Source organism: Oryza brachyantha, chromosome 2, assembly GCF_000231095.2.
Source record: "Oryza brachyantha chromosome 2, ObraRS2, whole genome shotgun sequence".
Taxonomy (NCBI): Eukaryota; Viridiplantae; Streptophyta; class Magnoliopsida; order Poales; family Poaceae; genus Oryza; species Oryza brachyantha.
Genome location: NC_023164.2, coordinates 9307930 through 9377138, shown reverse-complemented (window position 1 = coordinate 9377138; position 69209 = coordinate 9307930). Strand labels below are relative to the sequence as shown.

Below are 69209 nucleotides of genomic sequence, written 5' to 3'. Positions count from 1 at the left end.
GAATTAATTTCAGATATCGAACACGCGCAACAGATACACTGATGGGTTTAATTAAACCTCACATCATATCGTCAACCTGTGCCCGGGGCACGGCAGAAGCTTCCGTACGTATCCCGGCGACGGATCCGAAAACCTACTCGCGCCGCACCATCACGGCACGGGGTGTGCAGCGCGGACGCGCATGCATGGCGAAACAAGGTTCGTTTCCGGCGAGCGAGCTTGCTAGCTAGTCTCCATTCTCCCAGGCAGCGGGAGTTGGAGGCCACCGCCGTGGAAATGGCTGGCTGCAGCAGCCGGCCGGCCGGGCCGATACCCTAAAACTCTACCTTCGCCGGCCGGAGGAAGAAACCAAATGCCGATACACCCACCACCGCCTGCCGCGATCATGCCGCGATCATGCCTGAAGGATAGGAGAAGAGCTCGAACTTACTCGAAATAGTACATTCATGCCGCCGCGCCGCCGCCGTGTGCGCCGCCGCGCTGCTGCAGCTGGTCTTCGCGCCGCCGTCCGCCGGTCGCCGGTCGCCGGTCGCCGGTCGCCGGTCGTCGACGCCGGCCGCCGGTCGCCGGCCGTCGCCGCAGGTCGTCGCCGCCGTCCGGTGCTCGGCCAAGCCGAGCCGCTCGCCCTCTCTCTGTTCGTCTTAACCCAGCCACCGGACAGTGGGGGCCGCCTGTCGGTAAGTGCCCTTCACTGACCGGTGGGGCCCTTGTGTCAGCGCCAAACCTCCCGGGCTGACATCAGCCACCTTCATTTATTGCTTAATTAATTGATTTAGGACTTTTTTTTAGCTTAAAACACACAAAACTTCAAAAATTCATACAAAATGCATCTAGTCTCCGTTTTATTTCATTCAAGTCTCATTAAATCCAAAAAAATGTCATGAATCCATTAAAAATAGTTTATTGCTCTGTTTTAATAGATTTATAACATTTTTTCCTTGATTGCTTTGTTTGTCATATAGAATCGTAGTCCGTCGACGTGCCGTTTAAGTTGTCGCATAGATTCCTCAGGATTCTAATCTAAGGCAAGTGGCACCCCAACCTTGAACATATGGCTCCTATATTTATAAATTCATCGCTTTATCATTCAAATATACATTGTATTTATGAAATGTATTTTATTTATTTATTTATCGGGCTTTTACCTATTATTCATCCATTGTTTACCTATTTTTTTATTCATGTTATATTAGGGGTAATTTGTTTAGAATTAGGTTTATGCTCTGCTTAGCTTTGGTTAGCTCAACTAGCACACGGGTTGTCATTTAATTAATGTTAGACTTTGATAGCAGATGATTATGGATAACCGTGGAATTTGGAATTTGCAGTATGGCTTCGAACTTTCGACGTGATATCTCTTCTTCCTCTCTTTTCTGCTTCCCGGCCGCGAGCGATAGTGGCCTGCAGGCTGAGGCGCGGACGGCGGTTGGAGGCGGGCGAGGGCGTGGTCGGCGGCCGATGGCGGGCGACGGCCGAGGGCGCGGTCGACTCTGTTCCGGATGGGCGACATGGCCGTGCTCGTCGCCGCTCGCAAGGATGAGCAGCGGCCACTGCACATCCTCTGCCTCCCGTTCCTCATGACCTTTCTTCACATTTATTTCATTTTTTTGTAACCAGCACATAATGCTTTGCAGGCCTAACTCTGAAATTGACAATACTTATATAGGAAATCGCTGAACAAGATGGTGGCCGATATGAGATGGCTTTGGGATGCTTCAGGCTGTCTTACTGGTGTTTTCATCAAAATTTGTAGATAGTGCTGTTCCGGCTCGTCCGACAAGTTGATGTTATGCTATCCCACCTAGCCTTGAATCCCTGGAATTTACGTGGTTTCTTGGATGTGATAAGATACCATTGGGATATTGAAACTGGATGGTATTAGCGGAACCTTGAGAAAATGGTACTGAAGCCCCTCTTTTGTTTTTCAGGATTCCTAGAGTTGTAGCAGTAACTTTCTGTGTCACACTAGCATCGTTGTTTGCTTCTTGGCATGGACCTACGATCATGGCAGCCTTCCAGATCTGCTGCCAGCTCTGGCTTTATATATATATATAATCTTTCTATATAAAAGTTATTTTTAAAACTATATTGATTCATTTTTAAGTTTGAAATATGCTAATGGCTCATCTCCTTTTGTAATTCCTTTTCGTTTCCCCTTCTCACATTCAGCCTAAAGAAGAATTTCCTGGTATCATCCCTACAGGTTTAACTATAATCGTATGTTAGGTTTGCACAAACGAAGGTTATAGAGTTGATATCAATTTACTACAAATGTAACCAATGTTTTTTTTGTGCTACCTGCCCGTAGTAGGACCCCACCTTTTTGGGCCTCGAACGCCTAGTTTAGTGCCTGTTACTTGCGGATCATCCAGAACAGCTAGATCATAATTTTAAAAAAAATATAACAGATGACATTGTTTTCTAAAAGAAATAAAAATGTTTCTGTCAAAGCTGACAAATATTAACAAAAACAAAGCAAATACACAAGATTATAACAATGAACTTTGGAATGGCATATAATATTGCATATTATAATATAATCATAGGTAAAGCAACACATATTTCATGCACATTACGTGAGTCTCCGAGCCCCATCTTTCCACTTATGTTTATACTTATTAGCTAAAATTTTAACTTTCAACCTTGACAAGCATCCTAACACTTCCACATAAGCATAAGAGACCAAGTAACCTTGACAACCATCCTAACACTACCACATGTAACTTCAGTCTCTTCTGAACCATTGATATTTGGAGTAAAACCAACGGTTTGCGTAACACAGCCAGATGGAACTGCATCATCCTGATTAACAATGGTCAATAGAAGCTTCTCTTTACGGTGGACGGCTATGACGCGTCGCGATAATTGGGCGTCGCGATTGGCGGCCCTCGCACCGCAAGTCCTGCCATCAAGAAGCATAAATATATCTTGGATGTTGGTGGTGCAGGCTGAGACCTCTCCATGGAAACATCCCTCGAGAACCTTGATTTCAACAGTAGCCTCCACTGCCTCCTTTTTGACAACTGCATATTTCATCTCCACAGTGCCGAGCTTTCCCTCAAGAGTGTCGTTTTCAACCTCCATTTTGATCCCACGTGTACTTAAGATGCCATCAATCCTAAGCGTTCCTCTGTTAAGTTCCTTTTTCTTCCCTCTTAATCGGTCATCTTTAATTCTGAGATCAACCTCAAAATTTATATCATCTATTAACACAAGTCCACGATTTGGGCCAGTCAAGATCAATGGATCATCCTGTGAATCAAGTAACATGCACGATGAGGTATTGTCATGTTACTTTGACTGCAACTTTAATAATAAATATAGGAACAAATTTCAGTAAAAACGTCATATAAAAACTATTGCCAAAGATGATACAAGCATAGGTCTACACCTACATCTTATGAATATCGTGATTGATCACTAACATGTGGACTTCTAGCTTCTATATCATATAACTTTTCAACAAGATATATGAAATACAACTTACGGACTAAAGATATTAGTCACATTGTACATGCAAACCAATTAAAGTCCTCATCAGCAAGGTTATAATACATTTTCCACATGTTAGATTTGACAGGTAATAGTGCACAAATACAGAATGAAAATCGATTGCAGATCAGAACAGTAAGACATCTAGATTCATACGAACATATGCAAGATGAAAGTAAATTTGATCGAAGTGAGCCCAAACAGATTACGTTATTCTTCGAAGAAAATTAAAATATTATTTTTTTAGTACCTTCGAGCTGATGAGTTGGCAATCATTTCTATTGCGGCGGAAGAGATAAATACACTTCCTATCAAGGCTGTCTCTAGCAATTACAGAGCCATAAACATTAACTGGGAAGCCTACATCTGAGCTTACTATCTTCACTGAAAGAATGTTTGCTGAGCTGCACTTCCGGAATGTTTCCTCGTGTTCAGAGTAGATTTTGTCAGTGTATCGCATTGGACCAAGAGGAGCTGCATTGCATAAGTTCAATGAACCAGGTTACAGCTTAACAAAAGTAAGGGAAGTGAAACAGTGCCAGTAGTTTGAATTGATAGTTATATGCAGGAATATGTGGGTTCAGCCTCAAATACGGCAGTTGCTGCATCAAGTGCCAAAGGCAATTGAGCCAGCAGTTTATGACACAAAAGTAAGTAATTGAGTCAGCATTTCATGAGACAACAATATTTAATGCAGGGATCATCCAAAGCAAAAAAAAAAGTGAAGAAATTTGACAACACGTGGCTTTCCTTAAATAGTTCCTTGTCCTTGGATAGGCTTGATTTTGGTATGGTATATCCATTTATCAAAAGCATAGATGCTCCTTCTATCCAAACATAGATACCAACTAATTTTTTCAAGATGGGCTATTTTTGCCTGTTCTTTCACTAAAACAGCTTCTTCGGAATATACTATGGAAGGCATAACAGTTTTTCATGAAGTGGTGCATGATGGTACTACTATTATTTCATTTCAAAGAATCACAACAGGGGAGACCCCTGTGGTTATATTTATGTGCATTTAACCTTGTAGCAGCAACTTCATACTTTTACATATAAGCTATCGTCCCACAGATGGTGGTAAAGGGCTTACCATTAAATCTTTTTTATATAACTCTAACAATCAATGTGGAATGTTCTGCTGATGAAAGCAAAAACTCCTGAACTGAGATTTTTTTTTCTTCAGCTGTGCTCATAGTTAGTATCCTAACTACAGATGCTTCAATTAGGAGATTTTTTTTTTCTCTCAGACAAATGGTTAGGCACATACGACCAACATATATAATTTGCGGCGAAGGTAATGTACATTTGTCTGGCGAAAAAACAAGCTAGCTTAGACTATTTATCTTGTTGGTCTATGTTTTTGCTAATGTCCTCGAGACAGGTAAAGCTGAACCTAGGCTATATTTGAGAGAGACTGGTAGGTATATATATTTAGGGAACATTTAATCTCTCAAGAGGACGTCACCTTGTTTCTCAGATACCATGAAAAGGGTTATGGACAGTTGTAACAAAAGACGGCAATGTTCATATAGCATACATATAGCACCCCACGAAATTCCAGACCTAAACTGGTGGAGCATTGACACCATATTTTTAATTGATATGCATATCGATTTTAAACTTGAAATTTGGTGGAGTGAGTAATAGATGCTACTGTACTATACATCGTGAAAGATGGTTAGTAATAGAAAATAAATTCATAATCATTCGAATTGTACTCCATCAAAGAGAAGAGAAAGAGATTGAAACACATGTTCATATAGGCTTAATTGTCCCCAATCCCAATCGATCGGGAATCTATAGGAAGGCAGTGGGAGCTTACATTCTTCGTTGAGGTCGAAGGTGAGCGGGTTGCCGAAGGAGTATCGGGTGAAGTAGAAAGTTCCCCTCTTGGGATCGTACTTCCTGATCCTCTTGAACAGGGCCTTCCTCGCCTTCTTCTCCTTGGCGCGCTGCTCCTGCTCCCGCGCGCGCTCCTCTTCCTGCAGCCGCCGCTTCTCTGCCGCCACAGCGGCCTCGGCCACGGCCTCAGCCTCGTCGTAGAAGAAGGGCTCCAGGCACCCACTTTCGTCCTCCTCGTCGTACTCCTCCCGCTCGGCCTGATCGGAAACGCCGCCGTCCAACCCCAGCACGCCGTCGGTGAAGAATAAAGACATCACGCGGCCAATTTCGTCGTCGTCGGCGGCCGCCGCCATGATTACACGCCCTAGCCTAGAACACAAGCCGATCAAGCCACAAAATAAATACTCTTCTCTTCTAGGGTTCGCGATCAGATAGTTTTTTAGTTTTGGAAGATGTGGCGGGCGGCGGAGCCGCGAAGGCCAGACCGAGACCGACGGGCTAGAGGAGAGGAGGCTGCAGGTGGCGGCGACCGGCGGGGGAGGTGGATGAGTGGATGAGGAAAGGAGAGGCCGAGGGTGAGGACGAGACGAGGAGGAGGCGGCGGCGGCGGCGGCGCAACAGACTGGAGGTGGCGTGGGGGACAGGGAGTTAGGGTTTGCTATTTTGGCCTGGCCTAGAGATGGCAACAGGAACCGATTTGTTTAGATGACTTTTTAGCCAGGTCACATGGAATATTTAGACACTACTAAATATAAACTAATAAAAATTAATTTCATAAATAAGAGCTAATCCGTAGGACGAATTTTTTAAACATAACTAATCCATAATTAGCCAATGTTTAATGTAGCATCATATAGGTTAATCATGGATTAATTAGGCTCATTAGATTCGTCTCGTGAATTAGTCCAACATTATGGATGAGTTTTATTAATAGTCTATATTTACTATTTATAATAAGTGTCCAAATATTCGATGTGACTAGGGACTAAAAATAAGTCCCTAGAAACAAACACCCCCTTATTAGTGGATGGGGATGATTGACATATATCAACATAGGGAATATAACGGTCTTGTCGATGATTGATGTCGGCAATAAACTTACAGGGTGGCTATCGGACTCGGAATTCGATGGTTAAGATGAAGAGGGAGACGGTTTACCCAGGTTCACGCTCTCGACGTGGCGAGATAATACCTTACTCCTGCTTGGTGACTCTATTGCGCAGATGAATCTCTGTTGCCCTCAAGAGGGCGCCCCGTCCCCCTTATATAGTGGGGGAGAGGCTACGGATATGATAGAGTCCTAATCTAACAAGACTAAGATTCATCCTAATTCGGTTACGGCTCGGGTCCGAAGTACACGTCGTGCAATCCGGTACGTACCAGACTCCTAACGGACACCATACAGATATATTATCCTTCCTATTCGGTACCCCATTGACCGTATGTATTCGTGTAGTCTCCGGATACCCCCGGTATAGGTATCCCATAGCAGCCCCCGGAGTCATCCAAAGTAGCGCAAGTCATCCATGCAGACTATTGATCATTAGGTGTATCCCTGTGCTATATGTTTGACACTATCCGAGTGCTTTTGAGGCGCTCGCCGAGTGCTTCCCGAGTGATCCCGAGTGCTCTATAATGATTGTAGAGGCTGTGGAAGGCTCCGATTGGAATAAGAGTTTAGGTGCATCGAAGATGCACCTAATAGGTGTAGCCCCGACTCTATACTTAAATGCGTAACAATTAAACATATAGTCATCTATGGACTGTTACCCATAAAGGCTTTCCGACTCGAGCCGCACTGTTCGTGGTGCTTCAGGACCCGAGCGGTTTGGAAATGATTTTGTGTCGTGTTTCCCCGGACATACCGCCTTTGGCTACATTCTGCCCGTGGGGTAGGTCACGCCGATTGGCCTAACCGTTACAACCGAGTAGTTAGTACCGAGTATATTCGGGTTTACTCAAAGTTTTGGCACAAGCTAAGAAGCGCAATTAAGTGCCATGGGCGATATCGACCTTCGCCTGCCCAAGTGCGGCCATGGACCCATAACATAGGCATACCATCGATTCCCGATTTGAAGGAAATTACGAATTTTATATCACTGTCTGGCGCGTCATAAAACTCGCAACGTTCCTTAAAAACAGCATGGTATCCGTTATACCGGCACCGAAAACTTCGGCCTACCAAGCTCACAGAGAGACATAACAATACTTAGTCCAGCAACAGAATTTTCTAGCCGTTAGGCCCATTGGCAGCCCATTTAAGCCTCATGTTACCTTGTCCGTTCATCTTCTTCTCCACTGCGCTAACCACTTTAGCCCCAATTCGCTCCGGTGATCCCCACGCCCACCAACCCTAGCCACCGTATCCACCGCCTCCACCGCTCGTCGTGCACACGCTCTCCTTCCCGTTCGCCCAAGGTCCCCGCAAATGGCCTCCTCAACCGATTCCAGGAAGGCACTGCCACTGCACGCCTGGCAAGCCTCCATCATCTCTGACGACAACCTTTCGGTGTTGTCGGGAGCGGGGCTGATCTAGAGCAAAGAGCTAGCGGAAGGCTGCGGCGCTAAAGGTGAGGCCTTTCCTAACCCCGACTCACGGGAGATAGTAGTCTTTGAGCCCTTTTTCGAACGTGGGTTTGGTCTGCCAGTTTCCTCCTTTTTCCGCGGCTTGTTGGATTACTATGAAATTGAGCTATATCATCTGAACCCTAATTCCATTCTTCAAATCGCAGTGTTTGTATACATTTGCGAAACTTTCCTTGGAATTCCCCCTCACTTCAACCTCTTCCGCCACCTCTTCGCTGTCAAGCCCCAGCCCAACCGGAATCATCCATCTGTGGTGGCCGGGCAGGCGTTCAGCTTCGTGAGGGAAGCAAGAAGGCTTGGTTCACCTTGCCGATGAGGACCTCTCTCAAAGGTTGGCACGCAGCCTGGTTTTATTGTTCCAACCTGGCCGACTCCCTTCCTCCCTTTGTCGGCCATGCCCCAGTAGCTCGGGAATCGTGGTCACTATTGCCGATGACTGAAGAAATGTCTCAAGTTAACTAGCTACTCAACTTGATCGAGAATCTGAAGACCGCCGGCCTGACCGGCGTTTGGGTGACAAGGCACTTCATTCGACGCCGGATCCTACCTCTAAAGGATCGGGTCCGATTCACCTTGGACTACACCGGGAGCGACGACCCGACTCGGGAGACTGCGGAGACACTACGGTCAGAGGACATCCGGTCACGAGCCCGCAGGCTATTCGCTCCGAACACCCTGATCCCGGCTAGTGCCACCGGTTTTCCATCGCCGTTTCACGCTGGAAACGCTCCACCCGCGGTGAGTCGAATCATGCCCTTGAAAACTTGTCTCCTGTTTTGGGAGATGTCTACCCTTGTTTCTGTATTCTTGTCCTAACCCCTAGTCGGGTTTCGCCCGTGCTAAAGAGGGGGTCGGAAGCCTCAGCCGATGAGCCTACTGCCAAGAGGGTGGCATTTAACGTTGACGTCGAGCCATCCGAAGCACCAGAGGACAACGACACTCCAACCCCGACTCGCTCTCCAAGCCCGCCTGCCCCGGGGCGCTTGAGGAAGCCGTTTTTCAAGACCGGATCAAGGTAATGCGACGTCGCCCGTAATCTGCTTGGGGTTTATCCTTGCTAAATCGCAACGCTTTCCAGGAAGTAGAGCAACATCGACCCCACTGCTCCGACGCCGATGGGTCTTGGGGAGATTCTGCCCTCGGGCCCGCCGACAGCCATTGCGCCGGTTGCCCCGAGCACGGCCCCCATGCCAGCGACTAACCCCGTTGTGGGGCCAATCACCGAAGCGACTCTTGCGATCGTCCTGGCCATCGCCTCGGCGCCAACCATGGGGCTGGGAACCGGTGTAGTGCTCCCGGTCGCAGGCAACGCGGGGCTAGATGCTGTCACGCCCGGAGTTTTATCCCAAGCCTAAAATCGTAAAAAGAAATTCGTAAACAACAATTGGCTTAATTAACTCAGGAAAAATCCCTCTAATAGGAATTAATTCAATTAAATCGAGGTTCCAAATCAATTAACTGGATTTAAATTCAAATTGCAGAAGTATAAAATTTGGCCACACAAATTAATTTAAAACTCGGCAAAAGTGGGGTTTTTCTTTTTCCCTCCTTTTTCCTTTCTTTTTCCCTTCCTTCTGAAATTGGGCCGAAGTCCAATTTTCCTCCCTCTTTCTTTTTCCTTTTTCTTTTTCTTTTCCTCCTTCCCGGGCCGGCCCCGCTGAGCCGGCCCAACTCCCCGCCGGCCGGCTGCTCCTCCCGCGCGCGCTTCGTCCCTCCCGCCGCCCGGCCCGCTCGCTCGCCCGCGCTCGCTGCGAAGCCGGCCTTCCGCCGCCTCCCTCCTCCGCCCGCGTGCGCCCCGCCTGGGCCGCTGCTCCGGCCCAACTCGCCGCGCCCGCACCCGCGAGTCCGCGCCGCCTCCCTCCTCCCCTCGCGCTACTGACAGGTGGGGCCCACCTGTCAGCGACCAGGTTTCGCTAGCGCCCGCGCCCGCGCAGCGCCGCGCCGGCCGAGTCCGCCTCCGCCCCGACACCTCCGGACGCCGCGCCACCGCTGCAACCACCGCCGCAACCGCCACCGCCGAGTTCGCCGCGTCGTCGACTCGGTCTCCACCGGCCGCTCCGCCCTAGCCGGCGCCACCACCTATAAAATCCTCGCGCCGCCGCCCCGCCGCCACTTTCCCCTCTCCGCCCGAAGCTCCCCTTCGTCGCCGTCAGCCGCCGATTTCCTCGTCGGTCATCGGACGTCGCCGCCCACCCGCGTCATCACCTCTGCCTCGCCGTCGCCGACTTGCTACCGCCCCGGTCGTCGCCGGCGGGCATCTCCAGCGCCCGCGCATCCTCTCACCACTCGGTCGCCGCCGCTCCCGACCTCGCCACCGCCACCCCAATCCCATCGCCCGGTCGTCGCCGTCACGCCGTCGGACGTCACCACCTGTCCCGCCTCCTCGCCGACCTGTCGCCGTCGTTCCCGTCGCCGGTGAGCACCCGCATCTTCCTCCCCTCTCTCTCCCCCCCGGCCGACCGCCGCCGAGTCGCGCGCTGTCGCCGGACGAGTGCGAAGCTCGCCCCTCCCGTCGGCCGCCGTGGTCGTCGTCGCCGCCGCGTCGCCGACGTCTGGCCGCCGTCGCTTGCACCAGCGCGTGCCCGCGCTCGCCGCTCGCCAGTCGCCGTCGCCGCTGTTCTGCCGGGTGCGCCCGTGCATCGCCGCCTCCGCCGCCGTCGCCGCGATGCGCCATCACCGCCTCCCCACCATACGCGCGGTAGCCGCCACCTCTAAATCCCCCTCTCCCCCGCGACGTCGTCGCTGAGCTCCTCCGCCCGTCGCGCTGCCAAGCTGACGCAGCCGCCACGCGCGTGCGTGCTCTTGTTGTTGTCGTAGTCCCTTCGCCGTCACTACCTTCTCCGTCGCCACCGTCCGTCCCGGTGTCGTCTCCCTCGCCTCACCATCGCCGACGCGACCCCGCCGTTGCCAGGGTGCACCCGCGTTCGCCGTGTCGTCGCTGTTTCCGCCCCGCGCCGTCGGCCGATGTCCTCCCCTCCGCATCGCCCATCGGTCGTCGCCCTCCGTGCGCCGCCGCCCGCTGGTCGCCGCCCACCGTGCGCCACCGTCGCCATCTAGTCGCTGCCACCGGGGCCCGTTGCCGCCGACGCCGGCTGCCGCCCACCGCCGCCCACTCCCCGCGCCGTCGGCCGAGCTCTCCACCCCTCTCCTCTGCTCTGCCTCCCCTCTGGCTGGCAGGGCACACTAACCAGCCACCACCTCTCTCCGCCAGGTGGGGCCTGCTCCATCAGCTCCCTCCATCTCTCCCTTTCTCTCTCCCCCTGGGCCCCCTTGTCAGCCCCTCCCTCTCGATCGGGCCCGCGTGTCAGCCGCCCACTTCCCCTCTCTCCCACTGACAGGTGGTCCCCACCTGTCAGCCGTCAGCTCCTCTCTCCTCGCTGACGTCAGCAGCCCCATTAATTGCGCAATAAATCAATAAGGTTTTTCTGTTTAGTTTAAAAACCCAGAAAACTTCTAAAATTCATAAGTAATTCATCTAGTCTCCGTTTAGGTCCATTCAAGTTTCATTAAATTCATAAAATTGCCAAGAATCCATTAAAAATAGTTTCTTTCTCTGTTTCAGTAGTTCTATAGCCTGTTTTGTTGGTTTTGCCTTGTTTGTCGTAGGTTTTGACCCCGTCGAAGCGCCGTTCGTTCTCGAAGTCGTCGCCGAAGTTCCTCGTGGGTCTAAGCAAGGCAAGTGGCACCCTTCTTTGATCATATTGAACCTATGTTTATAAAATCCCCCGCTTTTACATTCAAACATGCATTGTTTTATGCTAATCTATTTATTGTATTTATCTATTGGGCAATTACCAATATATCCGTTGATCCCCATTTATTATTGTCATCTAGGGTTAATTTGACTAGACTTAGGGTTAGGCAATGCTTAGCCATGCTTAGTTCAACTAGCTCACCAATTCTTATTTGATTATTGATTAAACTTTGATAGACCTTTAATGGTTGTAATCATTATTAATATCCCGTTGAGGATTAATACAACTAAAATATTGCTTATGGTGGGCTGTGGGTGCATGGTTTTGAGAGTCGCACCCATGGCAATTAAGGACCGGTTCTCAGGAAACCCTGAAGGTCTTACACGTACTAACCACAAGCCAGAATGGGCAACGGTGAGACTCGTAATCTAGCTTGTCCCTATTCGACGTACCTAGGCAAGGGTAGGCGTGATGGAGTATGGACGAGCAATCGTGGTGTAACGAAAGCTTCTCCTGCTTCCAGATCTACCAAGGCACAAGAGGGGACTGCCCGACTTGGTGTAAAGGAGGGGGTGAAACCTGAAGTGTGGTGCGATTGTCTAGGGAGGGTTAGGTGAAAGGTCTTATCATGGTTTCCGTACTGAGGTATCGTGGTGATACGTTGGGGCATGGTAACATGCTTGGCAGCCATGTCTTGTGGGTAAAGTTGTACACCTCTGCAGAGTAAAACTATTCGAATAGCCGTGCCCGCGGTTATTGGGCGAACTGACAGATTCACTGGGATTAGTTGAACCTCTGTAATAATTTTATTAATCTTGGAACTGGTTTGACCCTGCGCAATGTGGTGTAACGTTGGCAGTGGTTTGGGTCTGTCGCAGCGTGGTTTAACGTTGGGCAGAGGGTTGACCCTGTCGCTACGTGGTGTAACGTTCGACAGTGGTTTGGGCCTGTTGCAACGTGGTGTAACGTTGGACAGTGGATGATTATTTTAATTGTTACTTTACTTTTATTTCAGTCTAATTTGTCCACTGTTTTGCTAAATTACTGCAGCTTTGTGCAATTTAACCTTAGCCTATCCTTGATACCCTGTTGCATTCATTATTCTTCATCTCTTGGGTGTTACTTGTTGAGTACGGTGGTTTGTACTCAGCCTTGCTTACTTTTTCCCCCACTAGAGCAAGTGCCAGAGCCTGTGTCAGAAGAAGGTTGTTCCGAAGGTTGAAGTAAGGTTCAGTCCGCCGTCGAGAGTGCCTGTGGTGTGGAGCCGTCTTCGCCAGCGGAAGCTGAAGATTAGATGGTTTAGTTTGTTTTCTTTTTCCGCTGCATTTCGATAGATAATTGTTTCTTATTTGTTTTTAAGTCGTGGAACTGTGTATTAATTTGTCATAGTGTGTACTCGGGCTGATGCCTGGACCGAGATTTAATACATGCTATTGTTCAGAAATTTGGTGTAAATTTCTGGGCGTGACAGATGCTAAGGCAGCCGCTTCATCGATCGTAGCGACGACCCTGAGGGCGGCCCCACCAAGGGCCCTAGAAAGCCGCACTGAGCAAGTCAAGGTCGGCCTGTCGGACGACTCTAATGACATCGCCAAGATCAAGCGATACATCTAGAAGTCAGTCAGGCTTATGAAGGTACGTTTTCTGGTTGTTACCCCATGCGCATGACTTCCTTAACTCACGTCATAGTGCTCAGGGAATCGAGGCGCGATCCAAGGCGAAGTCGGAAGCCCTTTGCTCGCTGGACCCGCAGCTCGAGAACATGGATGCCCTACGCCGAGATCGCGATGAGATCTTGGAGCGTGCCAAAGCTATGGAGAGCCGCCTGCATGGTGAGATAGCTGGCCTTCGCGTGGAGCAAGTGTCAAGTACCGCCCGAATCAAAGGTGCGACGATTTGATTTTGGTTGTCACTTTCACTTCGTAATTAATCATTGTCTTCTTTTGCTAGATCAAGACGTAGCCTTGGGAGAGCTGAAGAAAGCAAACACTGGGCTACAAGCCGAGTGTGCCAAGCTGGTGGTGGTGAAGGCCGAGCTTGAAGCCGAGCGCTCCCAGCTGTCGGCCTCGAAGGCTGTGCTGGAAGCCGAATGCGCTCGACTTAAGAAAGCTAAGGACACCGCTGTTGCCGAGCTCAGGGGTAAGTTCTTTTTTACCCCATCCTTCATTCTTCCCCTCCGTATGTTCACTGACTCGTACCCTACTAGCAGAGACACAGTCCCGGGTGAAATCCATGGTGGAGGCTGCCGAGGCCAGGACTCAGGAAGCTGAGCTAGCTTGGGACCGGCTCATCACGGTTGCCCTCAACATACTCAGGGCGACGCCGCTGTTAGCGTAGGGATCTTCGTCGATCAGCATAGACGGCGTGGTCCAACAGCTTGAGAAGATGCCTGCGGCTCATGGCGCCGAGTTGCGGGAGATGGCGAAGTTGGCGTCTGGCCATGCCCTCGCCATTGTGAAGTCGCTGTACCCCCGAGTGGAGCTTGATGCCATCTGCGACGGGTTTGCCGCTGACTGCGACGAGGAGACGACGATGAAGTACGTGAACGAAGCGCAGAAGGCCACCGAGTCGGTCGCAGATGACCTTGACCTGTAAAGGAGTAGGAGAACTTGTAGTAGTTAACTGTGTTCAGGCCAAACGATTGTAATGTGGTTTTATTTAATCTATTTGCTTTAGAGTCTTTGTTGTGGTGTGTCTCGTCGTCATGTGAAGAGTTATTCTCTCGGTGTGTGCCTGTCCCAGCAGCCCCCGGGCGGACTTAGCCAGTGCAGAGCTTAGCGTAGTGCTACCCGGTTTAGTGGTGAGCGAGGTGTGGCCGAGCGAATGTGCCACTGCATCCAGACTTCGATTTAACCGACAGTTAGAGAACTCGTAGGCAGCAGATTTTATTAAAAAGAACCCGAAGGTGGAGTACATTGTAGCCCCCGACTGGTCTACCGAGTGGGGACCACTCGGCGATGGCAGTCGAAGGTGAAAGAGAAAAATTACATTGTACCTCCTGTCGGTAGGCATGCATGTTTTCGTCAACACAGGTCCATTCGTTCATGACCTGGTTGACTACTAGCTGAGAATCCCCACGAACGAGCAGTTGCCTAATCCCGAGGGATATTGCCAACCGCAGCCCGTGGAGGAGCGCTTTGTACCCGGCTACGTTGTGCGAGGCCGGGAAGTGGATTTGGAGTACGTACTTGAACTTCTCGCTGTTAGGCGATATAAGCACCACTCCTGCCCCAGCCCTCGACATGCGTAAGGAGCCATCGAAGTGCATTGTCCAGTGGGGCAACTCTTTTGGCGCGGTTTCCCGTTGTACGTCGATCCACTCGGCCACGAAGTCGGTGAGTGCTTGTGACTTGATCGCGGTGCGGGGCTTGAAGGTGATGTCGTTTGGCATCATAACTAGTGCCCGCTTTGCGATGCGGCCTTGCACCTCCTTGTTGTGTATGATGTCGCCGAGTGGATAGGACGTGACAACTGAAACCTGGTGGGCTTGGAAGTAATGAACGAGCTTCCTTACCGTGATCAGGACGCCGTAGAGCAGTTTCTGGACTTGGGGATACTTTAACTTGGACTCCCCGAGTACTTCGCTGACGAAGTACACTGGCCGCTGGACCGATTGGGCATGCCCATCTTCCTCCCGCTCGACCACGAGGACCGTGGCTGAGACGTAGAGTAGGAGTGGCTCGCTTGGGTAGGGTGAAGCCAGGACGGGGAAGAGGTCAAGTATTTCTTGAAGTCCTCGAAGGCTTCTTGTGCTTCCAGGGTCCATGTGAAATGGTCGGTCTTCTTCAATAGCTTGAAGAAGGGCGTCCCTCGTAGGCCGAGCCGTGAAATGAATCGGCTAAGGGCCGCCATATATCCGGCCAGCTTCTGGACGTGCCGGAGCTCGCTGGGAGGCTTCATGTTGAGTATGGCCTGGACTTTCTCCAGGTTTGGCTCGATGCCCCACCGAGGAGACGACGAAACCAAGGAGCATGCCGAAGGGGACGCCAAACACACACTTCTCGGGATTATGTTTCATCTTGTATCGTCGGAGGTTATTGAAGGTTTCCCCTAGGTCATCTAGTAGGTCATCCTTCTTCCTCGACTTGACGACCACGTTGTCGACGTATGCTTCTACATTTCGCCCGATCTAGTCGTGGAGGCAACCCTGGATCGTTTGCTGTTAGGTTGCCCCTACGTTTTTCAGACCGAACAACATCGTGATATAGCAGTTCGTGCCGAATGGTGTGATGAAGGTGGTTTTCATCTGATTAGCCTGTCTTAGGCTGATCTGATGTTAGCCGGAGTAGCAATCGAGGAAGCTGAGTAATGCACAGCCAGCCGTCGAGTCTACGACTTGGTCGATGCACGGCAGACCAAACGGATCCTTAGGGCATGCCTTGTTAAGGTCCATATAATCCACACACATCCGCCATTTGTTGTTTTTCTTTTTGACCAAGACGGGGTTGACCAACTAGTCGGGGTATTTGACTTCTTTGACGAAGCCAGCCACGAGCAGGTTGGTCAACTCCTTCTTAATCGCGTCTTCCTATCTTGTGTGAAGCGGCGAAGGCGCTGCTTAACTGGCCTAGCATCGTCTTTTACATTCAAGGAGTGCTCAATCATTTCCCTAGGGACTTCCGACATATCAGACGGTTTCCAAGCAAAGATATCTTTATTATTTCGGAGGAAAGTGATGAGCGCGAGTTCCTATTTAGAATCTAACTGAGTTCCTATGAATGTAACTTTAGACGAGTCGGTGGGGTCGAGGGCGATTTGTTTCTTCTTGTTGGAGGTGATCTTTGTCGTCTTTTTGGACGGTAGGTCGTCGTCCCCCGTCTTGTGAGTCGAGGCTTCGCGTATTTGCTCCCGGGCGGCCTGCTCTTCAGCCTGTTGTGCGATTTCGTAGCTTTCCGCCTCGCAACTGAAGGCCTGCTTGATGTCGCTGTGCAGGGTGATGACGACATGTGATCCGGGCATCTTGACCATGAGGTAGGTGTAGTGCGGGACCGCCATGAACTTTGCCAGCGCGGGCCTGCCAATAATGGCATGGTACGCCGTTTCGAAGTCAGCGACTTTAAAGTAGATATTCTCCGTCCGGTAGTTATCCTTTGTTCCGAAGGTTACCGGAAGAGTGATCAGCCCAAGTGGTGTTGCCGACAGCCCAGGAATGACCCCGTGGAAGGGCGCATTGCTCGGGCGTAGCTCCGACCTCGGGATTTTCATGTCATCGAGCGTCTTGGTGAAGAGGATGTTGAGAGCGCTTCCTCCGTCAATGAGCACGCGTTTCAACTTGACGCTTTTGACGACTGGGGCTAGCACCAGTGGGTACCGCCCCGGGTGGGCCACTTGGTCATGGTGATTTGAGCGGTCGAACGTGAACGGAACTTCCGACCAACGTAGGTACTGGGGGACGTCCACCGTTGTGGTGTTTATCTCCCTTGATGCAAGCTTTTGCTTCCGCTTGGACTCGTATGCGAGCGGGCCACTGAAGATATGGTTTAGCTCAGTTTGCGGGTCTTGGAAGTCGTCGTCTTTCTTGTCGGCGGGCTTTGCCTTGCTTGGCCCGGCGGCCCACGACTGGCCTTTGGCTAGTTTCTCTGCATAATGACGCATGACAAAGCAGTCTTTGACCAAGTGGGAGGACTTCAGGTGGTAGGGGCACTTGCTGTTCATGACTTTGTCATAATCAGACATCTTGGGGTGCTGGATCGGCTGTCGATCTGCGACAGCGACCAGCTCCTCGAGCTTGCGTTTCCGTGAGTCCGAGTCCTTCTTGTGCTCCTTTTCCTTTCCTTTGCCAGACAGTTGTCCTTTCTCATCGTGCTTATCTCCCCGTGAGGCGGACACCGCATTGGCGGCCACTGCGTAGGAGTTAGCCATGTCGAAGAGATCTTTGATAGTCGGCTCTTTCTTGGTGAATTTAGCGATGAATGGCTCATCGCGTACTCTTTTCCGGAATACGGTGATGACCACGTCATCTTTTATGTCCGGGATGGAATTGCATACCTCTGAGAACCGTTTGATGTAGGTCCGCAGGGATTCACTTTTCCTTTGTTGGACTTGGTACAAATCGTACTTCGTCCTTGGCCTTTCATATGTGTCCTGGAAATTGGCGATGAACCAGTCGCGAAGCTCTGCCCATGAGTCAATAGAACGTTTGGGGAGCCCTGACAACCAATGCCCGACCGAATCGTCCAAGGCAACCGACACATAGTTGGTCATGGCTTTGGTGTCGCCTCCTGCGGCCTGGATGGCCATGGAGTATACCGTGAGCCATGCTTTCGGGTTGGTGGAGTCGTCGTACTTCTTAATGCCAGTGGGCTTGAAACCAGTCGGCCAAGTCAATTGACTTAAGTTCTTGGTGAAGGCCGGGACGCCGTCTGTCATGTCAGTGTCAGAGCTCTCGGGTGACCGATGCCTAGATGCCTGGCTATGACTTTGGTGGTCCCGGTCGTGGCGACGGTCCTCCCGGCGGGTGTGGCGTTGGTGTTCGAGCTTGCGGCGGAGGTCGGCGGAGTCCTCTTGATTGAGGCGCCGCTTCTCATCCCTGAGCTCTTAGCGTTGCCGATCCAGTCGGCGAATCTCATCGTCGATGCAGCGTTGCCTTTCGACGGAGTTTCTCTTCCGCGCCGAGTCAGGAGAGTGCCGGCGTGATCTGCTTTCGCTATGCGACCGGGACACAGTCGGTTGCCAGGAGACGTTCGCCCGAGACCTATGAGATCTGGACGACTAAGCCTTCGAACGAGCGGCTGGGGTACTTGTCGTGCATTGTAGGGAGTGCTGGATCGCAGTAATAGTTACCATGGCCTTCACCTTGTTTATGGTTTCTACCACAGGTAGATTTGGTTGTGGGAGCTCCTGGATGATGTCGCCGAGTAGGTCAGTGGCCGCACGGACGTTGTGTTGGGGCGTCTTGAAGATGTCATGCCCGTCGACTTGGGTTTGGAGCAGATCGCGCTGCATCTTCCGAGATTAGAGTCGCAGCGCGGCGTGAGATTGCGTCGCATGTCGTTCCCTTTCAATAATGTATTGTTCTGTTTCAATAGATTTATAACCTTTTTTCCTTGATTGCTTTGTTTGTCACCTAGAATCGGAGTCCGTCGACGCGCCGGTCTACTTTGAAGTTGTCGCAGAGATTCCCCAGGATTCTAAGCTAAGGCAAGTGGCATCCCAACCTTTAACATATGGCTCCTATATTTATAAATTCATCACTTTATTATTCAAACATGCATTGTATTTATGAAATGTATTTAATTTATTTATTTATCCGGCTTTTACCTATTATTCATCCATTCTTTACCTATTTTTTTATTCATGTTATACTAGGGGTAATTTGTTTAGAATTAGGTTTATGCTATGCTTAGCCTTGGTTAGCTCAACTAGCACACGGGTTGTCATTTAATTAATGTTAGACTTTGATAGCAGATGATTATGGCTAATTACCCGGTAAAAGTTAATGATAACTAAAATATTGCTTAATGATGGGCTGTGAGTGTATGGTTTTGAGAGTCGCACCCATGAAAATTAAGGAGCAGTTTGCAGGAAATCTAAAAGTAACTTAATGTTAATCACAGGCCACAATGGACAACCGTGGAATTTAGAATTTGTAGTATGGCTTCGAACTTTCGACGTAGCCAGGCAAGGTGACCTCTCTTCTTCCTCTCTTTTCAGCTTCCCGGCCGCGAGCGATAGTGGCCTGCAAGCTGAGGCGCGGACGGCGGTTGGCGGCGGGCAAGGGCATGGTCGGCGGCCGATGGCGGGCGACGGCCGAGGGCGCGGTCGACTCTGTTCCGGATGGGCGACATGGCCGTGCTCGTCGCCGCTCGCAAGGATGAGCAGCGGCCACTGCACATCCTCTGCCTCCCGTTCCTCATGACCTTTCTTCACATTTATTTCATTTTTTTGTAACCAGCACATAATGCTTTGCAGGCCTAACTCTGAAATTGACAATACTTATATAGGAAATCGCTGAACAAGATGGTGGCCGATATGAGATGGCTTTGGGATGCTTCAGGCTGTCTTACTGGTGTTTTCATCAAAATTTGTAGATAGTGCTGTTCCGGCTCGTCCGACAAGTTGATGTTATGCTATCCCACCTAGCCTTGAATCCCTGGAATTTGCGTGGTTTCTTGGATGTGATAAGATACCATTGGGATATTGAAACTGGATGGTATTAGCGGAACCTTGAGAAAATGGTACTGAAGCCCCTCTTTTGTTTTTCAGGATTCCTAGAGTTGTAGCAGTAACTTTCTGTGTCACACTAGCATCGTTGTTTGCTTCTTGGCATGGACCTACGATCATGGCAGCCTTCCAGATCTGCTGCCAGCTCTGGCTTTATATATATATATAATCTTTCTATATAAAAGTTATTTTTAAAACTATATTGATTCATTTTTAAGTTTGAAATATGCTAATGGCTCATCTCCTTTTGTAATTCCTTTTCGTTTCCCCTTCTCACATTCAGCCTAAAGAAGAATTTCCTGGTATCATCCCTACAGGTTTAACTATAATCGTATGTTAGGTTTGCACAAACGAAGGTTATAGAGTTGATATCAATTTACTACAAATGTAACCAATGTTTTTTTTGTGCTACCTGCCCGTAGTAGGACCCCACCTTTTTGGGCCTCGAACGCCTAGTTTAGTGCCTGTTACTTGCGGATCATCCAGAACAGCTAGATCATAATTTTAAAAAAAATATAACAGATGACATTGTTTTCTAAAAGAAATAAAAATGTTTCTGTCAAAGCTGACAAATATTAACAAAAACAAAGCAAATACACAAGATTATAACAATGAACTTTGGAATGGCATATAATATTGCATATTATAATATAATCATAGGTAAAGCAACACATATTTCATGCACATTACGTGAGTCTCCGAGCCCCATCTTTCCACTTATGTTTATACTTATTAGCTAAAATTTTAACTTTCAACCTTGACAAGCATCCTAACACTTCCACATAAGCATAAGAGACCAAGTAACCTTGACAACCATCCTAACACTACCACATGTAACTTCAGTCTCTTCTGAACCATTGATATTTGGAGTAAAACCAACGGTTTGCGTAACACAGCCAGATGGAACTGCATCATCCTGATTAACAATGGTCAATAGAAGCTTCTCTTTACGGTGGACGGCTATGACGCGTCGCGATAATTGGGCGTCGCGATTGGCGGCCCTCGCACCGCAAGTCCTGCCATCAAGAAGCATAAATATATCTTGGATGTTGGTGGTGCAGGCTGAGACCTCTCCATGGAAACATCCCTCGAGAACCTTGATTTCAACAGTAGCCTCCACTGCCTCCTTTTTGACAACTGCATATTTCATCTCCACAGTGCCGAGCTTTCCCTCAAGAGTGTCGTTTTCAACCTCCATTTTGATCCCACGTGTACTTAAGATGCCATCAATCCTAAGCGTTCCTCTGTTAAGTTCCTTTTTCTTCCCTCTTAATCGGTCATCTTTAATTCTGAGATCAACCTCAAAATTTATATCATCTATTAACACAAGTCCACGATTTGGGCCAGTCAAGATCAATGGATCATCCTGTGAATCAAGTAACATGCACGATGAGGTATTGTCATGTTACTTTGACTGCAACTTTAATAATAAATATAGGAACAAATTTCAGTAAAAACGTCATATAAAAACTATTGCCAAAGATGATACAAGCATAGGTCTACACCTACATCTTATGAATATCGTGATTGATCACTAACATGTGGACTTCTAGCTTCTATATCATATAACTTTTCAACAAGATATATGAAATACAACTTACGGACTAAAGATATTAGTCACATTGTACATGCAAACCAATTAAAGTCCTCATCAGCAAGGTTATAATACATTTTCCACATGTTAGATTTGACAGGTAATAGTGCACAAATACAGAATGAAAATCGATTGCAGATCAGAACAGTAAGACATCTAGATTCATACGAACATATGCAAGATGAAAGTAAATTTGATCGAAGTGAGCCCAAACAGATTACGTTATTCTTCGAAGAAAATTAAAATATTATTTTTTTAGTACCTTCGAGCTGATGAGTTGGCAATCATTTCTATTGCGGCGGAAGAGATAAATACACTTCCTATCAAGGCTGTCTCTAGCAATTACAGAGCCATAAACATTAACTGGGAAGCCTACATCTGAGCTTACTATCTTCACTGAAAGAATGTTTGCTGAGCTGCACTTCCGGAATGTTTCCTCGTGTTCAGAGTAGATTTTGTCAGTGTATCGCATTGGACCAAGAGGAGCTGCATTGCATAAGTTCAATGAACCAGGTTACAGCTTAACAAAAGTAAGGGAAGTGAAACAGTGCCAGTAGTTTGAATTGATAGTTATATGCAGGAATATGTGGGTTCAGCCTCAAATACGGCAGTTGCTGCATCAAGTGCCAAAGGCAATTGAGCCAGCAGTTTATGACACAAAAGTAAGTAATTGAGTCAGCATTTCATGAGACAACAATATTTAATGCAGGGATCATCCAAAGCAAAAAAAAAAGTGAAGAAATTTGACAACACGTGGCTTTCCTTAAATAGTTCCTTGTCCTTGGATAGGCTTGATTTTGGTATGGTATATCCATTTATCAAAAGCATAGATGCTCCTTCTATCCAAACATAGATACCAACTAATTTTTTCAAGATGGGCTATTTTTGCCTGTTCTTTCACTAAAACAGCTTCTTCGGAATATACTATGGAAGGCATAACAGTTTTTCATGAAGTGGTGCATGATGGTACTACTATTATTTCATTTCAAAGAATCACAACAGGGGAGACCCCTGTGGTTATATTTATGTGCATTTAACCTTGTAGCAGCAACTTCATACTTTTACATATAAGCTATCGTCCCACAGATGGTGGTAAAGGGCTTACCATTAAATCTTTTTTATATAACTCTAACAATCAATGTGGAATGTTCTGCTGATGAAAGCAAAAACTCCTGAACTGAGATTTTTTTTTCTTCAGCTGTGCTCATAGTTAGTATCCTAACTACAGATGCTTCAATTAGGAGATTTTTTTTTTCTCTCAGACAAATGGTTAGGCACATACGACCAACATATATAATTTGCGGCGAAGGTAATGTACATTTGTCTGGCGAAAAAACAAGCTAGCTTAGACTATTTATCTTGTTGGTCTATGTTTTTGCTAATGTCCTCGAGACAGGTAAAGCTGAACCTAGGCTATATTTGAGAGAGACTGGTAGGTATATATATTTAGGGAACATTTAATCTCTCAAGAGGACGTCACCTTGTTTCTCAGATACCATGAAAAGGGTTATGGACAGTTGTAACAAAAGACGGCAATGTTCATATAGCATACATATAGCACCCCACGAAATTCCAGACCTAAACTGGTGGAGCATTGACACCATATTTTTAATTGATATGCATATCGATTTTAAACTTGAAATTTGGTGGAGTGAGTAATAGATGCTACTGTACTATACATCGTGAAAGATGGTTAGTAATAGAAAATAAATTCATAATCATTCGAATTGTACTCCATCAAAGAGAAGAGAAAGAGATTGAAACACATGTTCATATAGGCTTAATTGTCCCCAATCCCAATCGATCGGGAATCTATAGGAAGGCAGTGGGAGCTTACATTCTTCGTTGAGGTCGAAGGTGAGCGGGTTGCCGAAGGAGTATCGGGTGAAGTAGAAAGTTCCCCTCTTGGGATCGTACTTCCTGATCCTCTTGAACAGGGCCTTCCTCGCCTTCTTCTCCTTGGCGCGCTGCTCCTGCTCCCGCGCGCGCTCCTCTTCCTGCAGCCGCCGCTTCTCTGCCGCCACAGCGGCCTCGGCCACGGCCTCAGCCTCGTCGTAGAAGAAGGGCTCCAGGCACCCACTTTCGTCCTCCTCGTCGTACTCCTCCCGCTCGGCCTGATCGGAAACGCCGCCGTCCAACCCCAGCACGCCGTCGGTGAAGAATAAAGACATCACGCGGCCAATTTCGTCGTCGTCGGCGGCCGCCGCCATGATTACACGCCCTAGCCTAGAACACAAGCCGATCAAGCCACAAAATAAATACTCTTCTCTTCTAGGGTTCGCGATCAGATAGTTTTTTAGTTTTGGAAGATGTGGCGGGCGGCGGAGCCGCGAAGGCCAGACCGAGACCGACGGGCTAGAGGAGAGGAGGCTGCAGGTGGCGGCGACCGGCGGGGGAGGTGGATGAGTGGATGAGGAAAGGAGAGGCCGAGGGTGAGGACGAGACGAGGAGGAGGCGGCGGCGGCGGCGGCGCAACAGACTGGAGGTGGCGTGGGGGACAGGGAGTTAGGGTTTGCTATTTTGGCCTGGCCTAGAGATGGCAACAGGAACCGATTTGTTTAGATGACTTTTTAGCCAGGTCACATGGAATATTTAGACACTACTAAATATAAACTAATAAAAATTAATTTCATAAATAAGAGCTAATCCGTAGGACGAATTTTTTAAACATAACTAATCCATAATTAGCCAATGTTTAATGTAGCATCATATAGGTTAATCATGGATTAATTAGGCTCATTAGATTCGTCTCGTGAATTAGTCCAACATTATGGATGAGTTTTATTAATAGTCTATATTTACTATTTATAATAAGTGTCCAAATATTCGATGTGACTAGGGACTAAAAATAAGTCCCTAGAAACAAACACCCCCTTATTAGTGGATGGGGATGATTGACATATATCAACATAGGGAATATAACGGTCTTGTCGATGATTGATGTCGGCAATAAACTTACAGGGTGGCTATCGGACTCGGAATTCGATGGTTAAGATGAAGAGGGAGACGGTTTACCCAGGTTCACGCTCTCGACGTGGCGAGATAATACCTTACTCCTGCTTGGTGACTCTATTGCGCAGATGAATCTCTGTTGCCCTCAAGAGGGCGCCCCGTCCCCCTTATATAGTGGGGGAGAGGCTACGGATATGATAGAGTCCTAATCTAACAAGACTAAGATTCATCCTAATTCGGTTACGGCTCGGGTCCGAAGTACACGTCGTGCAATCCGGTACGTACCAGACTCCTAACGGACACCATACAGATATATTATCCTTCCTATTCGGTACCCCATTGACCGTATGTATTCGTGTAGTCTCCGGATACCCCCGGTATAGGTATCCCATAGCAGCCCCCGGAGTCATCCAAAGTAGCGCAAGTCATCCATGCAGACTATTGATCATTAGGTGTATCCCTGTGCTATATGTTTGACACTATCCGAGTGCTTTTGAGGCGCTCGCCGAGTGCTTCCCGAGTGATCCCGAGTGCTCTATAATGATTGTAGAGGCTGTGGAAGGCTCCGATTGGAATAAGAGTTTAGGTGCATCGAAGATGCACCTAATAGGTGTAGCCCCGACTCTATACTTAAATGCGTAACAATTAAACATATAGTCATCTATGGACTGTTACCCATAAAGGCTTTCCGACTCGAGCCGCACTGTTCGTGGTGCTTCAGGACCCGAGCGGTTTGGAAATGATTTTGTGTCGTGTTTCCCCGGACATACCGCCTTTGGCTACATTCTGCCCGTGGGGTAGGTCACGCCGATTGGCCTAACCGTTACAACCGAGTAGTTAGTACCGAGTATATTCGGGTTTACTCAAAGTTTTGGCACAAGCTAAGAAGCGCAATTAAGTGCCATGGGCGATATCGACCTTCGCCTGCCCAAGTGCGGCCATGGACCCATAACATAGGCATACCATCGATTCCCGATTTGAAGGAAATTACGAATTTTATATCACTGTCTGGCGCGTCATAAAACTCGCAACGTTCCTTAAAAACAGCATGGTATCCGTTATACCGGCACCGAAAACTTCGGCCTACCAAGCTCACAGAGAGACATAACAATACTTAGTCCAGCAACAGAATTTTCTAGCCGTTAGGCCCATTGGCAGCCCATTTAAGCCTCATGTTACCTTGTCCGTTCATCTTCTTCTCCACTGCGCTAACCACTTTAGCCCCAATTCGCTCCGGTGATCCCCACGCCCACCAACCCTAGCCACCGTATCCACCGCCTCCACCGCTCGTCGTGCACACGCTCTCCTTCCCGTTCGCCCAAGGTCCCCGCAAATGGCCTCCTCAACCGATTCCAGGAAGGCACTGCCACTGCACGCCTGGCAAGCCTCCATCATCTCTGACGACAACCTTTCGGTGTTGTCGGGAGCGGGGCTGATCTAGAGCAAAGAGCTAGCGGAAGGCTGCGGCGCTAAAGGTGAGGCCTTTCCTAACCCCGACTCACGGGAGATAGTAGTCTTTGAGCCCTTTTTCGAACGTGGGTTTGGTCTGCCAGTTTCCTCCTTTTTCCGCGGCTTGTTGGATTACTATGAAATTGAGCTATATCATCTGAACCCTAATTCCATTCTTCAAATCGCAGTGTTTGTATACATTTGCGAAACTTTCCTTGGAATTCCCCCTCACTTCAACCTCTTCCGCCACCTCTTCGCTGTCAAGCCCCAGCCCAACCGGAATCATCCATCTGTGGTGGCCGGGCAGGCGTTCAGCTTCGTGAGGGAAGCAAGAAGGCTTGGTTCACCTTGCCGATGAGGACCTCTCTCAAAGGTTGGCACGCAGCCTGGTTTTATTGTTCCAACCTGGCCGACTCCCTTCCTCCCTTTGTCGGCCATGCCCCAGTAGCTCGGGAATCGTGGTCACTATTGCCGATGACTGAAGAAATGTCTCAAGTTAACTAGCTACTCAACTTGATCGAGAATCTGAAGACCGCCGGCCTGACCGGCGTTTGGGTGACAAGGCACTTCATTCGACGCCGGATCCTACCTCTAAAGGATCGGGTCCGATTCACCTTGGACTACACCGGGAGCGACGACCCGACTCGGGAGACTGCGGAGACACTACGGTCAGAGGACATCCGGTCACGAGCCCGCAGGCTATTCGCTCCGAACACCCTGATCCCGGCTAGTGCCACCGGTTTTCCATCGCCGTTTCACGCTGGAAACGCTCCACCCGCGGTGAGTCGAATCATGCCCTTGAAAACTTGTCTCCTGTTTTGGGAGATGTCTACCCTTGTTTCTGTATTCTTGTCCTAACCCCTAGTCGGGTTTCGCCCGTGCTAAAGAGGGGGTCGGAAGCCTCAGCCGATGAGCCTACTGCCAAGAGGGTGGCATTTAACGTTGACGTCGAGCCATCCGAAGCACCAGAGGACAACGACACTCCAACCCCGACTCGCTCTCCAAGCCCGCCTGCCCCGGGGCGCTTGAGGAAGCCGTTTTTCAAGACCGGATCAAGGTAATGCGACGTCGCCCGTAATCTGCTTGGGGTTTATCCTTGCTAAATCGCAACGCTTTCCAGGAAGTAGAGCAACATCGACCCCACTGCTCCGACGCCGATGGGTCTTGGGGAGATTCTGCCCTCGGGCCCGCCGACAGCCATTGCGCCGGTTGCCCCGAGCACGGCCCCCATGCCAGCGACTAACCCCGTTGTGGGGCCAATCACCGAAGCGACTCTTGCGATCGTCCTGGCCATCGCCTCGGCGCCAACCATGGGGCTGGGAACCGGTGTAGTGCTCCCGGTCGCAGGCAACGCGGGGCTAGATGCTGTCACGCCCGGAGTTTTATCCCAAGCCTAAAATCGTAAAAAGAAATTCGTAAACAACAATTGGCTTAATTAACTCAGGAAAAATCCCTCTAATAGGAATTAATTCAATTAAATCGAGGTTCCAAATCAATTAACTGGATTTAAATTCAAATTGCAGAAGTATAAAATTTGGCCACACAAATTAATTTAAAACTCGGCAAAAGTGGGGTTTTTCTTTTTCCCTCCTTTTTCCTTTCTTTTTCCCTTCCTTCTGAAATTGGGCCGAAGTCCAATTTTCCTCCCTCTTTCTTTTTCCTTTTTCTTTTTCTTTTCCTCCTTCCCGGGCCGGCCCCGCTGAGCCGGCCCAACTCCCCGCCGGCCGGCTGCTCCTCCCGCGCGCGCTTCGTCCCTCCCGCCGCCCGGCCCGCTCGCTCGCCCGCGCTCGCTGCGAAGCCGGCCTTCCGCCGCCTCCCTCCTCCGCCCGCGTGCGCCCCGCCTGGGCCGCTGCTCCGGCCCAACTCGCCGCGCCCGCACCCGCGAGTCCGCGCCGCCTCCCTCCTCCCCTCGCGCTACTGACAGGTGGGGCCCACCTGTCAGCGACCAGGTTTCGCTAGCGCCCGCGCCCGCGCAGCGCCGCGCCGGCCGAGTCCGCCTCCGCCCCGACACCTCCGGACGCCGCGCCACCGCTGCAACCACCGCCGCAACCGCCACCGCCGAGTTCGCCGCGTCGTCGACTCGGTCTCCACCGGCCGCTCCGCCCTAGCCGGCGCCACCACCTATAAAATCCTCGCGCCGCCGCCCCGCCGCCACTTTCCCCTCTCTGCCCGAAGCTCCCCTTCGTCGCCGTCAGCCGCCGATTTCCTCGTCGGTCGTCGGACGTTGCCGCCCACCCGCGTCATCACCTCCGCCTCGCCGTCGCCGACTTGCTACCGCCCCGGTCGTCGCCGGCGGGCATCTCCAGCGCCCGCGCATCCTCTCGCCACTCGGTCGCCGCCGCTCCCGACCTCGCCACCGCCACCCCAATCCCATCGCCCGGTCGTCGCCGTCGCGCCGTCGGACGTCATCACCTGTCCCGCCTCCTCGCCGACCTGTCGCCGTCGTTCCCGCCGCCGGTGAGCACCCGCATCCTCCTCCCCTCTCTCTCCCCCCGGCCGACCGCCGCCGAGTCGCGCGCCGTCGCCGGACGAGTGCGAAGCTCGCCCCTCCCGCCGGCCGCCGTGGTCGTCGTCGCCCCCGCGTCGCCGACGTCTGGCCGCCGTCGCTTGCACCAGCGCGTGCCCGCGCTCGCCGCTCGCCAGTCGCCGTCGCCGCTGTTCTGCCGGGTGCGCCCGTGCATCGCCGCCTCCGCCGCCGTCGCCGCGATGCGCCATCACCGCCTCCCCACCATACGCGCGGTAGCCGCCACCTCTAAATCCCCCTCTCCCCCGTGACGTCATCGCTGAGCTCCTCCGCCCGTCGCGCTACCAAGCTGACGCAGCCGCCACGCGCGTGCGTGCTCTTGTTGTTGTCGTAGTCCCTTCGCCGTCACTACCTTCTCCGTCGCCACCGTCCGTCCCGGTGTCGTCTCCCTCGCCTCACCATCGCCGACGCGACCCCGCCGTTGCCAGGGTGCACCCGCGTTCGCCGTGTCGTCGCTGTTTCCGCCCCGCGCCGTCGGCCGATGTCCTCCCCTCCGCGCCGCCCATCGGTCGTCGCCCTCCGTGCGCCGCCGCCCGCTGGTCGCCGCCCACCGTGCGCCACCGTCGCCATCTAGTCGCTGCCACCGGGGCCCGTTGCCGCCGACGCCGGCTGCCGCCCACCGCCGCCCACTCCCCGCGCCGTCGGCCGAGCTCTCCACCCCTCTCCTCTGCTCTGCCTCCCCTCTGGCTGGCAGGGCACACTAACCAGCCACCACCTCTCTCCGCCAGGTGGGGCCTGCTCCATCAGCTCCCTCCATCTCTCCCTTTCTCTCTCCCCCTGGGCCCCCTTGTCAGCCCCTCCCTCTCGATCGGGCCCGCGTGTCAGCCGCCCACTTCCCCTCTCTCCCACTGACAGGTGGTCCCCACCTGTCAGCCGTCAGCTCCTCTCTCCTCGCTGACGTCAGCAGCCCCATTAATTGCGCAATAAATCAATAAGGTTTTTCTGTTTAGTTTAAAAACCCAGAAAACTTCTAAAATTCATAAGTAATTCATCTAGTCTCCGTTTAGGTCCATTCAAGTTTCATTAAATTCATAAAATTGCCAAGAATCCATTAAAAATAGTTTCTTTCTCTGTTTCAGTAGTTCTATAGCCTGTTTTGTTGGTTTTGCCTTGTTTGTCGTAGGTTTTGACCCCGTCGAAGCGCCGTTCGTTCTCGAAGTCGTCGCCGAAGTTCCTCGTGGGTCTAAGCAAGGCAAGTGGCACCCTTCTTTGATCATATTGAACCTATGTTTATAAAATCCCCCGCTTTTACATTCAAACATGCATTGTTTTATGCTAATCTATTTATTGTATTTATCTATTGGGCAATTACCAATATATCCGTTGATCCCCATTTATTATTGTCATCTAGGGTTAATTTGACTAGACTTAGGGTTAGGCAATGCTTAGCCATGCTTAGTTCAACTAGCTCACCAATTCTTATTTGATTATTGATTAAACTTTGATAGACCTTTAATGGTTGTAATCATTATTAATATCCCGTTGAGGATTAATACAACTAAAATATTGCTTATGGTGGGCTGTGGGTGCATGGTTTTGAGAGTCGCACCCATGGCAATTAAGGACCGGTTCTCAGGAAACCCTGAAGGTCTTACACGTACTAACCACAAGCCAGAATGGGCAACGGTGAGACTCGTAATCTAGCTTGTCCCTATTCGACGTACCTAGGCAAGGGTAGGCGTGATGGAGTATGGACGAGCAATCGTGGTGTAACGAAAGCTTCTCCTGCTTCCAGATCTACCAAGGCACAAGAGGGGACTGCCCGACTTGGTGTAAAGGAGGGGGTGAAACCTGAAGTGTGGTGCGATTGTCTAGGGAGGGTTAGGTGAAAGGTCTTATCATGGTTTCCGTACTGAGGTATCGTGGTGATACGTTGGGACATGGTAACATGCTTGGCAGCCATGTCTTGTGGGTAAAGTTGTACACCTCTGCAGAGTAAAACTATTCGAATAGCCGTGCCCGCGGTTATTGGGCGAACTGACAGATTCACTGGGATTAGTTGAACCTCTGTAATAATTTTATTAATCTTGGAACTGGTTTGACCCTGCGCAATGTGGTGTAACGTTGGCAGTGGTTTGGGTCTGTCGCAGCGTGGTTTAACGTTGGGCAGAGGGTTGACCCTGTCGCTACGTGGTGTAACGTTCGACAGTGGTTTGGGCCTGTTGCAACGTGGTGTAACGTTGGACAGTGGATGATTATTTTAATTGTTACTTTACTTTTATTTCAGTCTAATTTGTCCACTGTTTTGCTAAATTACTGCAGCTTTGTGCAATTTAACCTTAGCCTATCCTTGATACCCTGTTGCATTCATTATTCTTCATCTCTTGGGTGTTACTTGTTGAGTACGGTGGTTTGTACTCAGCCTTGCTTACTTTTTCCCCCACTAGAGCAAGTGCCAGAGCCTGTGTCAGAAGAAGGTTGTTCCGAAGGTTGAAGTAAGGTTCAGTCCGCCGTCGAGAGTGCCTGTGGTGTGGAGCCGTCTTCGCCAGCGGAAGCTGAAGATTAGATGGTTTAGTTTGTTTTCTTTTTCCGCTGCATTTCGATAGATAATTGTTTCTTATTTGTTTTTAAGTCGTGGAACTGTGTATTAATTTGTCATAGTGTGTACTCGGGCTGATGCCTGGACCGAGATTTAATACATGCTATTGTTCAGAAATTTGGTGTAAATTTCTGGGCGTGACAGATGCTAAGGCAGCCGCTTCATCGATCGTAGCGACGACCCTGAGGGCGGCCCCACCAAGGGCCCTAGAAAGCCGCACTGAGCAAGTCAAGGTCGGCCTGTCGGACGACTCTAATGACATCGCCAAGATCAAGCGATACATCTAGAAGTCAGTCAGGCTTATGAAGGTACGTTTTCTGGTTGTTACCCCATGCGCATGACTTCCTTAACTCACGTCATAGTGCTCAGGGAATCGAGGCGCGATCCAAGGCGAAGTCGGAAGCCCTTTGCTCGCTGGACCCGCAGCTCGAGAACATGGATGCCCTACGCCGAGATCGCGATGAGATCTTGGAGCGTGCCAAAGCTATGGAGAGCCGCCTGCATGGTGAGATAGCTGGCCTTCGCGTGGAGCAAGTGTCAAGTACCGCCCGAATCAAAGGTGCGACGATTTGATTTTGGTTGTCACTTTCACTTCGTAATTAATCATTGTCTTCTTTTGCTAGATCAAGACGTAGCCTTGGGAGAGCTGAAGAAAGCAAACACTGGGCTACAAGCCGAGTGTGCCAAGCTGGTGGTGGTGAAGGCCGAGCTTGAAGCCGAGCGCTCCCAGCTGTCGGCCTCGAAGGCTGTGCTGGAAGCCGAATGCGCTCGACTTAAGAAAGCTAAGGACACCGCTGTTGCCGAGCTCAGGGGTAAGTTCTTTTTTACCCCATCCTTCATTCTTCCCCTCCGTATGTTCACTGACTCGTACCCTACTAGCAGAGACACAGTCCCGGGTGAAATCCATGGTGGAGGCTGCCGAGGCCAGGACTCAGGAAGCTGAGCTAGCTTGGGACCGGCTCATCACGGTTGCCCTCAACATACTCAGGGCGACGCCGCTGTTAGCGTAGGGATCTTCGTCGATCAGCATAGACGGCGTGGTCCAACAGCTTGAGAAGATGCCTGCGGCTCATGGCGCCGAGTTGCGGGAGATGGCGAAGTTGGCGTCTGGCCATGCCCTCGCCATTGTGAAGTCGCTGTACCCCCGAGTGGAGCTTGATGCCATCTGCGACGGGTTTGCCGCTGACTGCGACGAGGAGACGACGATGAAGTACGTGAACGAAGCGCAGAAGGCCACCGAGTCGGTCGCAGATGACCTTGACCTGTAAAGGAGTAGGAGAACTTGTAGTAGTTAACTGTGTTCAGGCCAAACGATTGTAATGTGGTTTTATTTAATCTATTTGCTTTAGAGTCTTTGTTGTGGTGTGTCTCGTCGTCATGTGAAGAGTTATTCTCTCGGTGTGTGCCTGTCCCAGCAGCCCCCGGGCGGACTTAGCCAGTGCAGAGCTTAGCGTAGTGCTACCCGGTTTAGTGGTGAGCGAGGTGTGGCCGAGCGAATGTGCCACTGCATCCAGACTTCGATTTAACCGACAGTTAGAGAACTCGTAGGCAGCAGATTTTATTAAAAAGAACCCGAAGGTGGAGTACATTGTAGCCCCCGACTGGTCTACCGAGTGGGGACCACTCGGCGATGGCAGTCGAAGGTGAAAGAGAAAAATTACATTGTACCTCCTGTCGGTAGGCATGCATGTTTTCGTCAACACAGGTCCATTCGTTCATGACCTGGTTGACTACTAGCTGAGAATCCCCACGAACGAGCAGTTGCCTAATCCCGAGGGATATTGCCAACCGCAGCCCGTGGAGGAGCGCTTTGTACCCGGCTACGTTGTGCGAGGCCGGGAAGTGGATTTGGAGTACGTACTTGAACTTCTCGCTGTTAGGCGATATAAGCACCACTCCTGCCCCAGCCCTCGACATGCGTAAGGAGCCATCGAAGTGCATTGTCCAGTGGGGCAACTCTTTTGGCGCGGTTTCCCGTTGTACGTCGATCCACTCGGCCACGAAGTCGGTGAGTGCTTGTGACTTGATCGCGGTGCGGGGCTTGAAGGTGATGTCGTTTGGCATCATAACTAGTGCCCGCTTTGCGATGCGGCCTTGCACCTCCTTGTTGTGTATGATGTCGCCGAGTGGATAGGACGTGACAACTGAAACCTGGTGGGCTTGGAAGTAATGAACGAGCTTCCTTACCGTGATCAGGACGCCGTAGAGCAGTTTCTGGACTTGGGGATACTTTAACTTGGACTCCCCGAGTACTTCGCTGACGAAGTACACTGGCCGCTGGACCGATTGGGCATGCCCATCTTCCTCCCGCTCGACCACGAGGACCGTGGCTGAGACGTAGAGTAGGAGTGGCTCGCTTGGGTAGGGTGAAGCCAGGACGGGGAAGAGGTCAAGTATTTCTTGAAGTCCTCGAAGGCTTCTTGTGCTTCCAGGGTCCATGTGAAATGGTCGGTCTTCTTCAATAGCTTGAAGAAGGGCGTCCCTCGTAGGCCGAGCCGTGAAATGAATCGGCTAAGGGCCGCCATATATCCGGCCAGCTTCTGGACGTGCCGGAGCTCGCTGGGAGGCTTCATGTTGAGTATGGCCTGGACTTTCTCCAGGTTTGGCTCGATGCCCCACCGAGGAGACGACGAAACCAAGGAGCATGCCGAAGGGGACGCCAAACACACACTTCTCGGGATTATGTTTCATCTTGTATCGTCGGAGGTTATTGAAGGTTTCCCCTAGGTCATCTAGTAGGTCATCCTTCTTCCTCGACTTGACGACCACGTTGTCGACGTATGCTTCTACATTTCGCCCGATCTAGTCGTGGAGGCAACCCTGGATCGTTTGCTGTTAGGTTGCCCCTACGTTTTTCAGACCGAACAACATCGTGATATAGCAGTTCGTGCCGAATGGTGTGATGAAGGTGGTTTTCATCTGATTAGCCTGTCTTAGGCTGATCTGATGTTAGCCGGAGTAGCAATCGAGGAAGCTGAGTAATGCACAGCCAGCCGTCGAGTCTACGACTTGGTCGATGCACGGCAGACCAAACGGATCCTTAGGGCATGCCTTGTTAAGGTCCATATAATCCACACACATCCGCCATTTGTTGTTTTTCTTTTTGACCAAGACGGGGTTGACCAACTAGTCGGGGTATTTGACTTCTTTGACGAAGCCAGCCACGAGCAGGTTGGTCAACTCCTTCTTAATCGCGTCTTCCTATCTTGTGTGAAGCGGCGAAGGCGCTGCTTAACTGGCCTAGCATCGTCTTTTACATTCAAGGAGTGCTCAATCATTTCCCTAGGGACTTCCGACATATCAGACGGTTTCCAAGCAAAGATATCTTTATTATTTCGGAGGAAAGTGATGAGCGCGAGTTCCTATTTAGAATCTAACTGAGTTCCTATGAATGTAACTTTAGACGAGTCGGTGGGGTCGAGGGCGATTTGTTTCTTCTTGTTGGAGGTGATCTTTGTCGTCTTTTTGGACGGTAGGTCGTCGTCCCCCGTCTTGTGAGTCGAGGCTTCGCGTATTTGCTCCCGGGCGGCCTGCTCTTCAGCCTGTTGTGCGATTTCGTAGCTTTCCGCCTCGCAACTGAAGGCCTGCTTGATGTCGCTGTGCAGGGTGATGACGACATGTGATCCGGGCATCTTGACCATGAGGTAGGTGTAGTGCGGGACCGCCATGAACTTTGCCAGCGCGGGCCTGCCAATAATGGCATGGTACGCCGTTTCGAAGTCAGCGACTTTAAAGTAGATATTCTCCGTCCGGTAGTTATCCTTTGTTCCGAAGGTTACCGGAAGAGTGATCAGCCCAAGTGGTGTTGCCGACAGCCCAGGAATGACCCCGTGGAAGGGCGCATTGCTCGGGCGTAGCTCCGACCTCGGGATTTTCATGTCATCGAGCGTCTTGGTGAAGAGGATGTTGAGAGCGCTTCCTCCGTCAATGAGCACGCGTTTCAACTTGACGCTTTTGACGACTGGGGCTAGCACCAGTGGGTACCGCCCCGGGTGGGCCACTTGGTCATGGTGATTTGAGCGGTCGAACGTGAACGGAACTTCCGACCAACGTAGGTACTGGGGGACGTCCACCGTTGTGGTGTTTATCTCCCTTGATGCAAGCTTTTGCTTCCGCTTGGACTCGTATGCGAGCGGGCCACTGAAGATATGGTTTAGCTCAGTTTGCGGGTCTTGGAAGTCGTCGTCTTTCTTGTCGGCGGGCTTTGCCTTGCTTGGCCCGGCGGCCCACGACTGGCCTTTGGCTAGTTTCTCTGCATAATGACGCATGACAAAGCAGTCTTTGACCAAGTGGGAGGACTTCAGGTGGTAGGGGCACTTGCTGTTCATGACTTTGTCATAATCAGACATCTTGGGGTGCTGGATCGGCTGTCGATCTGCGACAGCGACCAGCTCCTCGAGCTTGCGTTTCCGTGAGTCCGAGTCCTTCTTGTGCTCCTTTTCCTTTCCTTTGCCAGACAGTTGTCCTTTCTCATCGTGCTTATCTCCCCGTGAGGCGGACACCGCATTGGCGGCCACTGCGTAGGAGTTAGCCATGTCGAAGAGATCTTTGATAGTCGGCTCTTTCTTGGTGAATTTAGCGATGAATGGCTCATCGCGTACTCTTTTCCGGAATACGGTGATGACCACGTCATCTTTTATGTCCGGGATGGAATTGCATACCTCTGAGAACCGTTTGATGTAGGTCCGCAGGGATTCACTTTTCCTTTGTTGGACTTGGTACAAATCGTACTTCGTCCTTGGCCTTTCATATGTGTCCTGGAAATTGGCGATGAACCAGTCGCGAAGCTCTGCCCATGAGTCAATAGAACGTTTGGGGAGCCCTGACAACCAATGCCCGACCGAATCGTCCAAGGCAACCGACACATAGTTGGTCATGGCTTTGGTGTCGCCTCCTGCGGCCTGGATGGCCATGGAGTATACCGTGAGCCATGCTTTCGGGTTGGTGGAGTCGTCGTACTTCTTAATGCCAGTGGGCTTGAAACCAGTCGGCCAAGTCAATTGACTTAAGTTCTTGGTGAAGGCCGGGACGCCGTCTGTCATGTCAGTGTCAGAGCTCTCGGGTGACCGATGCCTAGATGCCTGGCTATGACTTTGGTGGTCCCGGTCGTGGCGACGGTCCTCCCGGCGGGTGTGGCGTTGGTGTTCGAGCTTGCGGCGGAGGTCGGCGGAGTCCTCTTGATTGAGGCGCCGCTTCTCATCCCTGAGCTCTTAGCGTTGCCGATCCAGTCGGCGAATCTCATCGTCGATGCAGCGTTGCCTTTCGACGGAGTTTCTCTTCCGCGCCGAGTCAGGAGAGTGCCGGCGTGATCTGCTTTCGCTATGCGACCGGGACACAGTCGGTTGCCAGGAGACGTTCGCCCGAGACCTATGAGATCTGGACGACTAAGCCTTCGAACGAGCGGCTGGGGTACTTGTCGTGCATTGTAGGGAGTGTACGACACTTTCGCCCATACAATGCTTCAAAAGGTGCCATCTGCAGACTGGCTTGATAGCTGTTGTTGTATGAGAACTCTGCATACGGTAGGTTCTTATCCCAAGTTCCACCAAAGTCGAGAGTGCAAGCTCTGAGCATATCTTCAAGAATCTGATTTACCCTCTCTGTCTAACCATCTGTCTGTGGGTGGTAAGCCGTATTGAAGTTCAGTCGGGTTCCCAATTCTTCCTGTAGCTTCTGCCAAAACTTTGAAGTAAACTGGCTTCCACGGTCAGAAACGATCTTCTTTGGTACTCCATGTAAACACATGATCCTAGCCAAGTAAATCTCGGCTAATCTTTTCCCTGAGTAGGTAGTGTGAACTGGTATGAAATGAGCGACCTTCGCCAGTCGATCGACAATTACCCAAATCGAGTCATGACCAGCAGCAGTCCTTGGTAAACCAGTGATGAAATCCATCCCGATTTCTTCCCATTTCCATTCTGGAATCTGGAGAGGTTGCAATTGTCCTGCTGGCCTTTGGTGTTCTGCTTTGACTCGTTGACAAACATCGCACAAGGCGACGTATTCTGCAATCTCTCTCTTCATACTAACCCACCAAAACTTTTCTTTGAGGTCCTGATACATCTTAGTACTCCCAGGGTGAATAGAGTACTGGGTTTGATGAGCTTCTTGGAGTATCAACTCCTTCAACTCCTTGTTATCTGGTACGCACAACCTGTTTCCCATCCAGATTGTTCCATGTTCATCTTCTGAAAAATCTCGAGCTTTACCAACTCGCATATTTTTCTTCAGCTCGGCTATCTCCGGATCATTTGCTTGGGATTGGCGAACTTGATCCACCAAAGTGGGCTGTGCTTCTAGAGCTGCCACAAAACCTTCTTCGACTAAACCCAAATTTAGTCGTTCAAACTCCTGTTGTAACTGCTCACAAACTTCCGTTGACACTGTAGCATTGCAGTAATTCTTCCGGCTCAAAGCATCTGCAACTACATTTGCTTTGCCTGGATGGTAATGGATACTTAGATCATAGTCCTTGATCAATTCCAACCATCTTCGCTGACGGAGGTTCAAATCTGGTTGTGTAAAGATATACTTTAAACTCTTATGATCCGTATACACTTCACACTTGTTACCGATCAAATAGTGTCGCCAAATCTTTAGGGCATGCACGACAGCTGCTAATTCCAAATCGTGAGTCGGGTAGTTACCCTCATGTGGTCTCAACTGACGAGAGGCGTAAGCAACCACCTTTCCTTCTTGCATTAGCACACATCCCAGTCCTGTTTTGTATGCGTCACAGTAAACCTGGAAGTCCTTCGTTTGATCCGGCAAAACCAACACGGGTGCCGAAGCCAACCTTTGCTTGAGCTCTTCAAAACTCCTATCGCACTCACTTGACCACTTGAACTTCTCTTCCTTTTTCAACAACTGTGTCATTGGCTTGGCTATCTTCGAGAAATTCTCAATGAACCGGCGGTAATAGCCCGCAAGTCCTAAGAAACTCCTGATTTGGGAAACCGTCTTAGGCGGGGTCCACTTGATCACTGACTCCACGTTACTGGGCTCCACTGCTACACCTTGGGCATTGATCACATGGCCAAGGAACTTCACTTCGTGCAGCCAAAAATCACACTTGCTGAACTTGGCATACAACTGGTGTTCCCTTAGCTTCTCTAGCACAATCCGCAAATGTTGCTCGTGCTCTTTTTCTGACTTGGAGTAGATAAGAATGTCATCAATGAAGACAACCACAAACTTATCCAGGTATTCCATGAACACCTTATTCATGAGATTCATGAAAAATGCCGGGGCATTAGTAAGTCCAAACGACATTACCGTACACTCATACAAGCCATAGCGAGTAGTGAATGCCGTCTTAGGGATATCTTCTTCCCGAATTCTCAACTGGTGATACCCTGATCTCAAATCGATCTTGGAGAAAACTTTGGCTCCCTTCAACTGATCAAACAGATCATCAATCCTTGGCAGAGGATACTTATTCTTGATGGTAACATCGTTCAACGCACGATAGTCCACACACATTCTCTTAGTTTTGTCCTTCTTCTCAACAAAAATAACCGGGACACCCCAAGGCGAGGTACTCGATCGGATATAACCTTTCTGAATCTGTTCATCCACTTGCTTCTTCACTTCTGCCATCTCATTGGCGGCCATCCTGTAGGGTCTCTTATAGATCGGTGCGGTTCCTGGTACCAAATCGATACGGAACTCGATCTCTCTTTCTGGCGGCATTGTTGTGAGATCATCTGGGAACACCTCCGGATACTCACAAACCACTGGTATGTCTTCCAACTTCTTTGGGTCTTTGACTTTTTCCGAGGGCTGCTCTTCGGCTTCCATCTGATTCAAACAAGTCCTGGTTGTCACTGACTCCAGCGACTGATAAGTCACGACTTTACCTTCTTCACTGGTCAAGGTGATTGTACGCTTGGCACAATCAATCACTCCTTGATGCTTGGTAAGCCAGTCCATTTCCAAAATGACATCTAGGTCTTTAGATTCGAGAAGGATGAGATTGGCTAGAAAGGGTGTCCCTTGGATTTCTATGGGCACGTCAGGGCTATAAAGGTCCGAAAACATACTATGCCCTGGAGTATTAACCCGCATCGGGTCTCTTAACTTTTCCCTTTTTAACCCAAGCAATCCCACAAACTTTCTTGAAATAAAAGAGTGGGTAGCACCAGAATCAAAAAGTACTGTAGCAGGTACGGAGTTGACAGGAAACGTACCCAGTATTACTTCTGGCGCAGCCTGTGCTTCTTCGGCTGTGACGTGATTCACGCGAGCTTGCACGAACCTTTGCCCACTGCGCTTCGGCTTCGGGCACTTGTCAGCAAAGTGACCTGGGTCGCCACAGTTGTAGCATACTCCAGGCTTTGCACCTGCATCCTTCCTGGCTGGAGGAGGTTGAGCTGTCGGCGGAGGAGCATTCTGTTGCCTGGGAGCTGGTGCAGGGAGGGCGCGTTGAGGTGGAGCACGCTGGGATGAACCACTGGAGAAGTTCTTGGGATTGTAAGGACGATGTTGGCGGACAATGAAGGTTGATTCCCGTGCTGCTGATTCGAAGGATAGGAGCCGGTGTGGAATCGGGGCTTCTGAGGAGGCGGCTGGTTTGACCTGGACTGCGAAGCCTTCCTCTTTCTATCCATCTGGAGGTGCTGGTCCTCTTGACGGATGGCCTTGTCTACTAGTTTCTCGAAATCAGCATAGTCGCCCGAAAGCAACTGCTTCTTCAGCTCATCATCCAAGCCTCCGAGGAACTTTTCTTGCCTTTCGGCGTCGGTGCGGACATCCTCGGGAGCGTATCGCGCTAGGCGATTGAACTCATGAAGGTACTCTGTCACTGTCTTGGTACCTTGCTGCAGAGCGCGGAACTCACGCTTCTTCTGGGTAACTATCCCGTCGGGAATATGGGCCTTGCGGAAGTTAAGACAGAACTCCGCCCCCAAGTCACTTCCGTGGTAGCGGTGCGGGTAGCCAGGAAATTATCCCACCAAGCAGAGGCGGGACCCATCAGTTGATGTGCGGCGAAGGAAACCTTCTCTTGGTCAGTGCACTGCAATAAGTTGAGCTTCTTCTCGATAGCATGGAGCCAATCACTTGCCTCCATGGGGTTGGTGGTGCTTGAGAAAGTTGAGGGACGAACACGGAGAAACTCTGGTAACTTGGACTGCACAGGGGGTGGTCCATGCTGTTGCTGGTTATTCTGACTTTGATTTAGAAGCTGCTGTAGCACTTGTTGGTGTTGCTGCTGTTGCTGTTGCATCTGCTGCATCATCCAAGATAGCATCTGCGTCTGGCTAGCAAGAAGCTGGGCAAGCGACGGATTCTCTGGTGGAGGCGGCGGGGGCGGTCCTCCGGTGCTGGATTGGTCGGTGTTGCGGTTGCCGTGGCGGGTGTTCACCATCTGCAGGGCGGGAGGAACAGAAAGAGAAAGAAGAAAAAGAAACGACTAAGCAAACAGTGGCTTTATTTAATTAGTGAACTGTAATTGTCTTGCTTAAGAAACACACTTAAAAACCACACAACTCCTGGCGGCACAACCATAACCCCACTACTGCTATGGTTCACCACTAGCCCCAAGCGAAGCAAACCTAACACACCCAAAACTAGCACACAACGACTAAAACGAAGCTAAAGGCGACGTCTAGGGCACGGAAGGGGAGCGACGATCGACGACCGGAGACGGATCTTCTTCCTCGTCTTCAGAGCGGCTTCTTGAGTTGCTAGGGAGACCATCTTCATCTTCACCAGAAGCGGACTCGCTGCTGCTAGAGACCGTGACGATCCTGTTGCGGTTCCTTGCTGCGTTGAACGGGGAGACACCTTCCTCGGGCACTGGGGTCGGAGAGGTTGGCACCATCTGCATCAAGGGTCTCGGTTCATCCGGGGCACCAGGGTGAGACTGAACTCTTGGCGGCCCACGGGTTCGCTTCCTTGCCGTAGTGCGGCACCTTGCACCTCCGGGCTCTGGGAGTCCTTTAAGCCTGGCATTCTCCTTCTTCAAGCGGTCGACCTCATCTTGCAGGCGGACGATCTGGGTGAGCTTGGCGTCGTTCAGAGCCTTGGACGCTTCGTGGAGGTCGTGATGCATCTGGTCGAGACCCTGCAGCACCGTGCACATCCTACCGAAGGTAGGGTCTTGCTCACTTCGGGCAGACCGAAACCTACTGACCATGGAATTGGGTCCACGACCAGGGTGATACCGGTAAGCCGAATGCCGAAACGTCAGGTCATGCCTGGCCCTGAGCGTTGTCATCAGACTGTAGGTGGCTTCCTGGCAGGCATGCTCATGTGAACCTCCAGCTCCTTCTGCTTCCAAGTTAGGGAGGAAACCGGGGATTCCATGTAGCTCCAATCTTACTCGGTGAGGAAACTCGCCTTCCAGAGGATGGATCGTGGTGTACTCCGGCTCGTAGGGGTATCCTGCCGTGAACGAGACTCTTGCCAACTCTGCCACGAATCCAGCCATCCCGTTTCCACGATGGTACAAAGGGTGGTCAGCCATCTAAAGAACACAAGGATATGGAATCAATAGATGCAAAATTTTATTTCAAGATAAATAAATCATAAAAGAAAGAAAGTAAATAAAGTTTTACCCGTAAATCGATTTACTCACGCTTTTGAATCAAAGGGGTTTTGTCTTTTTAAATCACTCACGCTTTTGAAAAGCACTAACCCATTTTCAAAACACTCCCACTTTCGCAAACTATGCACAAACATGAAAAGCAGAGGGCTCTTAGGGTTTCCATTGGGCTGATCCTACGGTCGAAGGTGGCTCTGATACCAACTTGTCACGCCCAGAAATTCCTCACACGAATTTCTGAACTTAATTGTGTATTAATTCCCTCTCCAGGACCAGCCAGGGTACACAAAATGACAATGTTGATTACATAACCATCGTTCTTAGAAACAACTGAAAATTACACTTATTCTAGCGAAAATGCAGCGGAAAGAAAAACAAAGGGGTAGACTAGCTCCAGCGGGTACGGCTCCAGTCCACAGGCAACACTTCGACGGCGGAACAGCTCACTCCTAAGAGGCACCTCTATCGGACTCTGCTTCTAGCTATTTGTTCTAAGCATGACTAAGCATTAACCTAGGCCTGACTCTAATCAAGTTACCCCTGGTCCAGCATGAATAAAGTTGGATAAACAACGGCATAATAATAAGGTTTACCCAAAAATAGCATAAGGTAAGTACTTTAATTAAAACAATGCATATTTGAAATAAATAAGCGGGGAATTTGCCATAATGGGTTCAATATGTTCAAGGATGAGTGTCACTTGCCTTGCTCTGGCCCTTGGGGAACTTCGGCGACGATCTCGAAGTAAACCGGCTCTTCGGCGGGGTCAGAATCTAAGCGACAAAGCACAAAAATAAATAAAACAGGCACAAACTCTACTGAAACAGCAAAAGAAACTATTTTTAATGGATTCTTGATAATTTTATGAATTTAATGAAATTTGAATGGACCTAAACGGAGACTAGATGAATTACTTATGAATTTTAGAAGTTTTCTGGGTTTTTTAACTAAACAGAAAAGTCCTAAATCAATTATTGCGCAATTAATGGGGCTGCTGACGTCAGCGAGGAGAGAGGAAACTGACGGCTGACAGGTGGGGACCACCTGTCGGTGAGAGAGAGGGGGAGGAAGAGACTGACACGCGGGCCCGGGGAGGAGAGAGAGGAGGCGGGCGCGGGGAACGACTGACGAGTGGGACCCACTCGTCAGCGAGAGGGAACAGAGAGGAGGGGCGCAGAGCGCGGCTCGGGCGGACGGCGGCGACCGGCGGGAGCGGCGGGCGACGCGGCGGCGGCGACGCACGGCGACGGCGGCGCGACGACGACCGGCGGGCGGCGACGGCGCGACGGTGACGGCGGCCGAGGCGGCGACGCACGGCGACGGTGGAAGGACAGCGGCGACGGCGACTGGCGAGCGGCGACGGCGCGGCACGCGCGGGCGCAAGCGACGGCGGCCAGACGTTGGCGACGCGGAGACGACGACGACCACGGCGGCCGGCGGAAGCGGCGAGCTTCGGTCTCGTCCGGCGACGGCGCGCGACTCGGCGGCGGTCGGCCGGAGAGGGGGAGAGGGAGGGGAGGAGGATGCGGGTGCTCACCGGCGGTGGCGAGAGCGCGGGCGGGTCGGCGAGATCGAGGCGAAGGTGGCGACGCGGGTTGGAGCGGGAGATCGGCGGTGGCGGCGGAGATCGCTCGGCGGCGGCGAGGCGACCGGGCGCGACGGCGACGACGCGACGGAGGAATGCGCGGCGCGGGGACGCTCACTGGTGGCGACGAGGGTGGCAACCGGTCGGCGACAGCGGGACGGAGGTGGTGACGCAACAAAGCGGCGGCGACCGGCGTCCGACGGCGAAGTTGCGCGGCGGCGGCGAGAGGCAGCAGCGCGGCGGCGACTCGGGCGGACGGCGGAAAGTGAGCGACGGCGCGCGGCGGCTCGGGATTTATAGGGTGGCGGCCCCGGCTAGGGCGGGCGAGGGTTGGAGACCGAGTCGGCAACGGCGCGGTCTCGGCGGCGGCGGTTGCGGCGACGGCGCGGAGTCCGGCTCGGACGCGGCGCGGCGGGTGAAACAGTCATTGACAGGTGGGCCCCACCTGTCAGTGGCGCGGGAGAGAGGAGGGAGGCGGCGCAGACTCGCGGCGCGGGAGCTGTGCCGAAGCCGCGGCCTAGGCGGGGGCGCGCGCTGGCGGGCGGAGGGAGGCCGGCTCGGCTGGGCCGGCCGAGGAGGAGTGGGCCGGCTCGGCTGGGCCGGCCCGGGAAGGAAAAGAAAAAGAAAAAGAAAAGGAAAAAGAGAGAGGGAGGAAAATTGGACTTCGGCCCAATTTGAGAAGGAAGGGAAAAAGGAAGGAAAAAGGAAAACCCCACTTTTGCCGAGTTTTAAATTAATTTGTTTGGCCAAATTTTATACTTCTGCAATTTGAATTTAAATCCTGTTAGTCGATTTGCGAGCCTCGACTTAGGTGAATTAATTCCTTTTAGAGGGATTTTTCCTGAGTTAATTAAGCCAATTGTTATTTACGAATTTCTTTTTACAATTTAGGCTTAGGACGAAACTCCGGGTGTGACACTGGGCTACAAGCCGAGTGTGCCAAGCTGGTGGTGGTGAAGGCCGAGCTTGAAGCCGAGCGCTCCCAGCTGTCGGCCTCGAAGGCTGTGCTGGAAGCCGAATGCGCTCGACTTAAGAAAGCTAAGGACACCGCTGTTGCCGAGCTCAGGGGTAAGTTCTTTTTTACCCCATCCTTCATTCTTCCCCTCCATATGTTCACTGACTCGTACCCTACTAGCAGAGACACAGTCCCGAGTGAAATCCACGGTGGAGGCTGCCGAGGCCAGGACTCAGGAAGCTGAGCTAGCTTGGGACCGGCTCATCACGGTTGCCCTCAACATACTCAGGGCGACGCCGCTGTTAGCGTAGGGATCTTCGTCGATCAGCATAGACGGCGTGGTCCAACAGCTTGAGAAGATGCCTGCGGCTCATGGCGCCGAGTTGCGGGAGATGGCGAAGTTGGCGTCTGGCCATGCCCTCGCCATTGTGAAGTCGCTGTACCCCCGAGTGGAGCTTGATGCCATCTGCGACGGGTTTGCCGCTGACTGCGACGAGGAGACGACGATGAAGTACGTGAACGAAGCGCAGAAGGCCACCGAGTCGGTCGCAGATGACCTTGACCTGTAAAGGAGTAGGAGAACTTGTAGTAGTTAACTGTGTTCAGGCCAAACGATTGTAATGTGGTTTTATTTAATCTATTTGCTTTAGAGTCTTTGTTGTGGTGTGTCTCGTCGTCATGTGAAGAGTTATTCTCTCGGTGTGTGCCTGTCCCAGCAGCCCCCGGGCGGACTTAGCCAGTGCAGAGCTTAGCGTAGTGCTACCCGGTTTAGTGGTGAGCGAGGTGTGGCCGAGCGAATGTGCCACTGCGTCCAGACTTCGATTTAACCGACAGTTAGAGAACTCGTAGGCAGCAGATTTTATTAAAAAGAACCCAAAGATGGAGTACATTGTAGCCCCCGACTGGTCTACCGAGTGGGGACCACTCGGCGATGGCAGTCGAAGGTGAAAGAGAAAAATTACAAAAAACTAACTATGTGTGGAAGGGACGTAGCTATTCGATGTTCCATGAGTTTTCTAGCAGTCTTCCGTCTTCCATCCTTAGTCGGTATGAGCCAGGCCGGGTGACCTCGGCTATGATGTAGGGCCCTTCCCAGATCGGGGTAGTTTGCAATTCCTGTGCCGGCACTGTGTCTGCCTTGCGAAGAATTGATACCCTTCGCACTTTCTAACCAATTCCTGCGCGTCCGTGACGGTGGTTGGCCAGAAAAATCCTTGCCTATACACCTTTCCGATAAGTGTCTTAGCTGAGGCATGGTTGCCGCAGAGGCCTGAGTGGATCGACTGGAGGATTTGTCTGCCCTCGTCAGGGAGCACGCAACGCATGAGGATGCCCGACACGCTTCGTCGAAGGAGTTCTTCGTCCGAAACGATGTAGTAGTAGCTTCGTCGGCTGACACGCTCGAGTTCTGCTTTATCGGTCGGGAGGGCTTCCTCCGTGAGGAACTTGATGAACGGGGTTCTCCAGTCGTCATTGATGACAGTGACCGTACGGTTGTCAGGGTTTGGTGACTCGCCATTGTCCCCTTCATCTGCCCCGTCGCTCGTGGTTGGCTTGGGTTCAGCCTTTTTCCTAACTGTTGGCTCCGTGAGGTGTTCGACGAATATGTTGGTTGGCAGTTGTAGGCGCTTCGAGCCGAGGTTGGCTAGTTCGTCGGCGGCTTCGTTATTGTGTCGTAGGACATGGACGAGCTCGAGCCCATCGAACTTGTCTTCAAGCTTGCGTACCTCCTGTCGGTAGGCATGCATGTTTTCGTCAACACAGGTCCATTCGTTCATGACCTGGTTGACTACTAGCTGAGAATCCCCACGAACGAGCAGCTGCCTAATCCCGAGGGATATTGCCAACCGCAGCCCGTGGAAGAGCGCTTTGTACTCTGCTACGTTGTGCGAGGCCGGGAAGTGGATTTGGAGTACGTACTTGAACTTCTCGCTGTTAGGCGATATAAGCACCACTCCTGCCCCAGCCCTCGACATGCGTAAGGAGCCATCGAAGTGCATTGTCCAGTGGGGCAGCTCTTTTGGCGCGGTTTCCAGTTGTACGTCGATCCACTCGGCCACGAAGTCGGTGAGTGCTTGTGACTTGATCGCGGTGCGGGGCTTGAAGGTGATGTCGTTTGGCATCATAACTAGTGCCCGCTTTGCGATGCGGCCTTGCACCTCCTTGTTGTGTATGATGTCGCCGAGTGGATAGGACGTGACAACTGAAACCTGGTGGGCTTGGAAGTAATGAACAAGCTTCCTTACCGTGATCAGGACGCCGTAGAGCAGTTTCTGGACTTGGGGATACTTTAACTTGGACTCCCCGAGTACTTCCCTGACGAAGTACACTGGCCACTGGACCGATTGGGCGTGCCCATCTTCCTCCCGCTCGACCACGAGGACCGTGGCTGAGACGTAGAGTAGGAGTGGCTCGCTTGGGTAGGGTGAAGCCAGGACGGGGGAGAGGTCAAGTATTTCTTGAAGTCCTCGAAGGCTTCTTGTGCTTCCAGGGTCCATGTGAAATGGTCGGTCTTCTTCAATAGCTTGAAGAAGGGCGTCCCTCGTAGGCCAAGCCGTGAAATGAATCGGCTAAGGGCCGCCATATATCCGGCCAGCTTCTGGACGTGCCGGAGCTCGCTGGGAGGCTTCATGTTGAGTATGGCCTGGACTTTCTCCAGGTTTGGCTCGATGCCCCATCGAGGAGACGACGAAACCAAGGAGCATGCCGAAGGGGACGCCAAACACACACTTCTCGGGATTAAGTTTCATCTTGTATCGTCGGAGGTTATTGAAGGTTTTCTCTAGGTCATCTAGTAGGTCATCCTTCTTCCTCGACTTGACGACCACGTTGTCGACGTATGCTTCTACATTTCGCCCGATCTAGTCGTGGAGGCAACCCTGGATCGTTCGCTGTTAGGTTGCCCCTGCGTTTTTCAGACCGAACAACATCGTGATATAGCAGTTCGTGCCGAATGGTGTGATGGAGGTGGTTTTCATCTGATTAGCCTGTCTTAGGTTGATCTGATGTTAGCCGGAGTAGCAATCAAGGAAGCTGAGTAATGCACAGCTAGCCGTCGAGTCTACGACTTGGTCGATGCACGGCAGACCAAACGGATCCTTAGGGCATGCCTTGTTAAGGTCCATATAATCCACACACATCCGCCATTTGTTGTTCTTCTTTTTGACCAAGACGGGGTTGACCAACCAGTCGGGGTATTTGACTTCTTTGACGAAGCCAGCCACGAGCAGTTTGGTCAACTCCTTCTTAATCGCGTCTTCCTATCTTGTGTGAAGCGGCGAAGGCGCTGCTTAACTGGCCTAGCATCGTCTTTTACATTCAAGGAGTGCTCAATCATTTCCCTAGGGACTTCCGACATATCAGACGGTTTCCAAGCAAAGATATCTTTATTATTTCGGAGGAAAGTGATGAGCGCGAGTTCCTATTTAGAATCTAACTGAGTTCCTATGAATGTAACTTTAGACGAGTCGGTGGGGTCGAGGGCGATTTGTTTCTTCTTGTTGGAGGTGATCTTTGTCGTCTTTTTGGACGGTAGGTCGTCGTCCCCCTTCTTGTGAGTCGAGGCTTCGCGTATCTGCTCCCGGGCGGCCTGCTCTTCAGCCTGTTGTGCGATTTCGTAGCTTTCCGCCTCGCAACTAAAGGCCTGCTTGATGTCGCTGTGCAGGGTGATGACGACATGTGATCCGAGCATCTTGACCATGAGGTAGGTGTAGTGCGGGACCGCCATGAACTTTGCCAGCGCGGGCCTGCCAATAATGGCATGGTACGCCGTTTCGAAGTTAGCGACTTTAAAGTAGATATTCTCCGTCCGGTAGTTATCCTTTGTTCCGAAGGTTACCGGAAGAGTGATCAGCCCAAGTGGTGTTGCCGACAGCCCAGGAATGACCCCGTGGAAGGGCGCATTGCTCGGGCGTAGCTCCGACCTCGGGATTTTCATGTCATCGAGCGTCTTGGTGAAGAGGATGTTGAGAGCGCTTCCTCCGTCAATGAGCACGCGTTTCAACTTGACGCTTTTGACGACTGGGGCTAGCACCAGTGGGTACCGCCCCGGGTGGGCCACTTGGTCATGGTGATTTGAGCGGTCGAACGTGAACGGAACTTCCGACCAACGTAGGTACTGGGGGACGTCCACCGTTGTGGTGTTTATCTCCCTTGATGCAAGCTTTTGCTTCCGCTTGGACTCGTATGCGAGCGGGCCACCGAAGATATGGTTTAGCTCAGTTTGCGGGTCTTGGAAGTCGTCGTCTTTCTTGTCGGCGGGCTTTGCCTTGCTTGGCCCGGCGGCCCACGACTGGCCTTTGGCTAGTTTCTCTGCATAATGACGCATGACAAAGCAGTCTTTGACCAAGTGGGAGGACTTCAGGTGGTAGGGGCACTTGCTGTTCATGACTTTGTCATAATCAGACATCTTGGGGTGCTGGATCGGCTGTCGATCTGCGACAGCGACCAGCTCCTCGAGCTTGCGTTTCCGTGAGTCCGAGTCCTTCTTGTGCTCCTTTTCCTTTCCTTTGCCAGACAGTTGTCCTTTCTCATCGTGCTTATCTCCCCGTGAGGCGGACACCGCATTGGCGGCCACTGCGTAGGAGTTAGCCATGTCGAAGAGATCTTTGATAGTCGGCTCTTTCTTGGTGAATTTAGCGATGAATGGCTCATCGCGTACTCTTTTCCGGAATACGGTGATGACCACGTCATCTTTTATGTCCGGGATGGAATTGCATACCTCTGAGAACCGTTTGATGTAGGTCCGCAGGGATTCACTTTTCCTTTGTTGGACTTGGTACAAATCGTACTTCGTCCTTGGCCTTTCATATGTGCCCTGGAAATTGGCGATGAACCGGTCGCGAAGCTCTGCCCATGAGTCAATAGAACGTTTGGGGAGCCCCGACAACCAATGCCCGGCCGAATCGTCCAAGGCAACCGACACATAGTTGGTCATGGCTTTGGTGTCGCCTCCTGCGGCACGGATGGCCATGGAGTATACCGTGAGCCATGCTTTCGGGTTGGTGGAGTCGTCGTACTTCTTAATGCCAGTGGGCTTGAAACCAGTCGGCCAAGTCAACTGACTTAAGTTCTTGGTGAAGGCCGGGACGCCGTCTGTCATGTCAGTGTCAGAGCTCTCGGGTGACCGATGCCTAGATGCCTGGCTATGACTTTGGTGGTCCCGGTCGTGGCGACGGTCCTCCCGGCGGGTGTGGCGTTGGTGTTCGAGCTTGCGGCGGAGGTCGGCGGAGTCCTCTTGATTGAGGCGCCGCTTCTCATCCCTGAGCTCTTAGCGTTGCCGATCCAGTCGGCGAATCTCATCGTCGATGCAGCGTTGCCTTTCGACGGAGTTTCTCTTCCGCGCCGAGTCAGGAGAGTGCCGGCGTGATCTGCTTTCGCTATGCGACCGGGACACAGTCGGTTGCCAGGAGACGTTCGCCCGAGACCTATGAGATCTGGACGACTAAGCCTTCGAACGAGCGGCTGGGGTACTTGTCGTGCATTGTAGGGAGTGCTGGATCGCAGTAATAGTCACCATGGCCGTCACCTTGTTTATGGTTTCTACCACAGGTAGATTTGGTTGTGGGAGCTCCTGGATGATGTCGCCGAGTAGGTCAGTGGCCGCACGGACGTTCTGTTGGGGCATCTTGAAGATGTCATGCCCGTCGACTTGGGTTTGGAGCAGATCGCGCTGCATCTTCCGAGATTAGAGTCGCAGCGCGGCGTGAGATTGCGTCGCATGTCGTTCCCTTTCCTCCCGCTTCTGGCGTTCTTTTTCCTCCTCGAGTTGGCGCTCTTCTGCTAGTCGGGCCACCTCCTCCTCTTGCCGCTTGGCTGCGGACGAAGGTGACGCTGGCTTGCTGGCGACGAAGACCTCTCGGGACGGCATGAAGCTTCCGGTGCTGCTACGAGTCTCGGAAGCGTCGACTAAAGGAGTTGGCGCCGCCTCGGGATTGGTTTCAACCTCCATCGGAGTCGTGCCTTGACTTGCCTGCCGGTCCGACCCGGGGGAGAGCATCTTGGTGTCGTGTGACCCAGATTGGATCTGGGTCTGACCTGATGCCTTCTCGTTGGGCTCGAACCGGCAAACCTCTTCGTCGGAGTCGGAGGAGCTCGAGTCGGTGTACGACAGCGCACCGAACCTGGTCGATCTGAAGCCTGATGCTGCCGAACTTGAAGGTCGAGCCCGATGGGAACTTCCTCTTCATGATGTCCGAGTTGAAGTCCATCGAACTTCGCTGAAAAGAGCTTTAGATTGAAAGAAAAAGATAGCTCACCCCCTACCTAGCGCGTCAACTGTCGACGATTGATGTCGGCAATAAACTTACAGGGTGGCTATCGGGCTCGGAATTCGATGGTTAAGATGAAGAGGGAGACGGTTTACCCAGGTTCAGGCTCTTGACGTGGCGAGATAATACCTTACTCCTGCTTGGCGACTGTATTGCGCAAATGAATCTCTGTTGCCCTCAAGAGGGCGCCCCGCCCCCCTTACCGTTCCCAACACTAGTCCCGCAGGTACGACGAGCTTGGCGAGAACGTTGGCACCAACGACAATACTCATGTTCCGGTGGCAATTGGAAAGATGATATCAATCTCCGGTAGAGATCCTAGCAAACTCAAGTGGGCAGGACGTGTTCTTAAGATTAGAAAACCTATTTTTCCTTGCTTTGAAACATGGAGGGCAAAGGTTGCAGGCATACATGTAGGCCACAAAAGCGTAAAACAAAATTTTCTACCACATAAATCAGGATCCATGAAAGCAAAGGATCATGGATCATTACCACGCGAAGTGATGTTCAACAGAAGAAGGTGCTAAGAAGCCGAAGTAATGCCACAATCTGATGTGCGTCGATATAGAGGAAATAGTTGATTTTTGTAGCCCGACCTTCTCGTCCACACACATACACCTCACAGCGCAACTATGCCGATCAACACCAATCTGGCGGTGCCTCTACTAGTATCCACACGTCTAGGGAGGAACATCGTGGGCAGATGTGTTAGCGTTCAAGTGCGACTAGGGTTTGGCTCGGGAGTGGGATGACGAGGGTTTTCTCATGCCAGAAATCAACCTCCTCGTCCCCTGTATGGTTGTATATATAAGACCCAAAACTAGGCCTCCAAGTCTCATAGGAGTTCTACTCGGAGCTATATCCGAATTGAGTGAGTACATAGGTTTATGAATACTCGGTTGAAATCTAAAGCCTCTTTTCGGTCCATGTGCTAACAACGACTCCTAATAGAGTATATTGACCCGGCAAGAAAACATAAAGATCACATCAACTGAACCTATAGTATATCTTTGTATTAATCCTTTTGTTTCACGATATCAATTAAGCTCAAAGCTAGATATGTATCATCCTTTCAATAGCTCGATCATTTACTCCAGCCTGTAATAGATTACTTAACTTACGATTGACTCCTCAATTAACTTTTTGGCATAACCATGCACTTCCACAATCTAGAGATATCTCTCCAATGAAAGGGCAAATTCCATCTTAACTATTCACATCATGCTGCATATTTCATAGTATGTCCAAAAACTACTTTTGTAACTATCTAGTTGTGAAGTAGTGTTTAGTAGTCCCTAGTAACAATTGTAACTACACAGACTATATAATTTATTCACTACTAATGGATTTTCAATAGGTGCACAAGAATCTACATGCAAATGGATCAGCAAATCTCTCCTAGCTCTCTCTTCCTTTTATTTTCTTGGATTACTAGATTTATGAAGATTTTGGGCCTGGGCTTTTATAGTGCCCAATGAATAAAACATCATATGGGAAGGTGGCAAAGGGCTGCCTAAAAAAACCAAGGCCAAAGCCGACACAGACACTCCGTTTGCCACGTTGGAGAAGGCATTAGGGGTATATCTTTTTGCAAAATTTTAAACTAGAAAATATACATTTAAATATTTTAATATATATATAATTTTGAGTATATAGAAAATAAGAATTTTTTTATATATTTTTCATTAAAAAATCAACAAAATTCTTTTTTAAAACAATGCAAAACTAGATTGCCAATCCAGTTAATGAGCGATATATTCGACGTGACAAACATCCATTGGTGGCCATTTGGATGAGCAGCCAATAGTGCTTGCCACATTTGTATGCCTACAAAATGTTTCCACTTATAAGCGAGGAGAGAGGACGGATAGTAGTTTTATATTTATCGCTCACGAGTTCGGCGTTGGAGGTCTAATTTCGCAATTTTTTCAAACAAAAAATCTCTTTTTTTCTGTTAATTTTTAATAAAAAAATATAACTAAAAATTCCCGGGAAAATGGGCCATCCTCTATACAGTAGAGCCCAACAGGCCGACTGCAAAACAGTAGATCACAAAACCTTGCACAAACACAGACCCTCTCCCTCTTCTCCGCCGCCGTTTCAGCTTCCCTACTCTGTAACTCTGGAGTCTGAATCGCAAACCACCACGGCCTCCGCCGCCGCCATCTCCACCACCGCCACCACCACGGCCTCCGCCGCCCTCATCTCCGCCACCACCAAGGCCTCCGCCGCGGCGGTCCCCCCATTCGGTGACCATCGCGCGCACAACTATCCTTCCCACCGTTCGGCTCCTACTGCGCGGGCGCATGGTTTCCTCGGCCTCCACGGCGTCTCTCCTCCTCCCCCTCCCCTCCTGCTCCTCCTCCGAGGAATCCGACGACGGAAAGCCCCTCCCGCCTCTGACTGCGCAGGAAGCGAGCTCCCCGCCTCCGTCGCAGCTGAAGCGGCGGCGGCGGCTGGAGCGCGACTACAACGTGGCCATGAAAGCACTGGCGCTCTCGGGCGACGTGGACGAGGTGCTCGCCGTCTTCGCTGAGCTCAGGCGGTCCCTTGCCGACGCTGGTGATGGCGGCGCGGCGCCGAACGTGCTCTGCTATAACACGTTAGTCAACGCGCTCGCGGAGGCCGGGCGCACGGAAGAGGCCCTCAGGGCGCTCGACGAAATGCTCGCGTCGGGTGTAGCGCCCAACGCGTCATCACACAACATCCTGATCAAGATGCACGCAAGACGGTCGGAGTTCGACCTTGCTTGGGAGCTTATCCACAAGAGTGAGATGGAGCCGGACGCTGCTACGTACTCGACGCTCATAGCGGGCCTGTGCCGGGTAGGTAAGGTTGCTGAGGCGTGGGGTGTGCTTGACTGGATGCTGGAGAAGAACTGCCTCCCGATGGTGCACACTTACACGCCCATAGTACAAGCATATTGCCGCGAGGGCCGCATCGAGGAGGCCAAGCTGCTGATGGTCGAGATGGAACGTCTTGGCTGCCTTCCTAATGTCGTCACATACAATGTTCTGATCAGGGCCTTGTGTGATAGTGGCAGATTTGATGAAGTTGAGCAGATTTTAGTTGACAGTAGAACCAAAGATTGGAATCCCAGTACGGTCACGTACAACATTTATATGAATGGCCTCTGCAAGAAAGGTAAGACTAAGGAAGCACTTGAGCAGTTGGATGTTATGTTAGGTGAAGGAATGGATCCCACAGCTTATACTTTGAGTATTCTTCTGAATTGCCTTTGCCATGACTCCAGACTTTTGGATGCCATATACTTGCTAGAGAGGAGCACAGAGTTGAAATGGCATGCTGGTGTCGTAGCATACAACACTGTAATGAGCAGGTTGTGTGAGATGGGAAAATGGATGAGTATTCTGAAGCTCTTGACAGATATGATCAAGAAAGGTATTGAGCCAAACACAAGGACATTCAACATTTTGATTCATAGTCTTTGCGTTGTGGGGAAGTTCTCCTTAGCCAAGAGCTTGATCCAGAGTGAAGGATTTGCCGCAGATGTCGTGACGTACAATACACTTCTTCATTGGTCTTACCACTGTGGAAAGTTAACTGGAGCGAATCGCTTAATTTCAGCAATGGAAGAAAAGAATATTGCTCTAGATGAAGTAACCTATACTATAATAATTGATGGATTATGCAGAGAAGGAAAATTTGATGCAGCTACTGGTTATTTTCTTAAGTCACTTAAAATTGGACTATCAATGGATGTTCTTACTGTCCTGCTCAACAGGCTTGCTTGTGCTGATAGAATATGGGAGATCCATCGCATATTCGATGAAAAAGATTTCATCCCAGACCATCTTGTTTTTAACCTTACAATTAGAACATTATGTAGGGCTAGTTACTGCCACTATCGAGATTTTTATAAATTAAACCTTATTCTGGATAAGATGTTGGAAAGGAAGTAAACTGAAGCCTTGTGGATCAAGGAAACATATCCGTGACTGCAGGCAAGATAAGAACTGGTAAATCTCTCCACTTTTTCGCAAGGAAAGTTAATTTTGTAGATTGATGAGCACTGATTCTCATTGCTGAGTGCTTCCAGAGTTCCAGATGAATAATATCAATTTATATTTTAGGCTGCTCTTGCAATTTGGTTCAATTAACTTCTATCAGCATATTAAAATTCATGCAATCCAATTCTTTTACCGTGACATGATGGTTGTTGTGCTCTATATAGTTGTCAATGGCTCCTGAATGATCTTTTTAGAAACAATCATCTGTTGATCCCTTTGTAGAGAGACCTGACCTTTTTATCCTGATTAGCATGAGCCTCAGTTTCTCATTGCTAATTTGCTATTCCGGATGTAAAAAGACATATTTTAGCTGCCTGGTTGGCATTGGAAAATGTGGAATCTAAACCAATAGCTGTTATGGCCTACTTATTGCACTCCCTGTGGTAAAATATATTTGACATTTAGGACAAGATTTGATCAAACTTTTAAAATTCCGATCATCAATCATTTCTGTAATGCTTAGTTTAGGAAAAAAAAGATACTATCATAAAATTATTAGATTTATAAACATGTCCTAATACGAATTTGGTGGTTGGGATACCATCACTTGTCCTAAACATCAAATATTTTTTATAGGAGGGAGTACATGACTCAATGGTCTTTGTTCCACAGAACTGTCAATAGATTATGCACTTATCATATTCTCTCTGAGTTCTCAATAATGTTTCATACCTTAACAACCAAAAATTAACTAGCATATGTCACCTGTGCTCTACTCTATATTTCTTAAATATCTTAACTTCTATAGTACTTACGACAAATTCATTCTAAAGTCTAAACTATATACTATATATATATATATATATATATATATATATATATATATATATATAATAGAATGATGCCTTATCATGTAGTGGTGCCATTTTGTTTAACAAACTTCCATCCTTTGAAGCAAAGTCTCAGATCAAAGCTTTTCTAAAGTGCTTAAGATCTTTATTACGAGACAATTTTAGGATAAGAGAGGAATATGCTGATTAAAAGGAGACTTGTTCCTTTTGAGGAAAAAAGTAATCTCCTCATGGCTAAAGAATAATTTGCTCTGTTCCTCATAATCTTCTCAGATTATCTAGTTTAGTTACACTTCTTTCTTAGGCAGTTGTTTTCCCTGAATCCTTAGGCTGTGTAATAAAACACATACTTATTTATCCTGATTGGTCTGTTATATATTTTCCTCATGAAAGAAAAAAAGTTCTCTATTGGGACATGAACCTATTGATATGAAGTTAAAGTTTATTCTTATAGTTGTTTGAGGCCATCTTTTTGGGTAACTGAAGTGTTATTTGCTATTTCGTCTTAAATCATCATGGCCTATTTTTGCATCTTGTACAATCTATGTGATTTTATCTGATTTGCTTTCTGCTGGATGGTGGCAAAGTAGTATTTTTTGCTTTGTTTCCTGAGAGTTATCATCTGAGTTATACACATTCAATTTCAGAACTGGATTTCCATTGTTGTCAGAGTAGTGCAATACTCTTTGTTCAGCATGCCAGGCGAGAAGCATTTTCACTGGCTTTTCATTTAAGCTGGCTTAAAAATGCGAAGGTATATGATCCTTTTGTTCTTTTTTTTTTGTTGAAATCAAGTTTGTAATGATGTACTGAAAACATATGTAATGTGCTTCCAGGCTGAGCACATACTATTGGTAAAATTAGAACTATTGGTTTGTTCTGGGTAGAAAAAAAGAGAATCAAAATCCATTGAAGCATATGTAAAAGTCCTGTGAAGGAAGGAGTTTGTTAAAAGGCTATAAGGCTGGTGTGGCCTGTCGGTTTTCATTTGGGGTGCCCTTCTGTCTTTATGCTGCATATCATTTACGTTGGAGTTCACTTTGTGCACAAATCACTGGAATGCCAGACTGTGGTAAGTTTTGAAGGCAATAACCAGAGATGCTGATTAATCCATCTCTTTGTTCTGCTTATTTGACATATTTTCATTGAAAGTGTAGGTCCTCTTATGGAAATTTGCAGTAAGTTCTCTCTTGCTGCATTACTCCTTTTCCCTCGGTCTCCATTTTACCAACCAGTGCAGCCTGCCTTTGCCTCACCGCGTCCCTGGCGGTGCACTGGTGCATATGAGTGGCGCTGGGGCGGAGGCACCTATTCTGCCGGTGAGGAGGAATAGGATGAGGAGGATGAGGGGAGGAAGAGGTACCTGTAAAAGATTACCTGCTCTGCAAAGATCAGAAGAAATACTGATGCTGATTTTTTTTCATTGTTTTGACTTGCAGGTTGACGACAGATCTGAGAAGATAGACCCAGAGAATACACTGGTTTAGCATTGTACTCCCTGTCCCATAATAAAACAAACCCTTCCATCCTGAGGAGAATTTACTGGTGAGGGTAAAAGGCCAAAACAGCTCATTAAATTCTCCTCACAAGAGACCTGTATGACAACAAGCTACAATGAACAATACGATATGCTCTCTTCCTGCTTTAGCATAGATGTCATTGATCTCTCAAACATCTCCCTTGTTGGTGAGATCCCATCAAGCTTGAGCAAATGCTCCAATCAAGAAGCATTTTCCTTGCATGACAACAAGCTACAGGAAACAACCTGAGAAGTGTTAAGGTACACTCTCTGACCTTTCAGTTTTGTTTGTTGCAAATAATCACCTAAGTGGTAATAATCCTTTGTCACTTTGAGGCAACTTATTTCTCAGACTTGTCATCCTCACAGACAACAGCCTCACGGAGACGTTCTACCTCTACAGGCAAATAGTTTATCACTCAGTGGCGAGATCCATTAGTGCTTTACTTGAAACAAGCATCTCAGTGGTGAGATCTGTTTTCCTCTCTTCAGTTCATCACTTGTGCTCTTAGGCCTTAGTTTATAACTTTGTTGGGTATATCCCGGAAATCTCAAATGGATCCTCACCATTGGCATGTCTCATCCAAACCAAAATAATCTCTCAGGGACCATGCGTTACTCGGTAGCGAACTTTTCCACGCTCCGATGGCTTGTATTTACACAAAACAACTTTGAAGTACCCATTCCATTGAGTACAGACAGAATTCCAAATTTGCAACCAATAGACTTATTAATAACTTGTCTATGACAGTTAACACTTTGTTCAACATGTCAGATCTTATTCAACATGTCAGATCTTGCAGTCATATGTGCATGTTTATTTTTTGAAAAAGGCGAGGCAAGAGTATCCTCTTAATATAAGAACACATAAAGCACCAACAACTTGGAATCGGCGGCAGTAGTATTATTAAGAGAAAATTCCTTCTGTGTCCCTGAAAATTTAGTCAATCCCTTGTATACCCCTGAGTTTTGGTCACTCTCCTATATAACCTCTAAATATTTGTTTTGATTCCTTCTATACCCTTCCCTTCCCGTTAGTTGACTGTGAGTTGACCGTTAAATAAGTGTAAAAATGTCTATTTTACCCCTGAATATATAAGGAACGAGGAAATAAAGTATTTACATATTAAAAATACAATACTTTGTTATATGACAATAAGTTTGATGTATGAGAAAGTAAATGAGTAGCATAATAGATTTTTAAATGGTAACCATAATAAATTTAAGTTATCGTATTTACACATTAAAATTTTAAATATATATTAAAAAATATGTGTAACATTTTTAAATTATGGGTAACATTTTTTAAAGTTATATGACAGTAGCAAATCTATTATACTACTATCATAAAAATGCATTACATATATTTTTAATAAAAATGATATATTTTATTTTTAGTATTATTATTATAAAATATTTTTGTCATGAATAATACCTTACACGGTAAGGAATATAATAATCACACACAACGAATTTATAGCTTTTTAATACTATATTTCACATATTTCTATGGTTTTTCTTTCTAGGCATAAGGGCAAAATTGACATCTTTGCAAAAACTAAACGGTCAACTAATGGTCAATTGACCAAAGATCAAAATCAAAATTCAAAGAGTATGCAGAGGAGTTAGCAAAATTCAAGGGCACATGGGGGAGAGGTTAATATTTGAAGGGCGTGCAAGGAATTTTTCCTATTACTAACCAGATTACTCTCTTTTTCGTGCACAAGTTTTCCAAATTGATAAATGATGTGTTTTTATGAAAAAAATTTTAGAGGAAAGTTGCTTTAAGAAACATATTACTATATTTTATATTTTTTATAACTAATAATTAATTATTACTTATGTACTAATACATAACTCTATGCCGAACGTGGCTGTAGTGTGGCTTATCGTAACTACGGACTTGTCCTACCCTCCACCCCTTCGTTCTGATGTATGTCTTGGAAGATCCTCCTATTCTGTTCCATCCATGTATTCCACTAGGTTGTGACAAGGGCTCCCAAAACCTGCTTTTAATAGAATTTAGGCTTAATCATGCAGAAATGGTGTCGCCAATCATTTAGATTGTCAAATTTTAGTTGTGCAGGTAGCTGGCGGAGCCCTTCCCAGGTACAAATCTGTTGCCAAACCTTCCACGAAATATTACACTTCATTGCCAGATGAGTCCCAATTTCAAAAGCCCCGTAGAAGGCTATCCACAATTAGAGCACTTTGGCATATGCTCCTTTTTTTTTTTTTGACTTTGTAGGTTCGATTGCTGCTGCAAATGCCTTCGAAAGGAAAGAAAAAACACATCTAGTACATTCGAAAAGAAAGGCTACTCCAAATGCAATAAAACACAAGTGAATTGCCAATAGCCTAATAAGAAATCAAGGACTGAACTTTAGCGTGTCAACAAATCTAGTGCCTCGAGAAAATGTTCAGAGAGCCCAACTAAGAAGTCCCTGGCTTCCATTTTCTTATACAGTGCTGGTCGCTTCTCATCTACCAGTCCAGCTGCTGGCTCTATCACTCGCTCAGGGTCCAGAGCATAGAACATGGCTAGCGAGATCCTCTCTTTCTCTGCACCGGTCACAACCCTATGCACCGGGCTTCTGAACATCCCATTGCTCATCACCTGCGTCGAAACACCATCCAATTCGCCTCATCAAGATCCAATAACTCTGAACAGGGGCGGAACTAGGCCCGACTAAGGGCAGCTATGGCTGGATCGCTATGCCTAAGTTCATAATTTCTTTAAAAGTATGTAAAATTATCCTATAAATTTAAAAATAGTTAACAATATATTAGCTTAGCCCTACTTTACAAACTTTTTTTTTTGTTCCGCCCCTGTGTACCAACATGTATGAAACAAGACGAAGATGGCGACTACCTCCATGGATTCCCTACATTGATCAGCAAGGTGTGAGGGCTCGACGGCACGCTGTACCAGGCACCATCTCTGAGAACCTGAAGCCCATCGGCGCCATCGCCTACCAAAACAACAGTGATGACCGTGCCGTCAGAGTGAGGCTTCATGCCCATCGCAAAGGTCGGGCCTTGGACAAGGCGGGTAGCAGTTGAAATCTGGCATGCACGGTTGCTCTGTCGCCAAACTGTTTGAGGAAATATTCGTCATCGTCGAGCCCCGAGATCCGCGCCATCGCTCTAAGGACAATGGATTTCACCCTCCTGCATCCCATGGTGAACTCGTGCAGGGCATCCCTGCAGAAAAAAAGCTCAAAATTTTGGACATAAAATACCAGATTATTGATAAAAGATTATCTAATTTCGTGATTGCATTTAATAATATAAATGATGCAATTAACTATACAAAGTTGAAAAGCTACTTTAAAAATATAAGATGATAAACTTCTCTATGGAAATATTTTATAAAATATGCACTATTTAGCAATTTAGAAATCATGCACGCAAAAACCGAGAAAAAATTAGGAAAATCGACCCTAAAAACGCAGCGGGATCTACTTTGAGTTGGCCACCTGAAAGAATTGGGATGTTTTGGCAGAGTGCGAGATTTCTCTCGTCTTCAGGTTCCACTTTGAGATAGATCCGATTAGACCAGTCCAGGATCTGCTCCTTGCTCCTCACCTTATCATTCCCGTATCCTTCGGCCCGGAATTGGTTGCCGTCATTCAAGTTGCTGAATTCTTGCTTCGCTTGTAGTGGTTGTCTGAAGAATTCTTTGGATGCGCCCATAAGTTCAAGCAGTGAATCCTCGATCCCATGGTTAGTAACCTGAAGAAATCCAAAAACAATTCTCTTTGACGAGTGGTATGCCCGGCCAGCTCAAGCACAGAAGAGATCGAGGTAGGCTGGTCACCTGGAAGAGTCCCCAAGAATCGAGCGCTCGCCGGAGCTTGGCGGCTTCGCCGTCGCCGTCTGGCATGCAAGGACAGACGGCCGAGGTCGACGACGGGAACCGACGCAGGCGGTGCTCCTCCGGCTGCACGTACCAGTCAGGTGGCTCCTGCCCGGTGGCTGACAGCTCCTGCACCAACGCCGGGACCTGCCATTGCTGCTCGTCGGCTGCGTGCCATCGGCGCGCGCTCGCCGTTAAAATCTCTGCACTGTGCTTTGCTCCGGCCGTCTGGCTTGCACGTACCTCGTCATGTCTAACCTATGTATGACAGATATATAGGAGTAGCTCCAATCATGGGAAGAAACATTTGCACGTTTCTGGTAACGGAGACAGAAGAGGAGGACGAGCTGTGTTGCTGGGGGACCGCCCTTCAGATAAGATTTGCAGTCTCGTGCTGCTAAACGCCTAAACCCATGGAATCACTAGTATGACCAAAGTGTAAACATTTATGTACTGATTCTCCTCATTTCAATCACTCCAACGATATTTCAGAGCCAATAAGATGTTTAAAAGAGATATAATCAATTGAAAATTCAAAAATTGATCGCTAAAATATCTAAGAAAATATTTTGATATATGCTTAGTATATCCTACATAACACAGAAATAATTATATTTTAGAACCAATATAGTATTTTTAAGACCATCATATTTAGAATCGGTATTCCTGTACATTTCCAGCCCTGACCATATATATGCTCCTGCATGTATAAAAAAACAAAGATCATCGAGCCTCCTAAGCTGGTTGGCTGGAACACAAAATGGGTAATTGTTTGGCTTATTCAGTTAAAAAGCCAAATGACATATTTGCAAATGAAAAATATTTTATAAACTAAAATTTTATATACATGTTGTTAGAAAGCGAAGGCTAGAAAAAAACTACAATAAAAAGACCCAAAATCTACTTTTAAATTTTCACATATAAGCATAATTATAAGTAAAAAGATGTGTTTCAAAGAATTTAAACTATTTAAATGCTTCTAGGTAATCAATGGATTGGACTCCAATTGGAATTTCCGGTCGCCTGTTATGATTGATGAAATGAACATCCTTTAACAACTAAGCAGAGGATTGAGATCCTCTATCGACTATCGTAGCAACATGCAACGGCTAAGAGCTTATAGTATATGACATTAGATGTACCATGTACGGTAGACCGTTGGATGTGCGATGGATGCTTTCAGAGATTCTGCTACAGTAAAATGGATAGAGTAAGGCCTGTTTAGTTCGAAAAATATTTGGAATGTCATGTCGAACATTTAACTGGACGTCAAAATAGGTTTTTGGATACTAATGAAAAAGGGAATTTCATAGATTGCCTGGAAACCACGAGACGAATCTTTTGAGCCTAATTAATTTGTCATTAGCATATATGGATCACTATATCATTTATGGCTAATCATTGACTAATTAGGCTCAAAAGATTCGTCACACGATTTTTTCTCTAACTGTGTAATTAGTTTTTTATTTTATCTATATTTAGTGTTTCATTTAAGTGTACATAGATTTGCTGCAATGTTTACAAAAAAAATTTTGGAACTGAACGGGTCCGAAAGGTTGCGCGGAAATATGTGCTAAAACACTGTATCTACAGTTACTGCTATTCGCTGCGTTCGTTTATTTGTACGGTTTTTCTTGATAATTTTCATATGCATTTTACATTACCAATATATCATGCCTAGAAATTTATACTAAATTTCTGAACAATAGCATATATTAAATCTCGGTCTAAGAATTAGCCTGAGTAAACACTATGAAAAATTAATACATAATTCCACGACTTAAAAACATATAAAAACAATTATCTATCGAAATGCAGTGGAAAAGAAACAAAGCTAAAACCATCTAATCTTCAGCTTCAGCTAGCGATGACGGCCTCACACCACAGGCATTCTCGACGGCGGACTGAACCTCACTTGAACCTTCGGAACAACCTTCTTTTGACACAGACTCTGGCACTTGCTCTGGTGAAAAAAATTAAGCAAGACTGAGTACAAACCACCGTACTCAACAAGTAACACCCAAGAGAGGAGAATAAATGAATGCAATAGGGTAACAAGGTTAGGCTAAGGTTAAATTGCACAAAAACTACAGTAATTTAGCAAAACAGTAAATAAAATAGACTGAATAAAAGTAAAGTAAACATTCAAAATAATCATCCACTGTCCAACGTTGCACCACGTTGCAACAGGCCCAAACCACTGTCCAGCGTTACACCACACTGCAACAGGGTCAACCCTCTGTCCAACGTTACACCACGTTGCGACAGACCCAAACCACTGCCAACGTTACACCACATTGCGCAGGGTCAAACCAGTTCCAAATTAATCAAGTTATTAAAGGGATTCAACTAATCCCAGTGAATCTGTCAGTTTGCCCAATAACCGTGGACACGGCTATTTGAATAGTTTTACTCTGCAGAGGGGTACAACTTTACCCACAAGACATGGCTCCCAAGCATGTTACCATGCCCCAACGTATCATCACGATACCTCAGTGCAAAAACTATGATAAGACCTTTCACCTAACCCTCCCTAGACAATCGCACCATACTTCAGGTTTCGCCCCCTCCTTTACACCAAGTCGGGCAACCCTCTCTTGTGCCTAGGTGAATCCGGAAGCAGTAAAGGCCATCGTTACACCACGATGTCCCGTCCATACTCCATCATGCCCACCCTTGCCTCGGTACGTCGAATAGGGACAAGCTAGACTACGAGTCTCACCGTTGCTCATTCTGACTTGTGGTTAGTACGTGTAAGATTTCCAGGGTTTTCTAAGAACCGGTCCTTAATTGCCATGGACACGACACTCAAAACCATACACCCATAGCCCACCATAAGCAATATTTTAATATTAATCCACGTCAGAAAATGAATAATGATCACAACCATTAAAGGTCTATCAAAGTCTAATCAATATTAAATAATAATTGGTGAGCTAGTTGAACTAAGCATGGCTAAGCATTGACTAATCCTATTTCTAGTCAAATTAACCCTAGGATGACAATGGTAATAAGTGGGAGTCAACGGATATAAAGGTAATTGCCCAATGGATAAATAAAATAAATAGATTTGCATAAAACAATGCATGTTTGAATGTAAACGAAGATTTTATAAACATGGGTTCAATATGATCAAAGAAGAGTGTCACTTTCCTTGCTCAGACCCATGAGGAACTTCGGCGACGACTTCGAGAACGAACGGCGCTGTGACGGGGTCAAAACCTACGCTAAACAAGGCAAAACAAGAAAAACAGACTATAAACTACTAAAACAGAGAAAGAAACTATTTTTAATGGATTCTTGGGATTTTTCTGAATTTAATGAAACTTGAATGGACTAAAACGGAGACCGGATGAATTAGTTATGAATTTTAGAAGTTTTCCGGTTTTTAAACTAAACAAAAAACCTTAATGGATTATTGCGCTATTATTGGAGATGATGACGTTAGCAGGGAGAGAGAGGGAGTGCTGACGCATTGGACCGAGAGGGTGACAAAAGGGGCCCACGGGAAGAAAGAAAAAGGGAGTGGGAGAGAGTGGCGAGCGGGAGAGTGACAGACGGGATCCAGCCGCCAGAGAGGGAGGGGGCTGACGGACTGGGCCCACAAGGCAGAGAGGGGAACAGAGAGGGGCAGGGAGCTCTGCTCCGGCCGAACAGAGGTGGGGAGCGGGCGGCGGTGGGCAGCAACGAGCTTCGGCGATCGGCGATCGGCGGCACCGGAGAGCAGCGACGACGATAGACGGCGCCAAGTGGTGAGCAGTGGCGGCGGCGACTCACGGCAGTAGCGAAGATGCTTGCAGTGGACGGCACGGCAAGGCGATGCCAGTGGCGGGACGGCGCCGCAAAGGAGTGGCGACAGAGGGTAGTGGCGCGGCGGCTAGGTGTGGCGGGGCGTGAGCACGCGCGTGCGGAGACAACCGACGTGGCGAGCGGCGGCGCGGCTGGCGGATAAGCGCGGTGACAGCGATGAGCGCACACGGCGGCGCAGCTAGCGGCGCAGGGAGCCGAGAGGGGGAGTAGGGGATGGCACCGGGGCAAGCGGTGGCTCACCGCGGCAAGGTAAGGCGTGGGCCTGATGACGGCACGAGGGCGGAAGGAGCAGAGGCACGGGCGCGGACCGGCACTATGCGGCGGTAGCGCGCGAGGGAGAAGGGAGGGAGGAAGGAGGAGCGGGTGCTCACCGGCGTGAAGACGACGACGGCAAGGCCGGGGAAGACGTGGAGGGGCGGCGGTCTTCTAGGGCGACCGACAGCGACGAGGAAGGGGGAAAGCTCACGGCGGCGGTGACGGAGTGCAGCCGAGGGTGGAGGAAGGAGCGCGGCGGCGAGGTCGTCGACGTTCCGGGGCGGCGGCGTCGATGCTCTAGTGGTGTCGGCTCGAGGGATCAAAGTGGAGCAGCGGCGACCGGGGAGGCGATCGGCGGTGCTCGGCGGAGGAGATCGGCGTGGTTGAGGCGGTGGCGGATGGCAGGCGCGAGGGAGACGCGAAGAAGGGCGGCGGCGTAGCCGACGGGGAGGTTAAATACGAGCGGGAGACGGCGGCGCTCGTGGAAAGGGCGGGGAGGTGGTTGGCAGCGGCGCTTGGGACGCGGCTGGCGGTTGCGGAGCGGCAGTTAGCGGGCGCGCGATGGCCCGCGGCCGGGAAAAACGGCGTGGCCGTTGGGTCGGTGGGGGCGAAGTGGCGTGAGCGCGGAGAGCGTGCGGGCGGAGGGCGCGGTGCGACGGCGCGATGCGAGGGGGCAAGGCGGCAGTGCACATGCGGTGCAGCTCGGCGGCACGGTGAGGCAGGCGCGCGACGCAACGCGACGGCGCTAGCGATGCGGCGAGCGAGGCGACTCGGCGCGCGCAAGGCGGCGGCGCACCTCGGTGTCCAGGGCATGGCACAGCAGAGGCGGCGAGCCCGCAGGAGAGCGCCGCAGTGGTGCGCGAGAGGAGGCGGGCGACAGCGCCACAACGGGGCAGCAGTAGTGAGGCGCGGCTTGGTTGTGGGCGCGGTGTGGTCAAGACGGCGAGAGGGACGACAGAGCGGCGAAGCGCGACGCAGCTCGGCGCGGTGGCAAGCGACGCAAGCGGGCGCAGGTGCCGACTAGAGGAGGGAGACGAGCCCGACAGGTGGGGCCCACCTGTCGGTGTCCCGAGGAGGAGGGAGGAGGGGAGGACTTCGGGCGCGGCAGTTTGGGCTGTGGCCTGGCTCGTCTCGGAGCGGGAGGGAGAGAGAAGGGGAAGGCGGCAGTGAGCTAGGCCGGCCCAGAGAAAAGAGAGGGAGGAAAGGAGGGAGCAGGGGAGACAAGCCGAGCGAAAGGAGTGGGTCGGCTGGCTGGGAGGAGAGGCAAAAGGAGGGGTGAGCCGAAGGAGGCGATGGATACTTCGAGCGCGGGTTGGGCCATGACTCGGGGAATTACGAATAGAACGCGCCTTCGCACGACAGAACCGAAACGTGCACGAATTAGAGATTCTATGACGAATCAGATTCGAAACACAAAACCGTGAACTGTTAGCGGAACAACCATAGGAGTTAACGACCCGTTAAATTGAGATTTAACGATTCGCTAAACTGGAAACTAAACGACTTTAACGTAAAACCAATCTACGTGTACGAAATTAAAGTCCGCACTGCAGATCAATCTCACGTTAGCTAATAGATTAGAAAATCTAAGCAATTACACGGTAGATCAAAAATAGATTGGTCTGCAAGAATAAAATATATGCGAACCTGAAATTTGGTGGAGAGATCAACGACGAATTGCGGCTATTCCTCGCTGTTTGGTTAGGAAACCTAAACAATTAAACGGTAGATTAATTTAGATTGGTTCGCACAAGGAAAAGACATGCAAACTTGAGATTCGGTGGCGAAAAACCGATCAGGGCTGCTGCGAATAGGGATGCAGCAGGGAAGTAGTACGGCTGCGGTTTGTGCGGCTGCTAGACAGGAGGCAGCGGCTGCGAAGCAGAGCGACAGTGTGGGCGCAGCACGGCTGAAAAAAAGGGGGGAAATGGTGGGGACTTGGGCGTCTATTTATAAGAGAGAGCTAGAGATTAATCTAAGAATCCATCTCCTATAAAAAGAGAATAGATAAGGTTTCAAAGGGATAAGAAATAGAGTCTAATAGATTGGAAATTGTTTTCACCTTGAGAGAGGTGGAGATTTGGTTGGTCACGGCTTGGAGAGAGGAGATGGCGCACACAGGGGGAAGGTGGGAGAGATGTGCGATCTGGAGAGGAGAGATCGCACTCACTCGGGGGAGAGGTGGAGTAGAGTTCGGCCAGGGAGAAAAAAAAGAAAAGAGAAAAAGAAAAGGGAAAAAGGGAGAAAGAAATAAGGGAAAAAGAAAAGAAAGGGAAGGAGGGAAAAAAAGGAAATTATCTCCAATTTTGCTGATTTTTATTAAGTTTATTTGAGCAAATTTTATTTACTTCAATTCAAATATAAATCATGTTAATGATTTAAAATGCTTTCGGGACATTTTAGAACATCCAAAAAGTTTCCAATTAAATTAAATTACTTTACACAGGGTTTTCTCTTGAACTTTAATTAGACAAATTATTTTTAATGCATTATTTAATTAATTCTTGGCTAGGGTAAAACTCAGGGCGTGACAAATCTAATCCCTTAAACAGAATCTCGTCCCCGAGATTCGGAGGAGCGGTTAAAGAGGTGTAGACAAACAGCGTAGAGTTGGCAGAAACGCCTCCTTGGTTTTCTTCACTTCCGGTTGCACTAGGGTTGTTGCGGTTGTTGCCGTTCCTTGTGTTCACCATCTTTAGAGCAGAAGGAGAGAACAAAGGGAGAGGAGAAAAGTAAGCAAAAGACTTTTCTTAATTATTCGACTGTGGTTTTCTGATCTGGATTAAAACACTTAATAAGAGTACACGACTCCTAATGGTACAACCATAACACCACCACTTGTTATGGTGAACCACTAACCCCAAAACAAACAAACCTACACACACAAAGTACCAAGCAACGACTAAAAGACGATGCTAGGGTAACGTCTACGACTCAAAAACAGCTACGACGGCTGAAGAAGCGAAGCTTGACTCTTGAACAACTCCGTCTTCATCTTGAGAGCGACGCCTGGGATAGCGAAGGTCTAACTCTTCAACTCGAGCAGAACTTGACTCTTTGGCCTTGACACTTGATCGGAAGGAGTTGCTGACGACGGTTGCGACGAAGGCACGGGTTGCGTCGATAGGATGACACACATCTAGAGAGATCAAGGTTTGAGAAGCAAGTATGCTCACTAAATTTTAAAAACAAAAGACTCGACTCTTTTTTTTCACACAACTCAAATTTTGCAAAAGCTAATGCATATAACAGAAGGCTCTTAGGGTTTCCATTTGGCTCATCCTACAGTCAAGATTGGCTCTGATACAAACTTGTCACACCCAGAAATTTACACCAAATTTCTGAACAATAGCATGCATTAAATCTCGGTCTAGGAATCAGCCCGAGTACACACTATGATAAATTAATACATAGCTCCACGACTTAAAAACAAATAAAAATAATTATCTATCGAAATGCAGCGAAACAAGAAAACAAGACTAAAACCATATAATCTTCAGCTTCGGCTGGCGATGATGGCTCCACTCCACAGGTATTCTTGACAGTAGACTGAACCTCACTTCAACCTTGGGAATAACTTTCTAGCTGAACCTCTGACACTTGCTCTGGTGGGAAAAAATTAAGCAAGGCTGAGTACAAACCACCGTACTCAACAAGTAACACCCAAGGCTGATCCCCTCTCTGTTTTGTCTCCCTGGGCAGTGGGCCCAACCCATCAGCCCCTCCTCTCCTCTCTGTTTCGGGGGCCGCTGGCAAGCGGGGCCCACCCGTCAGTCGACCGCCGGTCCCCTCTCTCCTCTCTCTCCATCTCGTGCCCACCTGTCAACCTCTCCCCCTCTGTCACCAACAGATGGACCCTACCCGTCTGCGCTCTCTCCCTCCTCGCTGATGTCAATGCCTCGAATTAATTACGCAATAAATCAATTAAGGTTTTCTGTTTGGTTTAAAACACAGTTAAACTTCTAAAATTCATAACTAATTCATCTAGTCTCCTTTTAGTCCATTCGAATTTCATTAAATCCATAAGAATGTCAAGAATCCATTAAAAATAGTTTCTTTCTCTGTTTCAGTAGTTTTATAGTCTGTTTTTGCTTGTTTTGCCTTGTTTGTCGTAGATTTTGACCCCGTCGAAGTGTCGATCGTCCTCGAAGTCGTCGCCGAAGTTCCTCGTGAGTCAGAGCAAGGCAAGTGGCACCCCTCTTTGATCATATTGACCCCAATATTTATAAGATCCCCGCTTTAAATTCAAACATGCATTATTTTGTGCAATTTACTTTATCTATTGGGCTATTACATTTATATCCGTTGAACTCCCATTTATTATTATTGTAATCTCAGGGTTAACTTAACTAGAATTAGGATTAGGTAATGCTTAGCCTGGCTTAGTTCAACTAACTCACCAATTATCATTTAATTATCTGCTAGACTTGATAGACCTTTAATGGTTGTGATCATAATGAATTTCCTGATGTGGATTAATACAACTAAAACATTGCTTATGGTGGGCTGTGGATGCATGGTTTTGAGAGTCGCACCCATGGCAATTAAGGACCGGTTCTCGGGAAACCCTGGAAGTCTTACCCGTAACCACAAGCCGAAATGGGTAAGGTGGGATTTGAAGCATGGTTTCAAACTATTTGACGTACCAAGGCGAGGGTGAGCGTGATGGAGTATGGACGGGTAATCATGGTGTAACGAAAGCCTCTGCTGCTTCCGGATTCACCAAGGCACAAGAGGGGACTGCCCGACT

General features: G+C 49.2%; 6 protein-coding genes and 1 pseudogene across 8 annotated transcripts; 1 reads left to right on the top strand and 6 right to left on the bottom strand.

Moving 5' to 3' along the window:
* Nucleotides 1-2503: 2503 nt before the first annotated feature.
* LOC121053569 lies at nt 2504-5751 on the bottom strand. Of its 2 annotated transcripts, none has more exons than XM_040521088.1 (3): nt 5318-5751; nt 3857-3966; nt 2504-3252 (listed from the first exon to the last, which is right to left on the bottom strand). In XM_040521088.1, exons 1-3 carry the CDS (start codon nt 5688-5690, stop codon nt 2656-2658), a joined length of 1080 nt encoding a protein of 359 aa, XP_040377022.1. In that variant the 5' UTR covers nt 5691-5751; the 3' UTR covers nt 2504-2655. The 2 variants fall into 2 exon arrangements, with proteins under 2 accessions (XP_040377022.1, XP_040377023.1); XM_040521089.1 differs by having other exon boundaries at nt 3869-3966.
* A 10556-nt stretch (nt 5752-16307) lies between these two features.
* On the bottom strand, nt 16308-17987 carry LOC121053482. The gene has a single exon (XM_040520444.1). The coding sequence runs from the start codon at nt 17985-17987 to the stop codon at nt 16308-16310; it is 1680 nt and encodes a 559-aa protein (XP_040376378.1).
* A 2411-nt stretch (nt 17988-20398) lies between these two features.
* LOC121053566 lies at nt 20399-23646 on the bottom strand. 2 transcript variants are annotated; one of them, XM_040521075.1, is made up of 3 exons: nt 23213-23646; nt 21752-21861; nt 20399-21147 (listed from the first exon to the last, which is right to left on the bottom strand). In XM_040521075.1, the coding sequence occupies exons 1-3, from the start codon at nt 23583-23585 to the stop codon at nt 20551-20553; spliced, it is 1080 nt and encodes a 359-aa protein (XP_040377009.1). In that variant the 5' UTR covers nt 23586-23646; the 3' UTR covers nt 20399-20550. The 2 variants fall into 2 exon arrangements, with proteins under 2 accessions (XP_040377009.1, XP_040377010.1); XM_040521076.1 differs by having other exon boundaries at nt 21764-21861.
* A 10555-nt stretch (nt 23647-34201) lies between these two features.
* LOC121053481 lies at nt 34202-35881 on the bottom strand. Its single transcript, XM_040520443.1, has one exon. The coding sequence runs from the start codon at nt 35879-35881 to the stop codon at nt 34202-34204; it is 1680 nt and encodes a 559-aa protein (XP_040376377.1).
* Nucleotides 35882-47346: 11465 nt separating this feature from the next.
* On the bottom strand, nt 47347-49026 carry LOC121053480. Its single transcript, XM_040520442.1, has one exon. It carries the CDS (start codon nt 49024-49026, stop codon nt 47347-47349), a length of 1680 nt encoding a protein of 559 aa, XP_040376376.1.
* A 45-nt stretch (nt 49027-49071) lies between these two features.
* On the top strand, nt 49072-57409 carry LOC102700019 (pentatricopeptide repeat-containing protein At1g09900-like). Its single transcript, XM_040520440.1, has 7 exons — nt 49072-49238; nt 52323-54174; nt 55664-55770; nt 55853-56088; nt 56174-56375; nt 56456-56796; nt 56905-57409. The coding sequence occupies exons 1-2, from the start codon at nt 49072-49074 to the stop codon at nt 54115-54117; spliced, it is 1962 nt and encodes a 653-aa protein (XP_040376374.1). The 3' UTR covers nt 54118-54174; nt 55664-55770; nt 55853-56088; nt 56174-56375; nt 56456-56796; nt 56905-57409.
* Nucleotides 57410-58797: 1388 nt separating this feature from the next.
* LOC102700300 lies at nt 58798-60604 on the bottom strand (annotated as a pseudogene).
* Between the last annotated feature and the right edge of the window lie 8605 nt (nt 60605-69209).

What these genes read in the sequence shown, in the direction of transcription:
- LOC121053569 (XM_040521088.1), bottom strand. Translation starts at nt 5,690, where the DNA reads ATGGCGGCGGCCGCCGACGACGACGAAATTGGCCGCGTGATGTCTTTA. An exon ending in CTTCGACCTCAACGAAGAAT is followed by an intron (nt 3,967 to 5,317) that starts GTAAGCTCCCAC and finishes TATGCAATGCAG; the next exon opens with CTCCTCTTGGTCCAATGCGA. An exon ending in TGAAGATAGTAAGCTCAGAT is followed by an intron (nt 3,253 to 3,856) that starts GTAGGCTTCCCA and finishes CTTGATTCACAG; the next exon opens with GATGATCCATTGATCTTGAC.
- LOC121053482 (XM_040520444.1), bottom strand. Translation starts at nt 17,987, where the DNA reads ATGACAGACGGCGTCCCGGCCTTCACCAAGAACTTAAGTCAATTGACT.
- LOC121053566 (XM_040521075.1), bottom strand. Translation starts at nt 23,585, where the DNA reads ATGGCGGCGGCCGCCGACGACGACGAAATTGGCCGCGTGATGTCTTTA. An exon ending in CTTCGACCTCAACGAAGAAT is followed by an intron (nt 21,862 to 23,212) that starts GTAAGCTCCCAC and finishes TATGCAATGCAG; the next exon opens with CTCCTCTTGGTCCAATGCGA. An exon ending in TGAAGATAGTAAGCTCAGAT is followed by an intron (nt 21,148 to 21,751) that starts GTAGGCTTCCCA and finishes CTTGATTCACAG; the next exon opens with GATGATCCATTGATCTTGAC.
- LOC121053481 (XM_040520443.1), bottom strand. Translation starts at nt 35,881, where the DNA reads ATGACAGACGGCGTCCCGGCCTTCACCAAGAACTTAAGTCAATTGACT.
- LOC121053480 (XM_040520442.1), bottom strand. Translation starts at nt 49,026, where the DNA reads ATGACAGACGGCGTCCCGGCCTTCACCAAGAACTTAAGTCAGTTGACT.
- LOC102700019 (XM_040520440.1), top strand. Translation starts at nt 49,072, where the DNA reads ATGACTTTGGTGGTCCCGGTCGTGGCGACGGTCCTCCCGGCGGGTGTG. An exon ending in AATCTCATCGTCGATGCAGC is followed by an intron (nt 49,239 to 52,322) that starts GTTGCCTTTCGA and finishes GTAACTCTGGAG; the next exon opens with TCTGAATCGCAAACCACCAC.